The sequence below is a fragment of the Sinohyriopsis cumingii genome, chromosome 14 (assembly GCF_028554795.1).
Source record: "Sinohyriopsis cumingii isolate HCF-2022 chromosome 14, ASM2855479v2, whole genome shotgun sequence".
Classification (NCBI taxonomy): Eukaryota; Metazoa; Mollusca; class Bivalvia; order Unionida; family Unionidae; genus Sinohyriopsis; species Sinohyriopsis cumingii.
In genome coordinates, this window is record NC_142974.1 from 96,946,234 (window position 1) to 97,018,322 (window position 72,089).

At 35.0% G+C, this 72,089-nt stretch overlaps 3 protein-coding genes across 5 annotated transcripts; 2 read left to right on the forward strand and 1 right to left on the reverse strand.

Moving 5' to 3' along the window:
- Positions 1 to 11,330: 11,330 nt before the first annotated feature.
- LOC149784444 (protein CFDP2-like) lies at positions 11,331 to 11,822 on the reverse strand. The gene has a single exon (XM_089932988.1). It carries the CDS (start codon positions 11,820 to 11,822, stop codon positions 11,331 to 11,333), a length of 492 nt encoding a protein of 163 aa, XP_089789114.1.
- A 2,472-nt stretch (positions 11,823 to 14,294) lies between these two features.
- LOC149784445 (WSCD family member CG9164-like) lies at positions 14,295 to 32,937 on the forward strand. The gene is made up of 5 exons (XM_089932989.1): positions 14,295 to 14,349; positions 15,064 to 15,079; positions 22,708 to 22,808; positions 29,657 to 29,899; positions 32,555 to 32,937. Exons 1-5 carry the CDS (start codon positions 14,295 to 14,297, stop codon positions 32,911 to 32,913), a joined length of 774 nt encoding a protein of 257 aa, XP_089789115.1. The 3' UTR covers positions 32,914 to 32,937.
- Positions 32,938 to 35,038: 2,101 nt separating this feature from the next.
- LOC149784446 (carbohydrate sulfotransferase 15-like) lies at positions 35,039 to 57,789 on the forward strand. 3 transcript variants are annotated; one of them, XM_089932519.1, is made up of 8 exons: positions 35,039 to 35,193; positions 36,794 to 37,124; positions 39,597 to 39,795; positions 40,301 to 40,411; positions 45,166 to 45,322; positions 54,916 to 55,078; positions 55,525 to 55,675; positions 57,039 to 57,789. In XM_089932519.1, exons 1-8 carry the CDS (start codon positions 35,165 to 35,167, stop codon positions 57,224 to 57,226), a joined length of 1,329 nt encoding a protein of 442 aa, XP_089788645.1. In that variant the 5' UTR covers positions 35,039 to 35,164; the 3' UTR covers positions 57,227 to 57,789. The 3 variants fall into 3 exon arrangements, with proteins under 3 accessions (XP_089788645.1, XP_089788644.1, XP_089788646.1); XM_089932518.1 differs by having other exon boundaries at positions 35,177 to 35,275; XM_089932520.1 differs by lacking the exon at positions 55,525 to 55,675 and having other exon boundaries at positions 35,177 to 35,275; positions 57,039 to 57,286.
- The last annotated feature ends 14,300 nt before the right edge of the window (positions 57,790 to 72,089 follow it).

The following is a 72,089-nucleotide window of genomic DNA, read 5'->3' on the forward strand; positions in this document are numbered from 1 at the left end:
CCCTTTGAGATTAATAACGTAGTAATAAGCGAGGTAATTACTGAATTATTCTGCCTGACAGAATTTTAGCTGACATAGTTATCTCCCTTACAGAGTAATGAAACATTATCTTTTGTTTATATTTTTTTAGAGAAAGCAGATATGGTAATATTATTTGTGACGCTCTGAACCGAAGGCATGCAAATATCAAAATATTTGCCACCTGCATTCATTGCCTGAAATATTATTTATTCACCATTTTCTACATTTGTAGATGCAACTACCCTGGCGATCTTACTACTACGGCCTGTATTTCCAAATTTACAATTTTGAATCTGTGTAATGGCTCGTAAATTATCTAAAGAGTTATCTAGTTGATAATTATTAACATGATCGATCACAAGACCATCTTCGATTACCCCACAAAAATGTTCGTAAATAAATTTATGAAAGTAATATTTTTTACTACCATCAATATCTAACTTTAGATAACCAGTATTAGTGACAAAACCGACTGCTTTTTTTAGCCGACATATCCTGATTACACGAGATACATTATAATTCTTGATGATAGGATGTTTCACAAATTCCTTTTGCTTCATTTCAATAGTAATATTATTTGTTTAAATGATTATTTGTATAAATGGTCATTTTGAAACTCTGGCTAAATAATCGATTGCGCCTTTTATGACTGTCATTATTATCAGTGTTGTTTTTGATCATAATGTCTTTTAAGTTCTCTATATATTTTACCACCACATTGCACATACCTTTTCGTTAATCCTCTAACCGCATCACCACATTTCAAGCATGGTTTAGTTCCTAAACTCCCTCTCCGTACACTTATAAGTGATGTCCTCATAATTCGTTTACGCAAGCTTTGTTACAAGGAGTTGTAGAGCCTTTAATAAGCCATTTGGATTTATTTTTTGTTCAAATCATTATATAAATATAATATAATATAATATAATATAATATAATATAATATAATATAATATAATATAATATAATATAATATAATATAATATAATACAATATAATATCCCTATTTCAATATATATTTGTCTTAATTATTATATGGAAGAGTTATTAACATCGATTAAGTTTAAACCTTCTGAATATAGATTCGATCTTGATAGAAGAACCTCTGACCCACGAAGACGAGCCCAGGTTGATCCGACGGAATGATTAAAAGTATTCGAATGCTAAAAAAGAATTTTGCAACGATATGTATCTCATATGTGGTCAACATTTAAAATCATACTCAACACCGATGTTATTGATGCTACAATGAACGACCAACGAGCGGCGACGAGTTTTAATTATCTCGACAATCAATGATAGTTTTTCATAGCAAAGTTTACTACGGAATTAGACAATACTTGGATTATCAGTGACAAACGTGACCTTGTCCTTCATAACGAAAAAAATCGCCGTATTAAGTAAAAATGCCAAACCAGGAATGTTCACTGGTATTTACAAACCGTATCATGAAAGAGCGTATCCTGTGACCGCAGTTATTTATGCCATTTATCCGCTGAATGATAAATCCAGCGTTCATTATCTAAAATCGATGAAATTTTAGAAAATGAAATGTGTAGCCGAACGAGTAAGGGAACATTTTACAAATGCGATACGTGGAATAAAACTAACGGATCAGCGACGTGAGAAAAAAGAATGGTCTGAATCAGTCAAAGATAAAGGAGCTACAATAAATGATGTTGCTGAATTAGGAAAGAAATTAAAATTCCCAATAATATTATGAATGATAACCAGAGAGTTTTATACGAACCAAAGTATAAATTGAAGAAAGCTTCGATTGAAGATATTGATCATAATGCGGATGCGTAGACTAATGCAGTAACAATAGTTCACGAAATCGAATTATTACATTTTACCAAAGAGAAATATTTGATTTTATTAACGAAATAAGAAAGAATGATTCTGTATCTGTGTGGCTGTTTCAAAGTTCAGATACTGGAAACTATCATCAGTTTGTACGGCCCAATGGATATATTTATCTCACAGAATCTCTCCATGAAGAAATGAAGAATCTTGCGTTGCAATATACACATGAAGATGCTGAACAATTACTGAGTAATTATTTGATCGTTCCATTAGTTGCTGTTCATTTTACTAGAGAGAAGAATTCGTAGAAACCAAGACGATTGGATTTTCTTGAAGAAATACAACGCAGTTTTGTCGAATACGTACACAGTGGATTATGGAATACCAGATACGATTATAAGGATTTTGTTTTGGTTGATATTGTTGCATGTTATCTCGGAAGTTGTCTTGGTATGGGAGAGTGTTCTAAGTATCTTGAGCAATTTGGACATCCAACACACGAGATGACCAGAGTATCGATAAATGGACCATTGCCAGATCTTAACCTGACTGGATTTGCTTGTTTCGAGTCATTTAAGTTTGCCGAAGATCTTCATCCGATTTGTTATGTCTGCTTTGGCAAATACTTTTCAGAAAATTGTTGGCGTCAACGGTATTATTACGATATATGCTCGATGTATACTGATATCGTTGATTGCAAATGAAGCAATGATATCATATAGTTCGCAGAAACATCAAAAAGAAATATTCTGATGAAGAAAATCCTGATATGATTATATTGATGGTGAGACACCTAATTTTACTCATTTAAGATCTTCAGTGCTTGCGTACATTTCGATAAATCTATTATCGATGATAGAGTTTCGGTGTTTGCTGTCAGAGTCGCTACCGATTCATTTTATGTCAATAAAAAATACAGGATTGCTAGAGAAACTACATATTGGCACTTATGCATAATCGGGCGAATGGAACATAAAACTAGAAAATATACTTAATTATTCTCCATCCGCCGCCGTTGAAATTAAGGATATTTATTACCAAAAATAATCTAATATCAAAATTGTCATCAGCACCATCTGTATATGATCCTGTGACAAGAAATATGACTGTTTATCTCGATTGACCTGGTGGTTGTAATAAAACAACTCGTGTGATTGAATTATTTCGGAGTCTTGATGTAGCTGTATTAACAACTAAACACAGACTCGCAAGAGAAATGAAAGAAAGAAATATTAAATCATGCACTTATCAGAAATTCTTTTGATGGAAGGGGGATAAATGGACTCGTGAACGAATGGGCGAGAAATATCTTCCAAAGATTATTGTTTGGGATGAAATATGCACTGTGTCATTAGAAACGTTAAAAATATTTCTTGATTGGTTAATGACAAAATATGCTGCTGTGATGTGTGGCGATTATGGTCAACCTCCACCTTTTGTTGGATTGTCTCCACATAAATGGCTGAGGAATTTTGTAGATTATTATGAAGAAATAACTGATGATCATAGAGCGCTTGATCCAGAATTAAGAGTTTAATAAATTAATCAGACTACAACCGAATAAAATTCAATGTCAAATAATGCGTGAAATAATTTCATGAGTTCCTATTAACAATTTTTGGAATTTATGGAGACCAGCTGATTTGATAGTTGCAAGTAGAAAGATAATTCGTGATTCACTTCAACAAAAATTATTTATGTTACATACAGTTAAAATTCAAATCTACCCGTACCATTGTGTTATCGACCAGCAGATACGCGACAACAGAATATCGACGTTCATATACCAGGATTGTCAGAAAAACAAAATCTTGTATTAAATGATATTGTTTTAGTTCCTGTCATTGTTGCTGACAATGGACAAAACTTCATTCATCACAAGGGTTAACCATCTCTAATACAAATGTTTGGATCGTCGATGATCGTATCTAATGGTCAAATTTAGTTTAGCTCGCAGTGTCTCGAGTCAAAAGGATATCTCAGTTGCGGAGTGTTATCATAGACTTCACAGAAAATAATAATAAATTTCAGGAAACTAACGAAGATATAGTAAGAAAATATTTAGTTAGTTATAAATAGTGTGACAAAACAATAAGCTCGACTTTGATCTCGATGCTGAATTTATCATGACGCTGAAACAACAGCAAAATAATCATTGTGCGAGCTTTAACGCAGTAATGTTATGGCAGTATTCAATAAATAATAGAAGACAATTTACCGTAGATAGAATTAATAGTAGTCTTAATCATCCATGCAAAAATGTAATCGACGTCGCGGTGCTAGTTTACAAAAGTGAATGCGGTGGTATTTGTGTGTCTTCAGAAATTACTTGTAATTGCTCGCGTACAAATCCACGTTGAGGAGCAGTTGAATATAATCTGTAGATTGCTGGTCTACCAGTAGATCTTCCCACGCTGGATATTTTATGGGTCGTAATACTCCAAATAGGATCAGTCGCTCTTTTGTATCGCCTTCAAGTTCACCGGGTTCACACAAATATCTTATAGTAACTTTACCTAATACTGGTTGTTTTGAAAAGTCATGTCGTTGAATTTGTATGTGTATTTTGTAATCACATTAACGGTTGTCATAGAAGTTGCACGAGTAATTTCATTATTTAATGCAACTATCACACTTCGTAATCTTGCAACCCATTCGCGAGATCTCATATCTTTCTGAATTATTTCCTTTGCATATTGATAACCAAATAACCGCTCAGCATGTGTTCGATTAAATCGATCAACTATTGCCTGATCACGATGAATTGCGGTATGTCTTCGTCTAATTTTGACGTTATGTTTTTTCATCAGAAATGATATTGCACCGAGAAACTTCTTGCCAGGATCAACCTGTAGTAACTGTGGCCATCGTAAGGATCCTTTGTTTATAAATTCGTTCAAAAGTAGATACAACTTCAGCCGCTGTTTTAGTTGAAAACAGCTCTGCTTCCTATATCTACTTGCAACATCAACGACAGTTAACGCATATTTGTATGTACGTGATTGACGTCTACCAATTTTAATAGTATCGTGTGGTAAAAATAAAATATCTACTTGATAAACTTCTTTAGGAGTGCTGACATCAAAATGTGCATGCGGAATTTTCTTACGTGGTGGTAGTTAAATTTGCCATATTGCCTGTGTAGTGCTAACCAATTTTCAGCAACAGAACGCGTAACATTTGCTGCATCAGCGAGTTTACTAATCGCTGCTCTACCCCTACCCCTAGCGCTATAATAAATCGATTCCATTATTTTATAATAATCGGTTGATTAATTACCGGCTCCTAATACTAGTTTACCTCACATCGCAGATCTTACCAACCAGATAGGTAATGATTCTCTGAAAGATTTATTTTTAATGGAATTTAACAAATGAATCAACTTCACATCTGCAATATATCGTTGTTGCAGATCTGGATTTTTATAAGCTACATCATGAACGTGACATGCTTGATTAACAGTATTTACTGGATACTCTCCAGGTCTTGGTTGTTGTTGTTGTAGGGTTTAACGCCATTTTGCAGCACACGATAGGCTATACATTGCGGCCAGTATTAATGGCGGAGGAAGAACCCGGGAAAACCCAGGAAAGAACCACCGACCCTCGAGAAGCTACTGGCAAGCTTTCTCACATACCCACATTGGCCGAATCCGAGTCTCGAACCTACGCAGACAGAGGTGAGATGGCAGTGATCCGTAACGGAGAGGGCTTTAGACCACTCGGGGCCCCCGCTCGTCAAGTCATATATCAAGTCGAGTTCCAGGACCACAATAATTATATCCTGGACGGATGTTTTTCTCCTGGGTATTTATCCCATGGAGTTCCTGGTAATTTTCCTGATGAAATAGCGATATCAACACCTGTTTTCATACGAAACGCAATAAATTTATATGTATTTGTACCACATTTCACACATTTGCCTGTAAGTGCACGCTTCTTTTTTTAATTATTGTTGTTAATCCACTTATGGGGGTGGATGCCCTACATCGAACAAAGTATAAATCCATATTATTTATTATAATTGTATAACATGGATGTCACTGATTTCTCAGCGACACGAAAGTAAGAGCCAGTCAAGCATCATCCAGCTCTACCAAATTCTATCAGAGCAATTATCATAGGTCCATCTGGGTCTGGTAAAACGCAATTATTACTTAATCTGATAATGAGATGGCTCAGATGGGATAAGTTGTATTTAGTAGCTCCGTCAGTTGATGATCAGAGATATTACGACGTACTTAAAGATTATAATGAAAATGCTACATTGTTGGACGAAGATGGTAATGATATTGTTGATTTTATCACCGATATTGATGAAACCCCATCTGTAGATGACTTCGATGGATTTAATAATAATTTAGTCGTGTATGACGACGTAATGCTGGACAGATAATCAAATCCAGCTAGAATATTTTCTAGAGGCTGACATAAAAATACCGATGTGATTTATGTTACTCAGCGATATACACAAATACAGAGATAACTGCAATATTTTAGTTGTAATTAATGGAGTCGATACACATACTCTGCGAAATATTCATCAGACTTGGTGTTCAGGGGACATGAACATGATTAAGTTCAAAAACTTCTTTTCAAAAGCACAATCTGCTCCACATGGATTTATAACAATATATTTACATGATACTCGATCACGATATCGTATATGTCTTGATAAAATATTTGGTTGAGAGATTGATATGATAATGATTTAATTATAGCAGCAGAGATGGTGGGACCACAAATGAGTATCCCGCCAGGTAAACAAAATTTAGAAAAACACGAACGACAATGATAAATAACGAAAAAACTAACCCAATTAGAGAAACTCTCGGTTTTAGTTAGAGGTTTTGGTTTGACGTTATTGACCTTTTATTTTCATTTTTCGTTGAAAGCTTTATTTTTTTTTTAAAAATGGACTTTCCAACAAGTGGTCTGTTCACCTTCTCTGCTGCTAGATTCCTTACGGACATTTCATGCCTTTTGCAGTTTGTTTATCATCGTCAACTAGTGGAGTCGTGCTGGTGTAGAAAAAATAATCAAGCCACGATGATGCATGCAATGGCCAATTTATACTAATTCATCAAAATCAACACTGAATGGATTCATCAACATCAAAACTGGATTATAAAAAATCAGTCATAAGACAATTACTTTAATTTTGTTTCAAATGCGCCACATAACACAAACCCACTTAACACGGTGTCGTTAAAATGATCGTTATGTGTCTAATTTTGCAATCCAGTTTGTTTAGTTCATTTTGTTTGATCTCAAGCTTTGAAAGATAATGTTCCTACCTGACGAGCACCTATAATAGCGATACGAAAGCACTACAAAGAGTAATCTATTGATACACGTATGTTTCTAATCTTATACATAAAAACGAAGATATATATATATATATATATATATATATATATATATATATATATATATATATATATATATATATATATATATATATAATAATATATATATATATATATATATATATATATATATATATATATATATATATATATATATATATATATATATATATATATATATATATATATATATATATATATATATATATATATATATATATATATATATATATTCTCAATGAGGGGGTATATTATTTCTGGCAGAATTAATATTTTAATACAAATAATACTATCATACAGGTTAGAGTATTTTTACGAATCCAGGGATATCACTTTCCGTTCTGTCTGGTGTGTATTTATATTTATCTATAATTAATTTTACATACCTTGATTAGGTTACTTGGTATAAGTCAAGTTTCAAGGTTTTGATGAAGCCCTTATTATTTTGTTCTCTCACTCCAGATTTCTGCTACTTCCCCTAGTTTATGAGAGAGGAGGGGGAACGAAAACAAGATGAAATTGTGTACCATGTCAAATTCATTTAGAAAACGGGTATTATTAATATTTTTTGACGTTATTTTGATACAGCACGAATGATTAATTAGTAGAAGTTTATCATTGATCTATCGGCCTAGAATCGACAGCACAATTGCAAGTAATGTTTATAAATGAGTATTATTGCACAGTTTAATAGTGCTGGTATATCAAATTGCTTTATACCAACACCTTAAAAGCCATGCTATTTTTAATTATATATATATATATATATATATATATATATATATATATATATATATATATATATATATATATATATATATATATATATATATATATATATATATATATATTCTTGTATGTGTGGTAATATAGGCCACAATGGGGACTAATGAGAATTAACATCACGCCATAGATTTACATTTGGGGCTGGTATTAGAATTAAACACATTATATCTCCTTGTTGAAAAATGTATAGGAACCAGGGGAAAAGTAATAATAAAATTTTAGATACTATCCAATACCTAATTCTAATTACTATCCAACATCCAATGTTATTATTACTACCCAACAAACACTTGTTGTTAATATCCCACATCCAGGTTTTTAATAATATCTAACACTCGACTTCTTATTACTTTCCTGCACAGGATTTAATGAGTATTATCCGAAGCCTGCTTTTTTATTGCTATCCAAATACTTTGTGTAAATGCCGTGTTCGAGTGACTAAACTACAAAGCTGATTATCCAGCGAATAGGGTAGCATGTAAAAGACGGAGGGTGACATCACACAAGCGTACTTTGACACCACGCCAAAACTTAAGACCTGTAGGTAGGCGTGAATAGAAAAACATTAGATATGGAAAGATTGACAGAGAGAATGTGAAAGAGTGTGTGAAACGATCAAGTTATCCTAAAAGGCAAGTTAACATCATCTTTTTTAAATCTACCTTTTTATATAATCAGCACCGTTCTTCGAAACACAAGAACTAATTAGTGCTAATCCTTTCCTCTTCATTCGCAGGAACTAAACATTAAACAGGATTGTATTTACAAGGTTGACAACATTGTTAACCTAATCGCCTAAAGGGCGCGCCTTTACCGATCACTGCCATATCACCCTTGTCCTCTTGGTTTCGAGCCTTGTGCTCGCCCAATGTGGTACGTTTGCCAGTATCTTCCCGTGGGTCGGTAGTTTTTATTGGTATTTTCCCTTTACCAGTTCCAAGTGTTTCAGAAAAGTACTGTTGATATAAACGAAGAAGAGTGGTAATTGGCCTTGGCCAAGAGGTTATTGTTTTTGTTATTTTTGTCGGTATATTTCAACGACAGATTTAAAAGATAGCCATAAAGTTCAATTTTGCGATTCACCCTTGCCGGGGTATAGGCCGACCACAAAAGATCGCCAGATGCTTCTGCCCTGTGCCATGCCATCGAGCTGACTCTATGTGTGACCCATCTACGTGCCAGGTGTTTCTTGGTCGGCCCTATTTCTGCTTGACTTGAGGGTTCCGCTTCAATGCTTGTCTGGTAACGTTGGTTGGCGGCTTACGTACGGTATGCCCTATCCATCCCCACCTTCTTTTCTTGATCTCGTCCTCTACAGGAAGCTGGGAGGTTCTCTGCCAAAGGTTGGTGTTGCTGATCGTGTCTGGAAAACGGATCTAGAGATTCTTTTTAGGCAGCTGTTGATGAATGTTGAACTCTCTTTACGGTCGACTTGATGGTTCTCCGGGTCTCTGCTCCGTGCAGTAGGATTGACTTCACGTTAGAGTTGAACAGTCTGATCTTGGTAGTCAAGGAAATGGCTTTGGAGCTCCAGATGTTCTCTCGCCTTTCCGATCCTTTGCTTGACATCTGCGTATGTGCCACTCTGCTGGTTGATAATGCTGCCCAGGTACGTGAAGGAATCCACCTCTTCCAGGGAACGTTCCTGCAGTGTGACTGGGTTGTTACTGACGCAATTGATCTTGAAGATCTTGGTCTTGTCTTAATGGATGTTGAGGCGAACATGTGTTTATGTGGCTGCCAGTACGTCGATCTTTTCCTGCATTTGATGCTCACTATGGGACAAGAGCGCTAGGTCATCGGCAAAGTCCAGGTCCTCAAGTAGACTCCACAATGTCCATTGGATAATATTTTTCACCTATTGGTGGACGGCTTCATAATCCAATCGATTGCGAGAAGGAAGAGAAACGGCGACAGCAAGCAGCATTGCCTCACGCCTGTCCGCACTAGGAAGCTGTATGTGTGCTGTCCTGCATGAATGACTCTGCAGGACATTCCGTTATAAGTGTTCTTGATCAGGTTCACCAGCTTGGTTGGGATGCCGTAGTGGTGAAGAAGTTTCCAGAGTGTCTCTCGGTCCGTGCTGTCGAATGCCTTTCATAATCGACTAAGTTCATGTAGAGAGAAGAATTCGACTCCAACAATTACTTGACTGTGATGCGAAGAGTAGCTATTTGGTCCGTACACCATCTGTTCGGCCGGAAGCCCGCTTGCTCATCTCGTAACTGTGGGTCGAGGCCTCCTTCATCCTCTCCAAGAGGACCTGGTTGAAGACTTTCCCTGGTGCTGACAAGAGTATGCTTTCTCTGTAGTTTGAGCAGTTGCTGAGGTTGCCTTTCTTTTGGATCTTGATGAGGTGTCCCTCCTTCCAGTCAGTCGGTATTTCTTCTTCCTCCCAGATCTTCTCAGTGAGGGGTACAGCATTTCCACTGAAGCCTCCAGGTTTGATCTTCTGCTCTGAGGACTTCTACTGGGATGCCATCAGTTCCAGTTGCATTGCCTTTCTTCAACTGGGTAATGGCTTTCCTGATCTCGTCTCTGGTGGGACTGTCACAGCTTATGGAGAGATCTGCGTTGGCTGGGTGGATTTCTGGGGGACTTAGTGATGCTGGCCTGTTGAACAGTTCTTCACAATGTTCTGCCCATCTATTCATTTGGTGTTCTGTACTTGTTATGGTCTTTTCCTGCTTGTCCTTTACGGGCCTCTCTGTTTTGCTGTACTTTCCTGGCAGCTTCTTGGTGATGTCGTACAGCTTCTTCATGTTTCCACTTTTGACCGCTTCTTTTGCCTCTGCTGCCAGTCCTTCAACGTAGTTTCTCTTGTCCGTCTTGATGCTTTACCTTTTATAGTTCTTGTTCTACTGTTATTTACTGCTGCTTTCTTTCGTTTCCGCTCCTAGATTTTGCGCAATGTTTCGGTTGAACTCCATTCTTTTTTCTGGTGATTCATGGGCCTAGTACTTCTTGTCATGTTGACTTTACTGCCTCCTTAACTTTCTGCCATCTGTTTTTCGCATTGTCTTCCTTATCTTCGAGAAACTCTTGTGGCACTTGGTACTTGTTGTTAAGCGTCAGTCTGTATTCTTCTTTAGTTTTTGCATCTTTCAACAGGCTGAGGTTATACTTTGTTTTCTTCTCTTTTGTGCCCATCCAGTTCTTCTTTAGCTTAAGTTTTAGCCTTGCAATAACTAAGTGGTCGTCAGATGCCACATCTGCTCCCCTCTTTACCCTTACATCTTACAGGGATTTTCTGAACTTCTTGGCTATGCAGATGTGGTCAATCTGATTTTCTGTCACATGGTCTGGCGATATCCATGTGTTCTTGTGGACTCTCTGGTGGGGGAAAATATTACCCCCGATGACCAGGTTGTTCAGTACACAAAGGTCTGCGAATCTCTCCATTTTCGTTCAACTCGCCCAAGCCGTGGATTCCCATGGCTTGTTCATATCCTGTGTTGTCTGATCCAACTTTGGCATTGAAGTCACCTATGAGGATGTTGATGTCTTTGTCTGGGAAGCTCTCTACTATGTTCTGTAGTCTATTGTAAAACTGGTATTTATCTTTTTCTTCGCCGTCATTTGTTGGAGTGTAGCACTGTATGACGTTCATCTTTATTTTCTCCTTCTTGGTCCTAAACGTTACCATGAGGATTCTGGGCCTGTGTGGTTCCCATCCTAACAGTGCATTATAAGCTTGCTTCGACAGCATGAGCCCCACCCCCTGTGTGTGAGGCGCGCTATCTTCCTCATCTCCTGAATACAGTATCGTCTCTCCTGTCACCAGGCTTCTTTGTCCAGACTGAATCCATCTGTCCAGTAGGGATGGGTTGTAGTTCCTCATCTATGCTGCTACCTGTGCTGTTTTTCCTGTCTCATGCATTGTCCTCACTTTCCATGTTGCGATCTAATTCTCCTGTTTGATAGAAGGGTGGTCTGTTTTATGGCTGCCGTTGGCTCGTGGCTTTCACCACATAGTGTCATAAGTCTTCCAGAATAATACCCTTCCACCCTCAGGCTTTCAATTTCTGGTTTTTCTTCTGTTGGCGTTTTAGTAGCAAGTTGGATTTTACAGGGTCAGGTTGCTAGCTCCACGCCTAACCCTCCTCCTTTTACATCAGGGCCTGGGACCGGTAGTGGCAGAGTTATAGCCAATACAACTGCCGAGTAAAATAATCCACATTTGTTGATCTCCTTGTTGCAAACCCAAATTTCTAATAGCGCAATTTAACACAAAAATTTTAGCAGAAAAGACGATTTTATTTTTTAGTAGCAAGTTGGATTTTATTTTTTGGAGTCACAATTTCGACATCACGTCCACGGTGGTTATCTCTAAGAAATTTCTACAATGTCAAGGAAAACAAGTAAAAAGGATCATGACAGAAACGTCCAAAGAGATGAAGGAAGCTATGAATTATCCATAAGCGGGGCCGAGGTAAACAACTCGTATCTGACATGAGCTGTGTACAAAGTGGTTAAATATTATGAACATGTTGAGTATCTGGTTTGAGCTATGTACAAAATGGGTAAATATTATGAACAGGTTGCATATCTGGTTTGAGCTACATACAAAATGGGTAAATATTATGAACATGTTGCGTATCTGATGTGAGCTACGTGCAAAAAGGGTAAATATTATTAATATATTGCGTATCTGGTTTGAGCTATGTACAAAATGGGTAAATATTATGAACAGGTTGCATATCTGGTTTGAGCTACTTACAAAATGGGTAAATATTATGAACATGTTGCGTATCTGGTTTGAGCTACTTACAAAATGGGTAAATATTATGAACATGTTGCGTATCTGGTTTGAGCTACTTACAAAATGGGTAAATATTATGAACATGTTGCATACCTGATGTGAGCTAAACGGGTAACTATGAGCATGTTGCGTTGCAGTTTCTCTATCAGCCATCGTGGTTTTGAGTGCTGCATTTACAGTGACACCTTTCAGTTGTTTAGGCGTCATTTTGATGTGGAGAACGAGTCCCTTTCAATGAGCCACGACACATCTTTAAGAACAAGACCTCTTAGAAGTTAAACGACAAAGAATGTCAAATTTTGAGTGATTTTTCATCAGGTCAGGCAGATTTACAGTTGCTACAGTCACCGGTATTTTCAATACTGAAGCTATCTGAATTCATTGTCAGGATAACGGGAGGATGCCATCAGATTTTCTATAAGCATGTAATTACATGTACTTTTCACAACAACAAAAAATGTTGCCAACTTACATACGAAATTGGTATTTTAAGTGTCTCAGCGGATTCCCAACAATTTCACACAATGCATGATGTCGTGACCTATTTAGAAAGCAGCTAATGTGACAACAGCAGATTGATCAAATTCTTATTGAGGTAATGACCTTGAAATATTTATTCATCAGTCTTCCTTTTCTAGGGTGCCCATGTGTAACACTCTTGAATACAGGTGTGACCAAAATAGAGCATTTAGTATGAAACCTTGTGGAAACTGAAACTGTTGGAATCCTTCTTTCAAAATGCAAGTTAATGACATTTGTCTTGTGGAAATTAATTGGATGCTTATATAAATATATGATGGCGTCTTTACTTTGGCGTCACAGCGTATTAATAAGGTCAGTCTTTAAAATACAAGTGATCTGCAACAAGCGTAACACTGTCTAACCAGACAAATCATAACATTTTGATATTCTCCGTCTCTTATCTTCTCCCATATCTAACTAAACAAAATGTGCGATAGCTCATCCAGATAGGATAATTATGACACCGAAAACACTGAAAGGTTTCGATGTACACGCTAATACCACTAACAAATCAACGGCAATATACGCAACTGTACTTCTTCGTGTTACAAATCTTGTATTTAATTATGTTTATCTAAGGATTCGTCTATTAGAACGCACTATTTTCATGACTTTGACCCATTTTAGTATCAAGTTTACATCAAGTACATGTGGCTCTTTAGTACAAGCGTGATCAGTGACGTGGAGAAGTGTAGTTGAGTATAACGAGGACAGGGACGAGTAACTCTTGCAACTCTTTACTCTCAATCTGCTGGCATAACACAACAAACCTTATATCAAAACGGAATTATTTTGTTAGTAAAAAAAAATACCTGTGAAAAAATTCTTAAACGTTTCGCTAAATTTTTGCAATATATTTTTGGGAATTGCAATTAAAATGGATGAATAACTTTTTGTGTTTCTATTGAACAGGTTAGTAAACAGTCTAGTTATTATTTTACTAATTCAAGTTTCATTAGAGACTCGTGTATCTTTTAGATCCTGCCATATATGTATTTACGTACCCCTTTGAAATTGCAACCTGCGGGCATGGGAATCTATGAGGACCGAATATTACTGATTCTCAATCACCCCGAGGCAACAGGTAATAATATATTTCCGGTCGCTCTTCTTGTTCTGGATTTTTCTACTATATTGTTCAGTTAAGCGTGCACACACACACACACACACACACACACACACACAGTCACTCACACACTTATGGGATGATTCGATCCGTGCATTACAGTGTGTGTGTGTGTGTGTGTGTGTACTGTCAAAATATGGTGATGCTGTTGATAGACAGATGAAAAATGGATGAATATTACACAAGTCTGATTCCAACAATACTCGTTAGATCCACGTAATTATCTACAAACATTTAATGAACAATCCAAAACAAATACTTCAGAACCTACTAAAATCCTTTGGCCTTAATTATTAATAACCTTGATTCTGCATAATGGTCAGCCAGTAATGTCAGCACCAATAAAGTTTAGCTCTTTGAAGAAACATGCCCTATATATCATCTCCTGTCAAATCTACCACTTTAGAATCAAATGGGGCAAACAACAGTTATCTGTATTATTTTTTAATATTTCTTGGGTACAAGTAAAACGGCAATCCTTTTCGAAAATTTTCTTGCATTTTGAAACTCTGTTTTACAGATTTAAAATTTACACGCACAACCTTTATATGTTGTCATATAACAACCATCGATCAATTTTTAGAAAGCGTCAACCCCCATTGTCTAGTTTCGTCTTAACTGAAATATTCCACTTTCTATTCTTTAAGATTATATTAAACCTTTCTACTACAGATGCCATTTTGTCTAAGTAAGTCGATTCGTATTAAATGGGTACATATCCCAGTAACTCCTTCACATTCCTGTGTTCTGTCATCAAAATGTCTCTTTCCAGGTTTTCTCTCTTAAATATTTCTCTCTAGTCCCTAATTTCTTGAAGAATTCTCGGTGAAAAAGTTTGAAAGAAGAAATATGTATATCTCTTTCAAAATGTGTTTATATCCATACTTGAATTCTTTACATGCCTACATATCATCATTGCTCATCCAGGTAACTAACGTACTCTCGTCTGTATGGTAGTCTTTGGCGCGTTTGGTTGTGTTGTGTGTAGGTACAATGCCCAATTAACCATTCTTTCAATCCAATGAATTGTATTTTCTTTTTATCCAGCTTAATTTTTTTCCACAGTTCATTTTTTTTAATGGACTTTCTGGATCGTAGTGTGGTGAAGATGTCTTGCACACTGTTCTTTATCAGTCATTTAACACGAAACAAACATTTTACCCAAACAGTACTTTCAAAGAAGCATTTGTGATTAATGGCGTCTGATTTTGTGCGGACAATACGTACATGATAAATCCCCACAGCCGGTTGTGTTGAGTAATTCGAGGAATAGCGGGTCACTATTGTCTAGAGTAGTGCAAGAATCCGAAGGTAAGGTAGAAATAACAAAGCAATTTAATGAATCATCTTACATAATAAAATGGAGCTTTTTCGGTTCAAAACGTGATTCGAAAAGCATCTCTCTTTGAGCCGAAAACTGTGTCGAGCATTCTTAAATAGATGCGGTGGTCGGCTTTTATTAGAAAAGAAATATAAATAGTCTTCAATGTGAACACTTGACTCTTATACTGACATTTAAGTAAATGTGAACAAAAATATTTCTCCAAAGCCGTGAAAGGTCAAAATCTTGTATTTAATCTTTCGCACCAATTGACACGACACTGTCTTGAAACTTTCCTATCGTCGTAGTGGGGTGCGTTCCAAGTGGTTTTAAGCGCTCACCTTTATAGATCCCCATTACCCGCGTGGGTTCGAATCCCATGCAGTGTAGCGTGGGTACATGAGAAGGTTTGCCAGTATGCCCTGGTTCCTTTTCCATCAAACATACTGGCCACCATGTATACCTATCGTGTGCTGAAAATGGCGTTAAACGCAATATCACAACAAAAGCCAAAAGCAAACTTCAGGTCATTGAATCCTACTGAAATATACGTGTAGTCTCCAAATCTTCGTCCCTCCTTCAGTGAATCACGTTACGAACATCGAAATTCAGCCACATTATATGTTCGAGTGTTCATATAAACACGTCGTTATTAATACACATCCACATAACGTGTCCTTTTGCTGCTCTAAAACGGAACCATTATAAAATTCATAGCTTTAAGCACAAAACACTTCCGCAATGCTAGTATAAATTATTAAATTTTAGCGTGTATATAAATTATATGTATGACAGAAACACAAATTTTTGTATACCAAGTGTACAGCCTGTTGTGTGTCATTAGCCACAACCGGAGTGGCGTATGTGAATACAAAACTAAAGGGTAAGTAATGAAGTCCACATCTAGCAACATGTGATACATACATACATACATACATACATACATACATACATACATACATACATACATACACAAAAATATTCAATTAAAATAGTAGAATTACCGTCCTTGACATTTTTATGATACCTTTGTTTGTAACGGGAACATCATATTTGTCCTTCCTTTCGTATGTCTTCGCGTTTCTGCATATTTTTGTTGCCGTTTTAAGTGCACTTGTAACACATTCTCTACATCATGCCGAGGAAATGAGAGTGTATTGCCCTTCCCAATAAGACAACCAGACAGCTCACAAGTTCTTGCTTGGGTGGGTATCGAACTTGCCACGCTTGGGTTACCAGTCAAACGCTACAATAATTGATCTATCGCGGCTCACTTTCCTGCGAAGTTCCGTTGGAAGGGGCGGAGTATTGGCAATATTATTACCGCTACTTATCATACACGAATTATACTCATTGGTTATATTACTATACATACGTGGTGGTGATCTGTTCAAATTGTATGTCATTGGAGTAATTTTGGGATCTTTCCAAATATTGTTGACAGAGTTTATATATATATATATATATATATATATATATATATATATATATATATATATATATATATATATATATATATATATATATATATATAAACGCCGTTGAAAATTAAATATGTTAGTCTTCTTGCTATCAATATGTAGATAACATGATTAATACTTTGGGGACATACTTTTTTTCTGTCTTTTGAACTTACACGTGTTCGGACCTTACTATAGTCTGAATATACCTCCCCGTTTGTTTGTACCCCCTTACTGATGTAAAAGACGTAAAGCACCAATGAAATAAGAGATTCACAGAACTTAGTTCATTTATTGATTTATAATGTCAAACCTGAGTGTGCTCAGGAGAGACCCTATCACAGCTGTCGTCTGCGCGTTTCATTACAAACGGCGGAAGTTTTCAGTGTAAAAGACAACCTGTTTGCCAGTCATTTCTTGTTCCTGGACAAATCAATGTTCAGCGAAGAGGTGTATGCCGGCTACACATGTATGTACGAAGAAGGAAAATACCATGTCGTCTGCTTCCGATATTGACAATGTCGAATCAAGCAAAGTCAAGGAATGGCAATTAAAAAGTTGCCTTTCACGTGGATTTAACAAGTGGTGTAATTTCTATGTACATGTGTGCAAAGGAAATAACTCTAAACTCTACATTATAATAATTTACGGAATTATCCGGCAGTTACCGAATACGATGAACTACGTCAAAATGTCTGAGGAAATCAACTTGCCCATTCATAGTGTACGCAACATGGCGCCGTGTTAGTATGGAAAAGTCCGTTAATCATGAAAGGCATAGAGAATCTGGTCACATTCAGGCTATGAATTATAAATCAATGAATGAATTGACTAAGTTCTGTGCACTTTTTATCACATTAAAGTTTATGTTATTGAAATCGTTAGGGGTGTACAAACAAACGGGGAGGTATTATCAGACTATAGTACATTGACGTACCGCTTGACGTAGGGATGTGAGGGATGAAATGAATACTGATAATCATATGTTCATGACCTGATTAGATTTGTGTTTCGATTAAACAATTGCCTGCTAGCTTTATGACGTTTTCAGACTTTCTAGACTTTCGAAAAGCAGCTGGATCATTTGTCTTTTAGATATGCAGAACTATTTCAACCACGACATTTACTAATATTGTGAAAATGAATATTAATTTTTATACCAAAGTTATTAATCATGAAGAGTATGACCTTACAAATAAAGAAACTGTTCTTGCAGCCTTTTATACGATTTGCTATTGTAATGAGGATGAAAAAACATGAACAGTAATTTTTGGTTTGTATAAGCTAATTTTGGTTTCGTTAAAGTTTATTTTTTATTTTTAAATGTTAGCGGGCTTTGTAGCACCGTCTAGCGTCTTAGTTCTGGGTTACGTGATTCTGCCTGGGTATATATTGGTACCAATTGTGGCTGCAGTGGTGTGTTATGAAGCAGTATTGTGTAAAAACACCCCCTTGCAAGCGAAGCAGTATAACCTGTCGGAGCAAGCACATTTATCCGCAGTTCGTCGAACAGGAAAGAGCCAGGCCGAGGAATCTAAATGGTGTAGGGACATTTTCTTTCGTCGATCAGGATACATGCGTTATAGAGCTTGTCCAAAAATCCTGCGACAATACACATTTTAGCTGAAGATATCTCTTCTCACATCATTTTGCAATGTTCCTCTCTCTCTCTCGATCGATCGATCGATCTTGATCGAGTAACGACGAGCGGCGATTCTGTGACCAAATCAGCGACACAGTCGGCGATTCAGCAACCCAGTCAGCGACACTATCGTCGACCACAGAACACCCAGTTGGCGACTCAGCGACCAAACGATTCAGTCTGCGACAAAGTCAGCGACCCAGTCGACGACTCTGCGACCTACTCGGTGACCCTGCCACACAGGTCGAAAACTCTGCGACCCAGTCGGCGAGTCAGCGATCCAGTCGACCAGTGGACGAAACAGGCGGCGATTCAGCGACCCATTTGGCGACTCTGCGACACCGTCAGCGACACAGTCGGCAACTATGTGACCCAGTCGGCGACTCAGCCACCTTTATGTACTGCACTTTACTATTTCATATAAAACTAAATTGGTGTTGGATTTGATTGAAAAAGTGACCAAGCTCCGTGAAAGGATCAATATTGCCCAGCCTTATATCTTACAAGCATACATATGTATCCCCTTTTCAAAGAAAAACTATATTTCAAAAAAACAAACATCATCCATACAAACAGATCACGAAGAAATAAAAGGGAGAAAAAACATACTGGCACACGTACATTAAATGATGTGGTTTATTTGTATGTGAATTTTAATAAAGAAAAGAGCTATTGATCAAACTGGAAAACTGAATTTTTAGAATGAGAGAGTTGATATTGTGATTTCACTGAGACACCGTACAGACATTAAAATCTGACAGCATAATCAACACATGTGACCAAATTAGTAATCAGTGACACACCCGTGATTTTTGAATGACTGCTGATAGAAGATGAAAGAACGAATTTAAATAAAGATATGCTGACACATATGGAAGGCGCCATCTATACCGGCTAAATATGTATTTATTTATTTATTTATAACTTTCATGCATAAATGTTATAACTTTACAATTGCTGATATTCCCAGCTTTAACCATCTTGATTTACTAGCAGGCTTGAGTGTTCATAGGAACCGATTCCAGTAAGTCTCCGTTTCTGCTCTAGATGTAAGAATTCAATTTTGACTGTTCTTTCGGATATGTGCACATTCTGATTAGAATTTGTCTCTTCCTGAGATAAATGACATTTTCTATCTCTTCCACATACTGAATTAAGTAGACTTTGTATACAATAACATATATGATAGTTTTGTCTCATCCATGTACTTTGATGGATGATCTCAAATGGATAATGATTTAATACTGAATTCATGAAACTAGTTAGCTCGCAAAAGCTGGACATTATTCAACGAATTTCATAAATTTAATTCCAATATTAATATTTAATATTAATCATTACTAATTTGAGATTCTTTTCATCACAGATTTTATTTCAGTGGAAATTATTTAGAGAGAAAGAAGAAGGAATAATTTCGTTCATTCTGACGGGGAATCTTTACCTTTCATTTGTTGCGCATGAAAGATAATCCCAAACGCAGCTGAAGAACTATTAAGACTTGAAAGTAGATTATACATATATATATATATATATATATATATATATATATATATATATATATATATATATATATATATATATATATATATAAGAACAAGTGTTCTTCCGAATTAACAGAATATTTTAAACAGAAGAAAAAAAATCATTTTTCAACACAGAATGTCCAATACGTGTAATGTCACATTCGTTGATACAGAACCGGTAGGTACAGTAGACGGTCCATGTTTACCCTAAATTGTCAGTTTCATTTCTAAACGTTCCATTGTTATGATGTTCACATGAAAGGACGATTACTGGATGGAGAAAGTCCCATATTTACTGTAATATATTTGTGATCAGATATTTTGTATTATTGATTTTTAACAGTAGACTCCAGAAGAAATAAACAATTTTTTTTAGTCGAAATTGCATCACATACGTCTCTCATTGTATTAACGTAGGTTGTCTCGTTTTTTTCTTTTTCCGCCACCTCTTTCTGCATGTTTTGTTTTGTTATTTAGTCCTAAGTTCAGCAGGGGGTAGGTTTCAAGAGTTTATATTTAACCCTATTGTCTAATCTCTCGTCCTCGGAGCGTATCCAATGGAATCTAAATGTTGGCTGAAGGGGATGTTTTCAATGAAATACTTTGGGTGACAGCCCAATGAGAAAGATATTGTTGCTTACCGGAATGTCTATCAGAAACGTTTCTATGGTGTTTCTTTTCTATTATTTTTGTTTTAGTTTCCAAAACATGATATTGGTATATATGTTAAATGACAATTTCCCGATGATCCGATTTTAAATTAAAATAATGATGTTATTTGGGGTTTTTTTAATAGAAATTCTTCCACGTGGCTACATGTTTCGACTAGGAAATAGAACTTTTTGCTCGACCATCCATCTGTGATAAACCAGGAAATTTGGATAGATTGAATCAGCCAGTTGATGGAACGATATTCCCCAGTCATGATAAATGATTCAAATTGGTTACACCGATTTCTTTTTTACAGTACCAAGATTAATTTCACCACCTTATGGGCAGTCCTATTTTAATCATATCAGACTTTTCTGTATTAGCATCAAATCTCAGCGGGTTGAAACAATTGTTCGAAGCCTTGAAAACAGTCAGAACCGCTCAGGTAAGAAAGCCAGCTGATATAAATAACTAGTGTCCTTGGTGCGCTATATCATTTGCACAAAACACTGCTTGGAAGAAAGGCACAACAATAGATCGTGTTGTTGTTGTTGGGTTTAACGCCATTTTTCAGCACACGATAGGCTATACATGGCGGCCAGTATTAATGGTGGAGGAAGAACCCGGGAAAAACCCATGAAAGAACCACCGACCCACGAGAAGCTACTGGCAAGCTTTCTCACATACCCACATTGGCTGAATCCGAGACTCGAACCCATGCAGACAGAGGTGAGATGGCAGTGATCCGTAACGGAGAGCGCTTTATACCACTCGGCCAATCGGGGCCCCCCAACAATAGATCTAACTTACAACATGCTTTCAAGATGGCGGCGTCAGATTCGTACCAAGTTCAGCATTATTTCGCAAAATATGATAAAGCGCACCAAAAAAAGATCGGATAATTTCATCTCGGCATGTTTCTTGTCTGTGCAGTTCTGATTGCATCAAACGCTTTAATTAATTGTTGCAAAATGGCTTCTGACATATACAGCCACCGCAAGAAAGCCAGAATCGTTCATCACGCTCATGATTGAGGATTACGAGATTATGCAAGGGTATTCATTATGTATTACTTTGATCATATATATATATATATATATATATATATATATATATATATATATATATATATATAGCTTTGTGTCTGAAATATTATCATTTTGTACCGTATATTTTAAATTTTTGAGAAGGATTTCACTTCCAAAATTTATCTGCAATTCATTTCTTTTCTTCATTTTTAGAACTTAACATTCAGCTGGCACCACATAACCACTTTTGTGATGACGTGCCACAAAACACTACTAAAAACATACATATTTCAATGTCCAAAATACACTGACTGCTATACAACGGTGGTCTTGTTCCTTTCTAAACTTGTTGATATCAGGTATTTAATAATTGTCTTTCATTCTTCAAAATGTATGTGCATACGTCCATTTGATTGTTTCATTTATATAATCACACCTTTCAACTGTATTTTTGTTTTCATTTCAGAAAGAAAAAAGCATTGCTCATCGACTCCATCTTTAACACTAAACAAACAATGAAGTGCGTGTGCTCGCTACCTTTGTTCGTTTTCATAACGTGTGTTTTCATAATTGCAACTAATCTCATTAACATCAGAATAACACTAACACATAAAACAAGGAAGGATCAATCGACAGTTATAGATAATAAGTCTGATGGACATTCAGTTCTTCCAGTATATTGTCCCGTCAGGAAAATAAGTCTCGCTGACACACCATTTCCAAAGACAGCGTTGGCAAGTTACCCCGGATCTGGAAACACGTGGACGAGGCATCTTATTCAACAGGCAACAGGTTGATATCAATTTGTAAATTCAGCAGGATCTCAGCTGTGTTCATCCTCGATTTGAGGATGAACATAACTGGCATCCCTTTGTATTTCCAAATTTGTTCGATGTACGGACCAGCACATGGACGTGTGTGTGTGAGTATATAACCAGACAGTTTTAATGTGGGGGAGGCGAGGTGGGGCGGTTCGGGAGGGGCTTTTTGTTTTATTTATTTGTCTGTGCGGTTCCAGTTACTTTAACTATTTAAATATGTTCCTGCGACTGGCTGATGCATAAGGCAATACTAATTTGTTGATTAATCCAGAAATTTTTCATTTAACCTCAAGACAATTGCTTTGATAATGAAGAGAAGTAGGTAACATGAAATGACTGAGTCATGAGTAGTATAAAGAGTCACTATGACCCACGATGGAGAAATACATTCAGCCAAATTTGGGTCGTGATTGCTAGGGCCCTAACAGTAATTTCCGCATTAGTGGTTTATAGTTTCCTTAACGTCTGCCATTTATAGCCCATATACAAAGAAACACTGCGTCACATTTGAAGCCGTATGACCCCCTGTGAGAACTTGACACTAGCGACTTAAAAATCCATAAAGGAATTAGCATTATGACAAATTTGGTACGATACGGATGCTGTGGGAATTAACATTATGACAAATTTGGAACGGTATGGATGCTATGAGAATTATAATTATGACCAATTTGGAACGGGATGTACTGTTATGGGATTTGGCATTAGCGGTAGACGAGTCATGATAATATTCAACATTGGCGGTGTAGCTACTGCCTATGGAAATTAACATTATACGAAGTTAAAATTTGCGAATTAGAGCATGCTGTGGAAATTTGGCTCTATCAGTATCAGGGATCCCATGCGAATGTAACATTGGCGTTCTAGTGCCCGCACCCCTAGTGAGAACTTAACACTGCGTATGATATTATGGGGCTTATGTAATATGACGGACACTATAGGGTTTATGAAACTTGAACCGAGTGGGTCAGGCACACTAAATAACAGACAACACTCACTCCTGATTGATCAACACACTTCGTAACTAATGAACACCAACTGTAACTGACATTTATCTATTTTAACTAACAATCACTTATTGTGAACTAACCAACACATACTGTTAGTAATCAATACATATTCCAAAGTAGTCTGCATTAACCAACTCCAATTTTGATTGACCAACAACTATTCTGATGCATATGGGTCAATACAAGTCTAGTAAGAGACAGTGACTAACATCTAATCAATACTTGTTATGACTGAGCAATACTTCTTCTGACTCACGCGTATTCAGGGTAACTAGCAAAATAATCTGGCTGACCAATAAATATTATAACACTTATTTTGACTCGGCAATACCTGTTCTGACTGACCAATACCTATTTTGACAGTCAAATAACTTTAGTGACGTATCAACATCTATTCATATTGACCAAACACCTTTTCTGACTAACAGCAGTTTTGGGAATGTCCATGCAAACAATGATGCATTTGGTCAAATGTCTCCGTCATACATACACTACCGATGAAAATTCCAATTCTATTTTTATCAAACAATAGAAAAGGTAGACATCATTCCATGGTCTTATACCATGTACGCAATTGCAACGTTGAATAAACTTTATAAAAGCAATCTTTTAAGTTATAATTTTGTCGAATTGCCTCTTTTACTTTTATAAACGCAAACATTAAATACGTAGTTGTTTTCAATGGCTAGTATCTGTAACATTAGAGACTGAGCATTTAATTTTCCGGAGGGGGTCTGGGATTCATTTGATAAACAGATGTCAGGCTTTCATCAAATTTAAAATAAAACTCTTGCTCTAATTTAAAACACAACAAATTATTTTATGCTTGTGTGTGGATTAGTGGATTTGCCGACAGATATAATTTGATAATCCTCTGGGTTAGAAGATAAAAAGCACGTTTTCACTGCGCTCAATAGACACTGATAGTATGATGATGAAAAACATCCATGCTGCCATTATGTCACTTGTTTGGTCTAGTGGTCACAAATGCCAACTCTCACGCAATAGTACTAAAATCAAATATAGTATCACGTTCATGTTGTTTTTCTTCAGTTGTTTTGTTTATCTGGTGTTTGCTGTGAATTAGAAGAAAATAATTATGTTGCTACTGGTAAGTTCCATGCGAATATACAGAAAACATAGCGGAACATAACCATTGGACATGTTGCTACTGGTCAGTTCCATGCGAATATACAGAAAACATAGCAGAACGTAACCATTGGACATGTTGCTACTGGTATGTTCCATGCGAATATACAGAAAAAATAGCAGAACATAACCACTGGACATGTTGCTACTGGTAAGTTCCATGCGAATATACAGAAAACATAGCAGAACATAACCATTGTACAGATGACATAATGCGAGATACCGAAAAAGACAATTACTACTTCAATCTGTTAATTAATTTGCTGGTCAATACGTTTGAGCATATAATGAAAAGAAAATGTGCTTGCTCTGGGTGAATAACGGATATATTTAATCTCATTTTATATTTAAATCATGAGCTATTCAACTATGAAATCAGATATATTCGTTATTCACTCCTTACAAGCAAACAATGACTATATATTCATTACATTAGTAGAAGAAAAAACAATTAGTGAGGTAAAATGCATACAATATCCCGGCACGAAAGAAAATCCCCCACCTTCTAAATATTAAATCGTCGGTTAATCTGAGCGATGATAGGTCACTTTGGATATTTTTAAAGAGGTGAATAAAAAAATTTGAAAGAAACACAAAGACATCTAATTACAGACATTGACTTATTTGGTAATACAATATCCATCCTAAACATCCAGCACACACCCTTACCATCCAAAACTCAGCCCTACAAACAAAACAGATGAAGGAAAAGGGAGTTATGTGATGGTAAGTAATCTTTAACGCAAATTGTCCCGTCCATTGTTAATTCATGTATATTTTGTAATGAGTGTAATAAAACCTCTCATATATGCAATAACCGCCGGTATTGTTTATCACTGTTGGTCAAATAATGGCTGGAAAAAATGCATCGTGCAGTAAGCCGATTTTCAATCATTATCTGGGAGTTTACTTTTTTGTCGCAAACTGTAGCGTGAATCTAGCCAGAAGAAAAGAAGGTTAAATTATATGTACGATAGAAACCATTTTTTGACAGCTTTAAAGATTTTTCACTCATAAAATGTTTTATCTACTTTAAACATACATTAAAGAATTAAAACAACCAATAAAATGTAAGAAAACTGTACACATAAAGGAAATACATTATGACCAAAAATCAATATCATATTTACACCGGGGTGGGTGATATATGGTAGACATATAAAAAGGATTATTTCATCAGCCAGCTTTCTGAAAGTTAGGTGTATCCATGTGTCCATAAATAAAGGTCAGGTTACAAAACTATATGCGAGACTCCATGTTTAAACAGTTTGGCACAATCGCATCTTCAGAGGAAGATTTTAGATGCAACGGTGAAAATAAAGGTAAAGCTCGAACTTCAGACATTTCGCCCCTGCTCAAAGTCTTTTTGTCTTCAATGCTTCATAGTCCGCTTGGTTCCTGAACTGAGACTCATGTACACATAAATAGCATCGTAAATTTTGTTTTTGCCATCTCTGCAAAATAGTTCTTAAAAAATGTTGCAAGAACAACTGTTGAATTCTAGGAAGTTACGGTGCTAACGGTTATTTGGAAAGGATGAAAAAAAATTAGAATTAATGTTGACTATCAATGTAAACTCCTTTACCTCAGATTTGCAAAACTCCTTGTAAACTACTCGCTCATAGACAGTCGGGAAATGGGAAATGGAAACCTATATCAATATTGCTCTTGTGTTTACGTACAATATTGGTTTTCTAATTATATATATATATATATATATATATATATATATATATATATATATATATATATATATATATATATATATATATATATATATATATATACACATCTCTCTCTGTGTGTGTGTGTGTGTGTGTGTGTGTGTGTGTTAAGAACGAAATGATGTCAAAGAATTCAGAGAAGTATATTATATTTGATTGTAATAAGCAAGATATGGACTCGTATATGTAATAATTATCATAGGGATTCGTATATATAATTATTGACAGATAGATTCGTATATATAATAATTAACATACGGATTCGTATACATAATAATTGCCAGACAGATTCGTATATATAATAATTAACATACTGATTTGTATATATAATAATTAACATACGGATTCGTTTATGTAATAATTGACATACGGATTCGTGTATGTAATAATTAAAATACGGATTCGTGTATATATATATATATATATATATATATATATATATATATATATATATATATATATATATATATATATATATATATATATATAATTGATATACGGATTCGTATATGTAATAATTAACATAGGGATTTATATACATAATTATTGACAGACGGATTCGTATATATAATAATTAACATACGGATTTGTATATATAATAATTAACATACGGATTCGTATACACAATAACTGACAGACGGGATTCGTATATATAATAATCAACATACGGATTCGTTTGTGTAATAATTGACATACTGATTCGTGTATGTAATAATTAAAATACGGATTTGTATATGTAATAATTATCATACGGATTCGTATACATAATAATTGCCAGAAAGATTCGTATATATAATAATTAACATACTGATTTGTATATATAATAATTAACATACGGATTCGTATACACAATAACTTACAGACGGGATTCGTATATATAATAATCAACATACGGATTCGTTTGTGTAATAATTGACATACTGATTCGTGTATGTAATAATTAAAATACGGATTCGTATATGTAATAATTATCATACGGATTCGTATACATAATAATTGGCAGACGGATTCGTATATATAATAATTAACATACGGATTCGTATACATAATAATTGACAGACGGATTCGTATACACAATAACTGACAGACGGATTCGTTTATATAATAATCAACATACGGATTCGTATACATAATAATTAACATACGGATTCGTATATATAATATTTGACATACGGAATCATTATCATACGGATTCGTATGTGTAATAATTGACATACGGATTCGTATATATAATAATTAACATAATGATTCGTATACATAATAACTGACAGACGGATTCGTATATATAATAATTAACATATGGATTTGTATACATGATAATTAACATACGGATTCGTATATGTAATAATTAACATACGGATTCGTATATATAATAATTAACATACGGATTCGTATATATAATAATTGATATGCGGAATAATTAACTTACGGATTCGTATATAATAATTAAAATACGGATTCGTATGTATAATAATTAACAGACGGATTCGTATACATAATAATTGACAGACGGATTCATATATATAATAATTATCAGACGGATTCGTATATGTAAGAATTAACATACGGATTCTTATATATACTAATTAACATACGGATTCGTATACATAATAACTGACAGACGGATTCGTATATATAATAATTAACATACGGATTTGTATGCATAATAATTAACATACGGATTCGTATATGTAATAATTAACATACTGATTCGTATATAAAATAATTAACATACGGATTCGTAAATATAATAATTGATATACGGAATAATTAACTTACGGATTCGTATATAATAATGAAAATACGGATTCGTATATAATAATTAAGATACGGATTCGTATACATAATAATTGACAGACGGATTCGTATACATAATAATTGACAGACGGATTCATATATATAATAATTAACATACGGATTCGTATATATAATATTTGACATACGGAATCATTATCATAAGGATTCGTATATGTAATAATTAACATACGGATTCGTATATATACTAATTAACATACGGATTCGTATGCATAATAACTGACAGACGGATTCGTATATATAATAATAAACATATGGATTTGTATACATAATAATTAGCATACGTGTTCGTATATGTAATAATTAACATACGGATTCGTATATATAATAATTGATATACGGAATTAACGTACGGATTCGTATATAATAATTAACATACGGAATAATTGACATGGATTCGTATATGTAATAATTGACACAGGGATTCGTATATGTAATAATTAACATACGGATTCGTATATATTATAATTAATATACTGGTTCGTATATAATTAATATACGGTTTCGTATATATATATATATACTGGTTCGTATATAATTAATATACGGTTTCGTATATATATATATATATATATATATATATATATATATATATATATATATATATATATATATAATAATTAACATAGGGAATAATTAACATACGGTTTCGTATATGTAATAATTAACATACGGATTCTTATATACAATAATTGATATACGGATTCGTATATGTAATAATTAACATGCGGATTCGTATATGTAACAATTGACATACGTAATCGTATAAGAACATTGAACGAAACAGTTCATAAAAAATTAAAGTAATGTATCAGCCGTGAATTCTCGATAATGAGAAACTTTAACTTAAACCTTCAAACCTATTATAAATAGCCATGCCGAGAAAATGGATCACTAATCAAATCTGACTGTTTAACAGGGGTTTATCTGAATATATGTGAGTGTTTAATAGACGTTAATTTGTACAGTAAGTTGATTCACAAAACCTTGAGGGTTTAAGACAATTTCTTGCGTAATACCAGTAACCTTACAGGCTGGTTTGACTCGGCATACAAAAGTACCAATATTTGAGAAAGAATTTAATATCCACGAAACATTTAAACAAAAAAGGACATTTTCAGGATTTGCCACTGGGAGTGTGTATTGTGATAAGAGATTGTTTCCCAGCTTTAAAATTGGGGAATGTGTCTTTGACGGAAGGGCCATCGTAGTGAAAACGCACAGATGGGGAGAGAAGACGAGAGCGAGGTACCAAAAGGCAGTTCTCATAGTGAGACATCCAGCACATGCTGTGCTGTCTCTCTTCAATTTGATGAGAGCTGGATTCAACAAGCACACCAACTATACGGCGCTTAATGAATCAGGTACAGTACCCCTATCAACCCAATAAGAATAAGTACGTGAAAAATCCATGAAAATTCTACGTCTTTTTTCACCATGCATCCGTTGGGTAGATGAGTGAACAGCGCAAATCACACATAACAAGAAAAACTGGTCCCATATAAGCTTTTAATATTTCGAACGGATAAGAAAATGCATGTATGTGTACACTATTAGACCAATATACCTTGTACATTTTGTGTTAATAACCAGCTCTCTCTCTCTCTCTCTCTCTCTCTCTCTCTCTCTCTCTATATATATATATATATATATATATATATATATATGTTACAAACTGGTAATAAAGCAGCAACTGCGTATCCAATATTTTTGAGTTTCAAATGTTGATGCCAATTTAACAAACAAATACATCTTTTATTTAACATCACTGCAATGTTAAAATTACGCAGTCCATCTTTATATGCTCTAATTTCTCAACGGACCGAAACTTCCAATCCAAATTCAAATGAAGGGAATGTTTAACATTTAATGGAGAGTTAGGCAGCAGGTGGCTATGATTTCCAGAAAATTACGTAAAGAATCAAAGTGATGGAATATTTATATGTGCCATGACATGATGCGGTATTATGTGTAAGGGAGGTGACAAATTTCTATGAAATTTCTGCAGTCAGTGACAATATGCCCCGACGTCCAGATATAATGATAGCTTTCTAGCAATTCTCAAATACATAAACGTCATCTATTCTGTTTGTCTATTTATATTTTTCAGTTAAAAAATTATAAAGGGTATTTGGCCAAACAATATTTTAAAACTATATTTAATCAATCTTTTTCCTAAACGTGTAACAGTTTATCATGGAGTGAAAAGAGTGAATGATACTAAATGGGCGACAAAATGTCAATAGCAAAAGTTCATGTAAGTTCAATCACGAATACTTTGCAATATTGAAGTGCAAAACTAATTAAACAAGGAAATACATTATGCCTAGGGGCCCCTAGTGGCCGAGTGGTCTAAGCGCTCTCCGTTACGGATCACTGCCATCTCCCCTCTGTCTGCGTGGGTTCGGGTCTCTGATTCGGCCAATGTGGGTATGTGAGAAAGCTTACCAGTAGCTTCTCGATTTTTCCGGGTTCTGCCTCCACCATTAATAGTGGCCGCCATGTATATCCTATCTTGTGCTGAAAAATGGCGTTAACCCCTACAACAACAACAACAACATGCCTACGTTTTGTTGCTTGGAGTTCTTTTTTATGCATTTTTCTGGCGCCTTCTTACTGATTAAATAAATTTATACTAGAGGTGTACAGTTTCACACATTATAAGATTTATTTCGAAGAAGAAAAATGATTTAGGCCTAAATATGGAAATAAAGATTTGCATATCATACATAAGATAATATATATTGGGTTTTAACCGCATTCCAGAACTCCACTCAACCCAGGCCCTGCACAGATTGTCATTTAAAGTGATAATTTTGTGTCTGATTTTGTTGTCCAATTTGTTTAATTTATTTTGTGTGAACTCGGACGGATAATGTGCCTTAATGACATTGGTGCAAAAGCGCTAGAAGGAATAACATATATATATATATATATATATATATATATATATATATATATATATATATATATATATATATATATATATATATATATATATATATATATATGTTTCATATCATTATATATTCTAACATACAATACGGGATCCAAAATGTGCGCTTTCCTCTGTTTGATTTACAGGTGTCAAAATATAATTATAATTAAACAGATATACTTTGCATTTCTCAAAATAAATCCAAAGCTGAGTGTCAAATTCCGTTTAGCAGGCGAGTTTTCATTACCTCGTGTCCGTACCTTGGACCTTATTCCATCCGTTTTAGGAGCTGGGCGAGATTATGGCCGGGTGCTGCTGAATAAATGCTTGGTGAGATTCCGTTATTAGCGGCATGGATTCAATTCCTGCATTGAAGGATTTAATACTGTTTAGTCTGTTATACGACAAGTACAAGTGGTATGTCAAAAAAGAGTCCTTTCAACTTCATTGGATCCAGCATAGGATACCGTGTGTCAAGAAGTGACTCAGATAATATAATTGAATACAAAAACTACAATGACATTGCAGAACTACTTTTTAAGTAACTGCGGACTCTCTGTGGAGTCTTTGTCAAGGCAATTACAAATCAGGGACAAAAGCAAACAATAAACACAAAAGTAAACGTTGATGTACAAAACTTCACATTACTTATTGTCTAATTAAAGTGTTGTTCGAAACTTTTAGATGCCGTTTCTTATTGGTTTGAAATTGTGCGATAAAATGGCGAATTAGTTGTAGTTGTTGTTGTCGTTGTTGTGGGGTTTAACGCCATTTTTCAGCACACGATAGGCTATGCATGGCGGCCAGTATAAATATTGGAGGAAGAACCCGAGAAAACACCGAAGGCGAATTAGTCGGCATTTACCTACTAAAGGAAGAGCAATAGCGATATCTATTTTCTTACTATAAAATGGTGTAACCATAAGGCTATATCCCCGATATACCATGATTCTTTAATACAGACAATAATAATACTAATATCATCTATCTACCATTTGTCATGTGCATTCATGTAATGTTATGCTATTAACAGTGACATGCATTTTATCACAACAAAATCAGTGGCTCATCTTTCTTGAAGGCTGGCCTGCGTTCGCTGACAGAGAGATGAAAAAATGGAAGAATTTCGCGGTAGACTGGTTGTCCAACTACACTCGTAAGATGCATGTAATTATCTACGAACATTTGAAAGAAAGTCCAAGGCAAACACTTGAGAACTTATTGATATTCCTTGCACTTAATTATTCTCAACATGATATAGACTGCGCAATTTTGAACCAAAATGGCGAATATCATCGACACTTTGCATTGGAGCTAGAACTGAGCAAGCTTTACTCCCTGCGACAACAATTGGAAATAAACGCATACGTGGCAAATATATCACAAATATTGAGGGAGAGGTACGCTATTGAATGGAAGTTTAACAATCCCTGGAAATAATTCAGTTGTTATGAGAATACATGGAATCAGAGTCGTCAATTATTTAATTTGATTATTGACAGCATAGGTCACATGCAGTTACTTATAGTATGAGCTATGGAACCAGCCTATGTGTTGTGGTATATTAAATACTGTTTCTAAAAGAATGAAGGTCTCGGACTGGTTGAAAATAATTACCGGAAAATGTTATCTCATTGTTTCAGGAAAAAAAAGTATATGTATGGGTTTTTTGTTCGTAATAGGCTTGACCCTAAAACATTTCAATTTTATAGGTTATCACAGCATCGGTACTACTGAATGTAAATGGGTAGATTTCATTTAATCCGATTTTTATTGTAGGCAATGTTATACATATTTAATTTGTATTGTTTGTTGGTTTTTCTTAATGATTATACATTAAGTACATCTGTATTCTGTACTTAACTTTGTCCAAAATCATGGTCATAATGAACATGATCAGTGACATTTATTTTCTAAACATCATAATACATAGCAATGATTATCGATTAAATATTCAGATCCTTATCAATGGAGGTAAACATGTTTATTTGAATCTGAGGCTTAGACGTCAGTTTCTACTTGGAAATTCCTAAACTTTCCGATAAATTTGAATATTTTATACAGCAGACAGACCTATATCCTGGTTCTATTCTTATGTCTTACCTTTTGTTTAAATGTTGTTTATTTGAACAATTACTCACTCCTGCCTTAACTTCTGACGCGGAATCAGTCTTCTTGTAGTGTTCAATTTGTTTATTTGGGTGGAATAATTTATTCAAAATTATTCACTAGAATAACAAAGTGCTCAATAATTCTTTGGACTAAAATATTAATTTGGAATTATAGGGAATTCAAAAAAGAACATTTTGGATTATGTGATTGTGATACATAAAAAGACTGTTAAAAAGTAGCCACAGTCTGTCTATCTATCTATCTATCTATCTATCTATCTATCTATCTATCTATCTATCTATCTGGGGCCCCGAGTGACCGAGTGGTCTAACGCGCTCTCCGTTACGGATCACTGTCATCTCACCTCTGTCTGCGTGGGTTCGAGTCTCGCATTCAGCCAATATGGGTATGTGACAAAGCTTGTCAGTAGCTTCTCGTGGGTCGGTGGTTCTTTCTGGGGTTTTCCCGGGTTCTTCCTCCACCATTAATACTGGCCGCCATGTATAGATTATCGTGTGCTGAAAAATGGCGTTAAACCCTACAACAACAACAATAACAACAATATCTATCTATCTATCTATTTATCTATCTATCTATCTATCTATCTATCTATCTATCTGTGAAACCAGAACTATTTCGTTTATTTATTATTATTTTGTGTTGCTGTTATCGTTTTGCGATGTTATTTGTTTGTTCGCTTGTTTTTGTTTGAGATTAACTGAATATCCAGGAAACTAAAAAACGCATTACAAGAAGCATTACTAAATGGGTCTTAAGGTAAACAATGTGAACCAACGAACTTGTATCCCTACGCAATCGTCCGTTTACTCACAAACCACAAACATTAATGCATACATACATACATACATACATACATACAATTATGCATACATACATACATACATACATACATACATACATACACATACATACATACATATATACATACATACATACATACATACATACATACATACATACATACATACATACATACGCCTCAACGCAGTGAAGCATATTGGAGATGTGACGGTTAATCGCTGGCTTCTTAAGAGTGTATCCAGCTGGAAGAAAATCTCACAAATAAATATGTCATTATATATATTTTTATTTTTCTATTCCGCTAAATAAGCAAAATTCTCTCCCTTATTTATATATGTTTTTTTTCAGGAGAATTTTATTTTTTAATAAAAAAAAACAAGACAGACAGACGGAGAGACAAATACATGCACGCATATAGACGGACCGACCTACAGACAGACGGAAGGACGGCAAGAATGCGGACAATCAGATAGATAGATAGATACGAAGTTAGGTAATTTGTCAAGTGGCTAGGTAGTTTAGTCTCCATTCACTAGCAGGGTTCGCTATATTTCATTTTTGCATGTCAGAGCATTTTCCCTCACCGTTCAAACAACGGTAGTGGTTCATCAACGATTAACGGCTTTCCGTGAGAAATACTTCCGCGTTCTACATGAGGTTTAAAATCTACCGTCAGATGCACATTCATCACTTTGACATTTGAGATGTATAATGATGAATAGCAAGTGTTCATTGCTTTCTATCCACATGGTCAGTAATGACGCTCGCAGTTGGATCCTTCAGGAGGTTCGTATTTTAATAATATTAGTAGCTCAATTAATATGTCTTGCTTGCGTCAGAAAATTACTTCAAGATGGGCTTTGTGCAGGTAAGTTTGAACTTATTAAATCTAATATCGATTAAAGAGGATTAAATTCTAAGAAAGTTGTGTGTGTGTGTGTGTGTGTGTGTGTGTGTGTGTGTGTGTGCGTGTGTGTTGCAACGAAAAATGATCTGACTTGTGCATGATAAAGTCTAAGACTTTTACTTTTTTAACTGATGTTGCCGTGTGATGCTCATAGCGGAATGTGAAGTTTTATGTATTATTTTTGTATATTATACTTCTCGTAGTGTAAACGGACGGCGGAATGTGAAGTTTTATCTTTTATTTTTGCATATTATACTTCTCGTAGTGTAAACGGACGGCGGAATGTGAAGTTTTATCTTTTATTTTTGCATATTATACTTCTCGTAGTGTAAACGGACAGCGGAATGTGAAGTTTTATGTTTTATTTTTGCATATTATACTTCTCGTAGTGTAAACGGACAGCGGAATGTGAAGTTTTATCTTTTATTTTTGCATATTATACTTCTCGTAGTGTAAACGGACAGCGGAATGTGAAGTTTTATGTTTTACTTTTGCATATTATACTTCTAGTAGTGTAAACGGACAGCGGAATGTGAAGTTTTATGTTTTACTTTTGCATATTATACTTCTCGTAGTGTAAACGGACAGCGGAATGTGAAGTTTTATGTTTTATTTTTGCATATTATACTTCTCGTAGTGTAAACGGACGGCGGAATGTGAAGTTTTATGTTTTACTTTTGTATATTATACTACTATCTATCGACAGTTAAACTCATCCTTGGATATTGATTTCGTCCACATAATCTGTTGTCGGATGGTCGAATAGGTTTCTTTAATAAAAAGTGAATTGAAATATCTGGAACAAGTTGGTCCGATAATCTTGAGTCTTTCATCATGCTTGCTTATCATGGAATTGCTGCAGCATAAATTACATATTGCGGTTCTCAATTTGCAAGAATGTAATCTATAATAAGCCCTTTTTTCTTCACATCTCGTTCTCTTGTTATTTTCGATTTTGTCTGTTGCTGGTTTTTATTACTCTGTTCTATGCTGGCGTCGTCAAAGGCATACTAGTATTATTTATTAAGTGTAATTGTCATTGGTATAACCAACAGTTTCGGGAGATACAGTAAGAATCCATACGAAAAGAATAGTGCAGATAACCGACGTTTTACGGTATCAATGTACCCAACCTGGTTATATGCCTATCCATCCTCGTCCTCCAGTCTGAAAATAGACAAGACGTGAAGATTTATAATTACAATCTTTGCATCACTGCGTTCATCTGCATTATTAAAATCATCATCTTTGATGTAGTCCATTTAATCGTAATAATAGTAGCGGTAATTGTAGTCATAAAAGTTTAGTTTATGTTGCTGTGTGTTTTTGTTATTATGGATGCTTTTGTTATTGTCACAAGATGATGACATTGTTACAAATGTGTTCCAATAATCATCATCATTCACTTTGTCATGGTCATATTTTGTAGCATCATCATCTTCAACATTATTATTATTATTATTATTATTATTATTGCAGACGTCTGGCTCCTTGGTGTGGGCTGCTGATAATTTGTCTTGGGCTCTGGATTTTTTCTTTTTTTCATCTACTGGACTTTACTTTTCCCGAATCTGATAGTGGTTCGGGTTCTGATGTGCCGAAGAAAGTTAATTCTGAAAAGTCCATAATTCTGCACCCTTCGAAAGCTTTGAAGGCGGACAATAAAAGACCAAAGAAAGAAACGTTTTCTTTTAAAAATTTGAAAAAAGCTAGTTCAATACCAAAATCAATTAATTTTCAAGAGATATTTGACTATAAGCTGTATCCAAAATTGGGGGCATATTCTCCACACTGGGATCTTTTGCATCTAGTAAGTTTAAAACAAAGTATTTCATTCTTCTTCATCATCTTCTTCTTCTTCTTCTTCTTATTATTATTATTATTATTATTATTATTATTAGTATTTCTACAGAACTGAACATGGTACAGACGTCTAAGGTATTAGACATTAGAGAAATGTTAAGTCTGCTTTACGCATTGTGATTCGTGTTGTTATATTTAGCTCTACGCCACTATTCAGCAGACAATAGGCTATACAAGTCGATCAGTATAACTTGAGGCAGCGCCTGGAACAATCCAGGGTAGCGCCACCGACCCAAAGAAAGATACTGAGATACTGGCAACCTTTCTCGCATGCCCACATTGGCTGAGACCGAGAACACACACACACACACACACACAGATTCAACAGTGTTAATCAAAACTTAAACAGCATGTTAAAATTCGTGCCAGACATATACAGGAGATTGTATACAAACATGCAAATCATTTTATACGATGGACTGGTTTTAATTTATCTAACAATTCAAGATTTGACCCCAAAAATGAATATTGTTATCTGTTGATTTGGCTCCAGAAAGACTCGGTTTCATTAATCCAGTCAGGGGCGTCCTCAGGTTTTTGGGGGCGGGGGCAGACATGTAAATGTCACCTACTAAGTTTTATGGACATATCCCAAAACATGCTTAGAGGTGTAGGTAGTGGAGGAGGGCAAGTGCCCCTTCCCTCTTGTCACTGTGTACTGACTAATGGGAATCGAATCGAATGTTGTAGATGGAAAGAGGCTTTGTTGCATCTTTCACTCCTCCTGATCTAACGAAATTGGGGGGAAATTGTCCTTTTCGAATATGTTTGGGAAGGAAAGGTTAAAAATAATATAAACGCCTCTCTTCTAATGATCACTATTCACGAACGAAGACGAACACATTTTATGGATGGAAAAGGGATGTGACAAACTTCAAAAGATTTTATATGGTCTATTTAACCACATGAGACTGACGTTTTATTAATAAAGTACCTTGCATTATCTGACAACACGTAATCATCTTATCTGTACTATAAATTAGCACAAGGAGTGCAAGCGTGACCCCAGCCTCCGCTCGATTCGACTTCTGTCACGCGTCTTTTATCGCTTCAAAATCGCCAAAGACTGAAATGCTAAACGTATCCAATCAAAATACAGTAACGTACCAAAGCATATCACTCGGACTGCCATCGGATGCATCTAATCCGGCGAATAAACCTTTATTTTCACCATTACGGTCACAAAGTCTTACTATAGTAAATCATCGGGCGGAAGAAGCCAATTTCACTAGTTCCACCATGCATTACATTAGCGTTAGGATCTAATACTCGTACCGATCTCGGAGCAGAGTCTATGTTATCATTCAGGGGCAGGGGCCAGGTTTATGTACACATTTAATTCCGCATTTAGCGACCTAGTATAAAAAATCATACAAAATCAAATACACAAGTGAGGTCAAAAAGGTTCATATTTTTGGATACCTATATTAAAACAAAACATAAGAATATTCTCGACTTGACCAGAGAAGTCAATGGCAGTTCATAGCAGAAGAAGTTTGTGCACCCCAACCCCAATTTTCATGTCCGAAGGTCATTTTTGAAACCTTGTGATGCTCACAGTGCAAACACAAGCCCTTTTCCTAGATGACAGTTCTGCAAAACTAGGTGTACTAAACAGGCAGATGCAATTGAAAATAGTTTTCATCCAAGCCGTTTTATAGATATTCTACCAGTCCAAAATCCATGTGTTTACTGCTATGGGAGGCTAGCTCTTCTTCCTTTCTTCGTTAAGAAATTTGCCAGGGGCCAATTTACGAAACTGGACCCTCCCACCTTTAATACTACGGAATCCAGCATCCGTCTAGACTTTAATATTTGTTATTGTGATGATGTCATCAACCGTCATTTATACTATCCTAACTTTAATTAGATATTTCTGTTCAGGAAATTTATATAAAATTATCATGTGATACAATCTTAAATAAAAGCAAGTTAAACATTTTATTTTGTGAAATTAACTGCAAAGTGTTATTCGTCCCGTAGCAGAATAGGCTACTTCCGCATGATGGAGTACTGTATAAAGACTTTGTGACCGTATATGCTGAATTTAAATTACGGTTAACAAAATTTGAAAACGTTTCTGTCATTTCGCGGAGGGGGGGGGGTCTATATTTGCTGGTATACTTGTAAGCGAATACATTTTTAAGGTCACTCAGTTTTCATTATCAGTCGATATACATTACCATTGCTGCAATAAATCAGCGTCTATCAGATATAATTGCAATTTCCGTTCCAAGAAATATAAAACATTCGACGAAATAATGACAAACACAATGTATTTATATCATCAATTAGATTTTTTCTCGATTAAATACTTACAAAGAGACTTGAAGGCAGACTATAGGAATCTTATTTAAAATTTCTGTAGGTAAATTAAGATATCAAACATTCACAGATCTTTTATTGATTTTATTTCCAGGGACCATTTGAACTCATCAAAGGCAGCAAAAATCCATGCTGGTTTAATAACGAACATTTTGTTGTATGTTTGCCTTACTTTTACGTGATTGGTGCGCCAAAATGCGGTACAACTGATCTGTTTGCAAAAATTTCGGTGCATCCTGAATTTATATCACCTATCGTCAAAGAACCTGAATGGATTTCCTACGACAGATTTGGTAAGTGCATGTACACACAATACGCATCGCAGCTACTCTTCAATACCGTCTTTTGACACTGAAAGGTACAGAACTTACTCGCCAAACTGAAAATTACAATTCAGATCGACTGAAGAGATTTCAGAAAATTATAAATTTCAAAAATATTACTGAACAATACTCAAAGCGGTCGAACAATATTATCTTTTACGATGCTTATAAACAGAAACTTCTACAAATATTAACAGATATACACAGATTCTTTATCCAGGTAATGCAGGCAGCCGGCCCATCATGCAATAGCATACACAAGTCTTTTTAGTATCATAAGCCAATTACACCATACAAAATACAGAATTAATCTAGAAATGTTTTCTTTTTCAAATGTGGTGAACTAATTTCAAAACACATTGAATAACATATGGACTTTTGCTAGTATCGATTTCACACACACACACACACACACACACACACACACACTGTCCTATAAATAAGTTCATGCATTCGTATATCTCTATATTTCCAGAATACCTGACATCAGACTTATCCATTTATGTAAGCAACTTTGCTCCGATAGCATATAATATACAGCGAGGATACAAAGATGGGCAATACAAAGGGGTACAGTTCGTCACAGGTAATTTTTCATTCGTGACAACTCTGTTGATGTAGCATTATCAGAAAACTTTAGTAACCACACCTAGGAACAGGGCCTTGAAATGACAAATTTCACTTCCAAACTAGTCCACTTAATAACATATACAGAACTCATTTGATTGATAAGGATGCTGCATTTGTTTGTGTTTAATTACGCAGTGTGTATTTATAAAGAAGTTCCCACTGTCAATAAACCCCATTGACTTCTGTAGTATTAGGCCTTTTTAAATTGTTACAACTCTATGGTCTTAAATAAAGTGACAGAAAAGAGTGAAAACCAACAATTTTTGTACAGTTCAGCAAATAATTGATTTCCTAGAATACAAAGTGAACATTGAAAAAGAACGAAAACTATTGTGAATTAAATCCCTAATGGTCCTAAAATTTCAATCACAAGTACACAAGTATAGAGTATTCCGAATGCATTCCAGTGGTGTACCGAATGAACTCCAATCTTGAATGTGCTGATATGCCAGTAGACTGAAGCAGTGTTGATGTGCCAACAGTCTTCATATATCACAGTGATATAATCAAAAATGTCTCTAAATGAATCACAATAATTCCAACATATTGATTTAGTCCTAAAATAAAAGAACACTTTATAATTTCAAAGGATAATTTACAAAAATAAATCCTCTCAAATATTAAATGAAACACGACTTAAAGGCTGATTCAAATAGACAGATGTTAAAATAGGAATGAGTAATTCTAATACAAACAACCCTAATATAAAAGCCTTAGACACAATAAGAGGACCATGATGCGGATCAAAAGTTCATTTCTGGAACCAGTTCTAAGTTGTCAACAAGATCAGGTCTATTACTTTTAAAAAAATGGCAAACATCAGGTACACAAGGATTTCCTGAGAGGAAAAACAGTGTCCTGAACTCAAATCTAAGTAAACATGTTTACCTACAAGTAATAATAATCTTAAAATATAATCTACAAATATAGACAAAAATTAACTATCTAATACGTTCTTGACAAAAAAAAAGACGTTAGTCAGGTAGGCCCGAACTCCTACCCTAAGTTATAAACAAAAGTCAATCACACAATACACATTAAACATACATAATAAAATGCTCTTCGACTTGCATAGGTACATGATAGTTCAGAGTTGGTGAGGTGTGAGAGCTTATTTGTAAGGGAAATTATACTAATTTAAACATATATATAATTCTTACCATATGTATTTTAAATTCTGAATATTACTCACATTTGATAATTTCAATTTATTTAACCGTTTTGATCCGCTTTATTAGGGCTGTTTACTAGGATAAATTTTTGGTATTCCTGTTATCTGTCTCATTAAATTAAAACAAGTTATATAAAAATATAGCTATGCAAATAAAAGCAATGTCATCAACAAAAATGCCATGCAATGTTTGGAAGTGGGAACTTCTTTGTCATCAAAATGTTGTTCGTTCAGCAAAAGTAGGCATGAGTTTACACTTCTTCCAAGTAGAAAATTATGTTTAAGATCGACTTCTTCAGACCAGTTACCGAACGAAGATGTTTTAAATTAAATCATACAAAACTTTGAACCTTGTGTTCTTAAGTCAAAAGACAGAGTAGAAGTATGCAAATAGCAGTAAGTCAAACGAGATCATGGAAGTATGCATCTAGCAGTAAGCCAAAAGACAGCATGGAAGTATGCAACTAGCAGTAAGCCGAACGACAGCATGGAAGTATGCAACTAGCAGTAAGCCAAACGACAGCATGGAAGTATGCAACTAGCAGTAAGCCGAACGACAGCATGGAAGTATGCAACTAGCAGTAAGCCGAACGACAGCATGGAAGTATGCAACTAACAGTAAGCCAAACGACAGAATGGAATTATACAAGTAGCTGAGAGAACGGAAACATATACTAAAACAGCTGAATCGATTAACACTGTCAATACCATAGTTTATAAGTACCTGTGTTCCATTTAACTTTTGTTGTTGAAATATGTTAAAATGAACTTCGTTCCTTCAAAAATCTTCGTCGCTGTATCTGACATCATCCTTGCAAAATAGGATGCCACATGACATAATGAAACTAATTCCAGTCTACATGGAACACCGGAAGAGTATGCCCCTCACGTGTATGTTCGTGACATGATACACTGACCCCCTGTCGTATTCCTATTGACCGGGTCATGGTACCAAAGCTAATCTTGGGTAGGAAGCCAGAGTGCGGATGGGAGTGTGCTTTAATGCATTAAGAGAACTTAAGCCATGTACAAGAATACATTCTCCCCCTTTTCTCGTTAATATTTTCCCACCTAAATTTCACTGATTTTGGTATAACTTTTTTTTTTTAAAAATACCTTCAAACGAAATAGACTGTTCTGTAAGTCATGTAAATATAATCGCAATAATGCCGAAAAGGGAAAATTTAAAATAAAAATAGAAAGCAGCATTAAAACTTGACAAGAAAATGCCTTGCCTTGAGTCTGTTATATTTTACGTGATGATAAAGCTCTCGTGTTTTTGGAAAGGTAGCTATCAAGTTTGAAGAAATAAAAAGCTCAAACTCCAGAACATGGCATATGACACTATGATTTGTTGTGTCCCATTATCCCTTAACAAAAATACCAGAGCCTTCTGTAAAGATAAATTGTAACTTACGAACATATCCCTATTAAAACTGCAGAAGACCGATAGAAATACATAAGGAAACTATATAGTACCTATCACAAATGTGTATGTGAGGATAACTGTACAAACAGCTTAGCGTTTTGTGGCCGCTTGCCTGAGGGAAATATGCATATTGCGGAAGATGTCATACAGGTGAAATTAATTATAAGATCTGGCCGTTTACATGCTCCTCAAATCCATTTGTAATTCGTGTTGGTGGCAGATTGAATATAATCTTGTGCAATATGGAAATCGTCCAAAGTTATATGTTTTCCTCTTAGATAACACTTTATATTTATTACGTGTCCACCATGTTTAACAGAAGAGACTCAATAATAAATAAGTAAATATCTGTCTGAAATTTCAAACGAACGCATAAGAACGTGACGTAAACAAGATATTAGAATAGATAACAGTAAAATGAACCTCAAGAATAATGTAGCAATTTTCATCTTTGTTACTTCTAGTTATCATCACGTCGTTTTGCGACTCTATGGTTTTAAACTATGCAACAGAGAGAAATAAAAATCAGCAGGTTTAGGAAATTTTAACAAACAGTTTATTTCCTTAGAAAGATACTTGCGGTATTGTATTAAATCCCAAATAATCCTAAATGTTCTGTCACAAGTCCAGAAGGATGAATTTCAATATTATTGAATGTCTTGACGTACAAAGAATCTTGAACATGCTGATGTACCAATAGTCTTTAAATATCACAGTGCTATTATCCAGGATGTTTTTGAATGAATCCTCAATAATCCCAAAGTAAAATGTTAGTCCAAAACGTTAATGAACACTTTGTAATTCCAATGGATAATTTTAATAAATATTTCCTCTCAAATTACATCTGAACACAACAGTAAATAATTCCACAGACTGAACTTAAAACAGGAATGAATAATTGTTTACTTAGTTCTTCATATACATACTGGCCTATGGCATAACAAAATGCCCAGTAAAATTCATTAAAATATTTCAACAACTTTTCTCTCAGAACATTCTAAGATCGTATTCAAAGCTATGTCTTGAACTCAAATTCAAGTATAAAAGAAATTTGAAAACGAAAAAGGAGGACACTAGTCAGGTAGGCCACAATTATACCCTCAATCACGGACAAAGGTCAAGCGCACACAGTTAACAAAATATGCATAACAGGGGATACACGCGCGTTTTTTCTGTCTTTCGACTGTGCCCATATTTGATATGAATATTTCATTAATATTGTGTGATAGAGAATCGAGGTTTTGTCTACCTGAGGACTTCAGAATGTTTTGGAAGCGAACTTGACAATATTTTGGAATTTTCAAGTAGCTTTTCAGAAAATGCTATTGCAGCATATGTCAAGTGGGGATGTATATAAAGAAGTTTATGGGTTTTTTTTATAAATAAAGTGTTCATTCCTATTTAATATCAGTCTTTGGGGCCCATTGATCAGACCTTATAGTTCAGTTAAAATTTGAGAGAAATCTTTTATTTAAATTATTAATTGCAATTGCAAAGTGTTCATTGACACTTTGGACTATTTGCGCTATTTTGGGATCATTGTGAAATAATTCAAAGACATTCTGATTACAAATCTTACATTGTTGTGGCACATCAGGACATTCAGGACTGCTGAAATTCATTCGGAACATTTTGTGCCTTTGGACTTGTGATAGGACATTTAAGATTACTTTGGATTTAATTCACAATAGTGTAAGTGATTTTCGAATCGTCACTTTTTATTCTTGAGAAATAAGTTAGTCGTTGATTCTTTCTGTTACATAGTTCATAACCCTACAATCTTAACATAATATGAATTGCTCATACGTGACTTGAAGTTGACTCAACCCTGGAGTTCTATACTGAAAGGTTGTCTGAGCGTCATCTCTAACGAAAAACGTGCGCAGAGCAGATAAAATGTGATATAATAACAAATGTCTCTGGCTTTAACAATAACTTTTTTCGAACCTAACTTTCACTTTATTCATTTGATGATGATGACGACGACAATGACGACGATGTTGATCAGATAGTGATAGTTATCTTTAGCTTAAAGTACATATTATTTGATTATCATATATATTTGCTTGTATAAGTAGGATATAGTATTCATTAGGTATTTATAATTTAGGTGACTTCAGTCCTACAACAATGTGGCAGAATGATAACTGGCCGTGGTTGCCGGGCAACGCAAATGTACGAGAACCCAACGTTACGAATGCTGATTACGTGAAGCATCTAAACCCAAACGTAAAAATCATCGCTATTTTAAGAAATCCAACGGACAGGTAGGAAATTTCATAGGAGGTTCATAGTCATCAATTTATTTTCTTCCAAGATTTGTGCATTAATGATGAGATAACGCATGTGATTAACAAAGAAAATCTTGTTGATGTTGGATGTGGTTCTCTATTTTATAACTAATAATGCGATCTAGGTTGCTATATCACGTCGCGTTGTCAGTATTCAGACCACCAGAAGGCGTCATCAAGATCAAGATCGAATTACCATAAAAATTATATTTTTGTCATTTGCATATCAATTTTCATATAATTTAATAAATTCACTGAAAAATAAACTACTTAACATTCCAACTTTTCTAATACGAACTTTATCCTAAATATTGATTAGGTGATATGCGCATGAATATCGCAGTTTATGACTGAAACAACAGTTACTCATTTCCAAAAGAGCCAGTGTAAGTCACACAAATTGTAAGACATATGGGGGCAGCACACCCTTGTATGTGATTTACACTTATTGTGCAGATCTCAGATTTTGTATCTTGGAAGATCTCAACAGCTAAATGACTGAAATGTTGGGGTTTTTTAAGGGGAGATGCGGTGGCTCAGTGGTTATCGCGCTGGGCTCATTACCGAAAGAATGCGTGCTCGAATCCCACAAAAAGACCAGTCTGGGTCAGCTACCTTGGTGTGTCCTTGGACAAGGTGCTTAACTCAAGTTGCCTTGTCAGCTTACGGCATACGTTGTAACTATGACACATACAATTGACCGCAAAGTTTTAAATGTGGTTCAACAAGCCTTCTGCAGGGACTGCACAAAGTTTTTTAATTGTTCATGTTATCTTAAAAACCATTGCGGCAACTGGCTTATATCAAGGGTTATGTGTCATATGGCCAAGTAGTTATGAGTGTTAACACCTCTTAGCCCCATCCCAACATATATAGTTGGTTAGGACTTAGAAGTGGCACCCTGGTATTTTTTTTTCTCCAAATAGTGTTGTGCTTTGGGTCTCCCTGTCCATCCACCATTGTGTTATAAATGTTTGTGTCTTCAAAACTAATAAAGATAATAATTATAATTTGGCAGGGTTGCTCTTTGTTTTGTTCGTCATATATTTCAAGTTTGTTTATCCCATTAAAGTCTGGAAATATGTACTGTCTTCCCTTTGCCTGGGTTGGCAGTGGGCCTGATTTCCATTTTCCGCACTTGAATTTTAGGAAAGTACTAGCCCCCACGAGGGTTATGTAACCCCTGAGGTAGCTTTCTTCCCTTTATGTTACTCATATAGTTGTACATTGGTGACTCTGCCAGAGTCAAATTGTCCAATGTGTGTTGCTAGTGGTGTATATGTTGCAAATTGTCCCCGTTTGTTTGTATGGACGGCATTATCTAGATCCAATTCTATATGGCTTTGTTCCTTATCTACGTCTTATCATTTTTTGAAAAGGCTCTGCCGTTTTATCCAAATTTATAAATGAATAAGATGTCTAAAATGCGTTGTTTTTCTGTTTGTGAGTGCGTGTTGCTTGTTTCTATCTGATGCCGTAGCATAATGTTATTTTGTTGATTAGGTGTCCTGTAAGTTCAGGATATTTTGTGTCTTAGCACTTACTTGTTTGATAGGATTTAAATCTTCCATCACATATTTTGGCTGGAAACATCCTTGTGAGGGCTTTTATTCATTTTTAAATTGAGTGTCTGTTTTAATTATTACGTATTTTACATATAGTTGTATGAATCGGTACCTTGGCACATCTAGTACAAAAAAGGAATGGAAATTTTCCATCACGCGGACGTGATGGAAAACATCCTTTTTGAGTATAATTTTCTCAGTGTAGTATTTGGCAATAGCTGAGTTATTGTTGTTTAAACAATTAGAGCGAGTGTGTTTCTTATTTTTCTTATGCCTTAGCATAAAGTTATATTTGGGTTATGTAAGTATCTTGATTACTTCAAATCATTAAATGGTTAGAAATATCTTGTTCAATTTTGTTGTAATTCTATCTTATTTGTTACATTTTCCATTTAGTTTCAATATGTGGTACATTAGCACCTCATGTACAAAAACGAATTGAAATTTGTCATCACGCGGACGTGATGGAAAACATCCTTAGAGATTTTTTTGTCCTTTTGTTGAAATCTTAGTTCTTCAAAAGATCTTTGGCAATTAATAATGATTGAAGTCATGTTGCTTTCTTAGTTCTTCATAAGACCTTTGGTAATAAGTAATAGTTGAAGACCATTTGGCCATAGTTGTGTAATATGAAGGTTGTTCTTCAGCAGAAGTTTTAATAGGTACTATGTCAAATTTGTATTGCTAAGTCTAGTACTTCATGCTTGGAAGTTTCGTTTTGTATGGTACCTTAGTACTCATACTTTTTAAAGAAATGTTTTGTTGTAGTTGTGTGTCTTTGATCAATTATTTTTATTTTGGTACAGGGTGGGCCCTGGATCATCTCCTTAGAGAGCCAGTAAGGCTTAGATCCCGGCCCACCCTGTAATTCTCTGTATATATATAAAATCATGTCAGAATCATGGTCTTCGTATGTCTGAAGTCTGTACCGGTAATAGTCCCCATTTCATTGGAAAGTTGTGAAAGTTTTAAGAAGATTTACCGCTCTTTAATGTTGCAGAATTTTTCTTGTTTTCGTATCAAAGGCATTATGTGACATGAGATAATTTCCATTATCAACAGCATTATGTGACCTGAGATAATTTCTAGTATCAATAGCTATATGTGTCATGAAATAATTTCTAGTATCAACAGCGATATGGGACATGAAATAATTTCTAGTATCAACAGCGATATGGGACATGATATAATTTCTAGTATCAACAGCGTTATGAGACCTGAGATAAGTTCTAGTACCCTACCTCTCTTTAGTGATCTTCATATATACTGTTAGGAAATAATTACCAGGATATGTTTGAAATAAATCTCTTACAAGAAACAAATTTTGTGTGCATAAAAAGTTTTCATCAGACACATTCATTCAAATCATATTGTATTAGCTCTTTCATCAATAATAAATAAATAAATAGATAAATAAATAAATAAATAAATAAAATGTTTCTGTATGATTTTGTAAAAATATGCAATAAAAAAATGTAGTATTGTCAATCGATATACTTGGATCCTCTTCCAAAATTGCTGTCACTCATTACGTTATCTTTATATGAATTGAATTCCATGTATTCTATGGTTTGATAGAGCTTCTCTTGGTTGAAATGAATCTTGTATTCTGTATTGGGTACACTAATTTAGAAATTTAAGCCCAAAATTTGTGTATTTTTTCTAACTCTGTAGAGTATGCGCATCTGCGGGGGGGGGGGGGGGGGGGGCTTTTTTAAACCCCAGTGCTAGACCACTATAAACTGATACACTTCAGACATCGTAGCGATATGACTCAAAAATTGTTAAAGCAACATTAAAAATCAAAATCACACACACACACAAACACACACACACACCTTATTGTAGGTTTATATCTAGTGTGTGTAGTAGAACGAATACATATTAAAGATGAGCCTTTCGTCTCAAACAGCAAACTGAGTATGTCTGAACATAATATGAATTCAGTTGTCGGGTCAGTTTTGTGCTTTAAAATTCAACAGGTATACTAACAATGAAAGGAAATTAGAAATATAATGTAACTTGAAGATCCTAATCGTGTTTAATGTGTTTATAATATAAAAGTGTTGATTCAGCTTGTTTGCTTATTTCTATCAGGAAACAAAACCCAAGTTACAAGAAATTAGAGCAAATTGCGTCATTGAAATGTCATTAGGTCGTAAACAACTTATCATTTAGGTATATTAGTGACATGTCATTAGGTCTTAGCCAACTTATTATTTAGGTCTATTAGAGACATGTCATTAGGTCTTAGTCAACTTATTATTTAGGTATATTAGTTATATGTCATTAGGTCTTAGTCAACTTACTATTTAGGTCTATTAGAGACATGTCATTAGGTCTTAGTCAACTTATTATTTAGGTATATTAGTTATATGTCATTAGGTCTTAGTCAACTTACTATTTAGGTCTATTAGTGACATGTCATTAGGTCTTTGCCAACTTATCAATTAGGTATATTAGTGACATGTCATTAGGTCTTAGTCAACTTATTATTCAGGTATATTTGTGACTAACCCCGAGTTCCACTCTATATACGTGCAATATGTCGTCGCATGTTACGCTTTGTGACTATGTTTAATGACCGATCAGTGGATATTCAAGCAGGAAACAAATACATCACTGCTGACAGTGTAAGCATTTTCAAATTAATGATTGGGACAGAACATCAATCACATTATTTCTTTGCCGAAACAATCTTATATCTGTCAACTCACTCTTTAGTTTAACATTCATAAAAAAATATAGAACGTTTATGAAAAGATGGTTATTCGTGTCCTATTAAAAGTCAGAAACGTCTGAGGCTGGCGATCTGGTTAGGTACTGTATGGATAGTCGTTGTGTGGTATGGATAGGCGTTGTGTGGGAAGCTGTTATTATAGTATTTTGTTTTTAGCTAGCAAACATTGGAATGAAACATACTAGCATCCCACTTTCCCACTCCAGTAATTAATCTAGGATTCAAAACACGACTTAATGCAGTAATGGGGATGTTTTCAAACGCTTGTTTCATATAATTTTCTGAATATTTTGTGTCACTATGGCATTTTTGTGTTGTATTTAAAGGAAAGAAATTACGCCATACAAAGAAAAGTCTTATCTTTACAAAATGGCATTAATTTTTTTTAAATTTCTTTTCTTTTGTTATAATAAAATTGGTTTTATTGTTGTCGTTTTACTATATATTTTAATGTGGTTGTTTGTATTCTTTTCATCTTTCTTTCGTTTGTCTTTTCAGGATTGTTTGGTAGTTCATTTGTAGCAATAAAAAAAATATCAAAGAATAATTGTGATTTATTATGGGACGCATGCGTGTAAAGTTTGGATTGGGATGTATACCATTGCATTTTCAATTTCGTAGTGTGATAAGATGATACCGATTTATATTACATATTGTTTAATATGGCTGCCATTACTTCACAGAGCTATTAATTAATTTTATATACGTATATAAGGCCGATAAGTAAATATGCTGTATCTATTAATGTCATCCAAATGAGCATCACTGAGTTTAAATATGCAGGAAATTCCCATGTATTACATAAGTCTTTGGCAATCATGCATGATGGATGGACTCCGAGAAGGCATTTTACCTGATGAAAATCTTATGCTAATAACACGTCAGCTGTATTAAATCAAAGTTTATTCATATTCATAATTGTTGTGAAATAAATGATTATAATTAGACGGTAGTCCTATGATATACAACTTAAAGTTCACAGATGACTCATGGTCTTTGTCAGGTAGGCAGACTCAATTTTTATCTTCCTTTTCCTCCTTTATCCATCAGTCTGACAATGTTAATATTTCGTTAACTAAATACGTGTATGCAGTTAGTTCAAAATGTACTGGCATGTGTTACATACAAAACTGATTATATAAATCAGAAAAAGCACTTAATTAGATAAAACAGTGATTTCTTTTTAAAATAACAAAGCCAAACCAAATCGAGTTTAGTGACAAACATAACCTAAACATTAGTTTTACTGAGTCGTTATACTTCACTGTCATCAATACACTGATTACGATATCAGCAATACACTGATTACGATATCAGCAATACACTGATTACGATATCAGCAATACACTGATTACGATATCAGCAATACACTGATTACGATATCAGCAATACACTGATTACGATATCAGCAATACACTGATTACGATATCAGCAATTAACAAAGGTGAGGGATGAGAGTGCTGTTCTAATACAACCGCATTAATTATGAATGAAGTAATCATTTTATTAAACTAACTGACTAATACATTGACAAAACAGGTAATTATTTATTAATGGAATATATGTATGTATGTATGTATGTATGTATGTATGTATGTATGTATTTCATGTTAGCTTCTTGCTGTAATGAATTTGTACAGCAACACGCATTGTGCGTCTCCTTTCCATGACAGGATAAAGTCACAACCCTACAATGGTCCATTACACGCATTATGTGTCTCCTTTCAATGAAAGGATAAAATCACAACCCTACTATGGTCCATTACACGCATTATGTGTCTCCTTCTGTTTCCGGAAAAAGTTTGCTCATAAATATCACAAATGCAGCTATAGTTGTATTAATACATGTCAATTATAAGCACTCACGCCCTCCACCCCCACCCCTACATTAATCACTTAACAAGAGACCTAAGGGAAGGGAGTCAACCTGAGGAGGGGAGGTGCTTTCTTTTCCGATTAAGTACTTTAGATGAGTTCAGTGGTAGAATAAACAGACCTGTTATATGCTCATGTTTTTTTTCTCCATTAACTTTACATCGTGCAGTACATGTATTTGTTTCCATACTGCAAGGATTCATATTGCATGATACGTGTATCTAAAAAAAATTGTACCGTGTGTTAGGAACTACTTTGATTGTAAATAAACAGTGTAGGCTCGTATTTTGGTACAATATTTGGATTTACGATAGCAATAGACGCCATTCACATCGTGTTCTTAGATGTGGCCTTTCAAACAAAGAGCATGCAAGTGACATGGTATAATATATTTCTTCTTTAGCTGGTAATAAGAATGGCAATAAATAAGCTTACATTTTGGCATCTTGAATTTCCTCAAAAATGTACAGTCTTAGTCAGTTCTGCAGATCGGAATTACATGGCAAATGTCATGGATTCCAAACCTTGATACCCACCGCAAAATGTCGTGAGAGCGACGAAGATCAAAGGTCACTAGGGGGTGCTATGTGCGCATTAATATTGTTACTGTGCATTGATGAATCTACGGTTGTGTATTTATTTTGGAGTACAGCATAAATTCATTTACTTTGTTTCTTGTAATGTTTTCTTTTTATTATTAAGCCTTAGGTAGAAAAACAAAATTACTGCATTTCTTTGGAATAATATGTACTCGGGTTTTTTTGGTATAATACTGCACTGAGAAGGGCGTGCAGTATTACTCAGAAAAAAAAAGAAAAAAGACTCATTCAGCGGCTTAACACGACTTTAGTTTGGTCTCATTATAACTACGTCACCGATGCGTACCACTGGAGTTGACAAAAGTTTTCGCAATGGCTGTTAAAGAGTTCTTATACTAAAGCTTATCATTGTTTTTACCTTTTCGATTTTTTCAGTGTTTATGAATGGGGGCTTTTTCCTGTTCAGCTACATAAACAGCAATTTCAAACTAATATTTTTTACGTATTTGTAAAATTACTAATGTTCACTATGTTGGAAAAATCATGACTCTTGGTATGGGCTTGAAATTCAATGTGTAGTGAAATGTAACTCTTTGTATGGGCTTCAAATTCACTGTGTAGGGAAAATCATGACTCTTAGTTTGGGCTATAAAATCACAGCGTAGGAAATGTCATGACTCTTGGTACTGGGTTTCAAATTCACTGCGTAGGGGAAAAAACTTAGCTCACAGTGTGGACTTCAGATTCACATCTCTTTGTAGGGAAAATTCATTAATGTTGTTATGGGCTTCAGATTCACTGATTCACAGCTTTATTTCATTTTGTTAAGAGTTTATCAGGAACATTGTGATATTTTAAGTTGGAATTATCCACACAATACAAGGTATGAAAAACGCCAAATCGGACGTTAGTCTCTTCAAGTCAACGGTAACAGTTGGGAAAATATGTTTGTATCATCAGTTATTGACTCGGCCGAATTGCTGTGGTACAGGTACCTTCCTCCCAAATCTGAATTTGGAAATTTCGGACTTATTACTTCAAATTTGCGGTCTCACTATAATTAAACTCTAGGGGCTATGTGTTTTAAATTGTGCACGTATCTTTGGACACTGTATATTAGTGTAACTATTTTCAAAGTTCAACGTCGGACAACGCGCAAGAGAACTAACTGTATAATCAAGCAATATATTACATTCATGCTGTGCGGTACTTTTGTAGTTTTTTTCTTTTCTCAATCATTATTTAAAAATATCCGAGACAAAAAATAAACCGTTTAAACATTTTCTTACAGCATGCTGATGGAAAAAACACCTTTTAATTATTTAATATGTCTATCGAAAAATATATAAATATATCGTGTTTAACGTTATGTCCGATATCACGATAAACTATTTTATTTTGCAAGGGTTTCTTCCCGTTAAAATAGTTCCATAAACAGATGTGCTCATGGCTTGTTAAATGCCTTTTCTGTTGTTTTTTTTATATACCTTTCCACAATAAAGGCAATGTTATATGTCTTGCAAAAGTAAGTACTATATTTCAGTTGTTTTTACACATTACCGACCTACACAATACTTTTTTTCTTTCGTAGTTATGATTATGTTGGATGTTGTAATTTTCTCCAAATTTGTGTTTTACGTATATTGCCTTGCGCAACCCATCCATTTAAGTGTATTTAAATTAGCACTTAATAAATATAACTTGTCGAATATATTTCATATTATACCCAGGAATTGCCTATTACAACGACTGTCACTTCCGGCCGATCAGAAAACGCGGAGTTCTGCTTGCTCTCTATATTGGTCTGCTTGCACACATTCCTGTCTACACTCAAGAATTTAGTATGAGACCCAGTATTTTTTATTTTAAGTTACAATCAGGAAATTAGTATGTGGTCCAGGAACTCGATGGTAATTCTGTGTTTGGAAAAAAAAATGCCCTCGGTTAATTTTCGTAATGCTTCAATTTGACCCAGTGTCAAATATTTGCCAGTGTTATTTCCAGGATTAAGAAATTCAACGTACTTAACAACAGGAAAAAACAATAAAAGGATGTGGAACCGTGACAAAAAAAAAGATTTTATCAAACACACTTTTGAATTTTCGGACAAATTCAAAGGTCTATTTCTCTTGCACTTTTAGTTAACCACTATATGTGCTCTAAAGGGAAAAGAAAAACGACGAGTTAAAGAAACCAATGCTTTATTGAGTAGCCTGTATTTGGATGAGGCAACATGCTACAGACAGGAAATTATTATATAATTCTTTAAATTTTGCAAGTCAACATTGGAAATTTTCCATAATTGTAGTGTAATATGTGTTTGACCCCGTGTTTAAATATTGTGCATATTCGTAAAGCGTTCGTTTCGGCGGTATAATAAGGGAGGGACTCTTAACAAAATGAAATAATAACTCATTGAGATTAGGGATTTCTCGAGTTGCATGCCTTTCAAAATCAGGCTCGTTAGTGCATATTAGTATAGTATGCACCATTACAAACAACCAGTCGGTTGAGCAAATTTTACACTTTAATCTGAAAACTGCGTTTATTACAACAAGTAGTAAAGGACTCGTCCTTCACATTTGATAACAGAACTGGTTATATATATATATATATATATATATATATATATATATATATATATATATATATATACATATATATGAGAGAGAGATAATGTAATGGTATAATATTTTAATTGTACGGATTGCTACTTAAAGTGGGTTTGCGTGCAGACTAAAGGACTCAACTTTCCAAAGGAGAAAACTGTTCATGTTAATGTAAATTACATTAGTTTGGAATATGAAAATAAAGTGCCAGAGCCATTCAAGAATGATATGACATTTTCAGACTTTTTTCGGATTACCTCCACTTCCGAAATCAGTATGCAACGGCATCCGTAGAAGATTTCCATCAATGGGCAAGCCTTGCTGTTGAGGTCTTCAAGGGTTGTTTAGAGAGTAAGAAATCAGCACGGGAATGTGCTTATAACGAGGAGGTGGCGTCACGAACGGTAAGGAAGATAAAAGGGAAAAGAAAGAAAGAAAGAAAGAAAGAAAGAAATATAGAAGAAAGATTAGGATTTTTTTAAAAAAAAGTTATTTCTACATTTTTTTAGAAATAATAGTCAGGATCGGATGACAAGCAATGCCAACGGTATCCTTCAAACGTTTCTTTTGGAGGATAATATTGATACTGATAAAATGCAATGCCAACAGGAACCCGTGGAAAATTATGATATAATAATGACAAGCAATGTATATGTGTGCCCTTCAAAATATGGTATATAAAGATTACAACCAATGCCTACAAGCAAACTTAAAATTTTATTATATAACATTTCTATTGGAATTGGGACATTTTTAAAACCATGTAGCATTATAAAAACAGTAACGCATTGCCATATATGTGATGTTAGTACTAGATTCGAATTATTGTTATTATTATTATTATTGACAGGGGATGCATCTGCGAATTGGCCTATACGCTATTTACCTGCGGGATTGGCTAAAAGTTATTCCCACCAAAAATATGCTTATACTCCGACTTGAAGACCACGAAAAGCAACCACAGAAAACGATGAAGGCTATTTTTAATTTTCTTGGTTTAAGTATGATATTCCAATGGCTCTTGGGTGTCTTTATATCTGCTTTTGTTTGTACCTTTTTTAACCTGCCTATTTGTCTGGATGGCCGCCTGGTTGAGCATATGACAATGACATGCATACTTACATACCTGAATACATACATACATACAAATTTCCAAAGACTTCTATATAACTTCAGTTGTAAATTAGAAAGCTTGACGTGTCCATCCTATACATAAATTTTACTCTAATCAATGCAAGACCGCAGATCTCACAACTTTGCAATTTCAGTCGACTCCGCTTATATGCATAGCCTCCGGACCGGACCCAAGCTATGCATATAAACGGAGGATGCATTTAAGCGGAATTCATGCATATTTACAATGAAAAACGAGACCATATTTTCGCTATGCACTTAAGCAATCTGTGCAATTAAGCGATATGCATTTAAATGGAGCCTGCTGTATATATCAGCCGCACATGTGCGTGGATTCTCTTCATCAGGTTTCCGTACCGTCAGCAGTTCACGCCATTGAAACTATACAAATATCCCCTAACACGGAACTATTTTTACTATGCCACCTTATGCCAGTCAGTTCATGGTTTCAAGGCACATTACGCAAGTCAAACTGCTTCACATTTGCCACCATGGCGACATAAACGGTATCTGCCGAGTCCCTTCTTGTTAATTCCTTTGTGTAATTTGCCGGTTTCCTATCATAAATACTGTCACTGCAGTCACACCACCAATGTACTTTAGATTTTAATAAGGACTATGGAACGACAGGGACATTCATGCGGCTCTGACCTGATTTAACTAAAACGTGAACCATGGCATCATGGAAACTCACTAACACTTCACTTATTGACGTTTGCTCCTAGTAATTGGCTAATTATTTCGGGCAATATTTCCATTGCACCGAATTCCAATAATCAGACAAGTAATAAAAAAAGCTAAGAATTCCTTAAAACGGGGCACTATAACAAAATGCGCATGCTCCAAATTTAGTAAAATAAATACATACATACATACATACATACATACATACATACATACATGTACGTGTATGTATGCATTGCATGTTACTTGAAGGGTCAGACGATGTGACTGTAAAAAAAAAACTCTCTCTCTCTCTCTCTCTCTCTGATACATATAATATATATTTATCCAGATTTTAGTATATGGAGTACGGAGGCAGCTTAAGAAACACAAATGCTCTATGTAAGCCATCAGGATAATAATCATACACTGAATAGTCATCTTAGTGGGCTCTCTATATTAGTTCTGTATGTCTGTCAGTTTGTATATCTATCTCAAATATATATACACCGTCAAATGCATGCTCACACACAAACAGTTGTAAACTTTTTGCCCCTTTAATTTCAGAAACCGACAAAAAACTTGTATCACGAATTTCGAAGCAGATGAAAGCAAATGGTAAAGAAGAAATGCGTTCATACAGATCTTCCTTAGGACCGATGCTTCCGAAAACTAGAAAAATCCTGGATGACTTTTACAAACCGTTCAACATTGATTTGGCGCAGTTATTGAATGACGATAAATTTAACTACTAGAGCAATGCAATATGGGAGTGATAACATTTGTCTTTGCTAATATAAATGATTTTGCTTTTATTTCACATTATTTGCGTTTTTTAAATGCACGAATGAATATCATGTGGAGAATACGCTAAAATAAATGCGTCTTCTCATGCGACAATGTCAAGGAAAGGGAAGGAGATTTTACATTAGCACCGGTTGTAACTTCAACGAGTCTTCAAGAGCACATGCTGCAGTTTGCTTAAAAGTATACACCCATCAAATTTTGCCTCGGGATAAGTGGAACGTGCAGATAATTTGACCTCTATAACCCAAAAGACTAATAAATTCACATAACAATGATATCCCAAATATGTTTATTCTTTACTAACGTTCACTGAAGATTCTGATAAAGATCATTTATTTGTTTATAATTTACATATTGCCTAAATGACAGATGCTGATAATCGGCTACAAGCAATGAATATGACAATCGTTTACAATTCTCTCGGAAGCTTCAGCTGGAATATAATCAGATGACCATACCATGAATGTGAGAAGAAAAAAAACACAATCGAAATAAAATGTTTTCACAAATATGTAACTATATGTGATTTGTTTTTCCCATAAATAATCGTGTATTAGTAGGTTAAAGCTCCCCAAATAAATTATTCTCTCTCTCTCTCTCTCTCTCTCTCTCTCTCTCTCTCGTACCCAGCTTCAAGTATCCCTCTTCATAAGCATGCATGCATTGTATTATAAATTCCTTTCTGACAGAACAAATAGTTCATGAAACTTGCAACCATTGCTCGGTCTTTCAATCGTTCATTCTTTCTGTCATTTTATTTATCTAGTTAAAGTTTATTTCAATAGATTTTCAAAACTATTCCCCTGTTGATGAAATTTGAAATTTGCAATGGCATTAATCTTAAACCCATATTATGTCATGTGTCAATTACCACAAAAATATGGGAATCTAGGAATTTGTAATCAATTCAGAAGAAATTTGGAGATTTTCTCTGTTTGTATTGTGAGGTTGGGAAGCGGGGTTGTCCTCACACAAAAGTCTCTGTTGGGCTTTAATTTTATGCCAAATATGTACATCACAAAAATGTTCTAAAAGTTGTAAAGATAAAAAGCAAATACTTACAATATGAATCATTAATTATTTTATGATGCTGCTCCTTCCTTTCCTAAACGTGCAGACGTGAAACTTTTCATTCCGTGGAAAAATGCTTAGCTTAGTTTATGTTCAAAATCAAATGTTGGATAAGTCCCAACAGTCTATAACACTATATTTCTCTGTTCTAACAATCGAATATACTAATTCTCTCTGTTCTAACAATCGAATGTACTAATTCTCTCTGTTCTAACAATCGAATGTATTAATTCTCTCTGTTCTAACACTCGAATGTACTAATTCTCTCTGTTCTAACAATCGAATGTACTAATTCTCTCTGTTCTAACAATCGAATGTATTAATTCTCTCTGTTCTAACACTCGAATGTACTAATTCTCTCTGTTCTAACAATCGAATGTATTAATTCTCTCTGTTCTAACAATCGAATGTATTAATTCTCTCTGTTCTAACAATCGAATGTACTAATTCTCTCTGTTCTAACATTCGAATGTACTAATTATCTCTGTTCTAACAATCGAATGTATTAATTCTCTCTGTTCTAACAATCGAATGTACTAATTCTCTCTGTTCTAACAATCGAATGTATTAATTCTCTCTGTTCTAACAATCGAATGTACTAATTCTCTCTGTTCTAACATTCGAATGTACTAATTATCTCTGTTCTAACAATCGAATGTACTAATTATCTCTGTTCTAACAATCGAATGTACTAATTCTCTCTGTTCTAACAATCGAATGTATTAATTCTCTCTGTTCTAACAATCGAATGTACTAATTCTCTCTGTTCTAACATTCGAATGTACTAATTCTCTCTGTTCTAACAATCGAATGTACTAATTATCTCTGTTCTAACAATCGAATGTACTAATTATCTCTGTTCTAACACTCGAATGTACTAATTCTCTCTGTTCTAACAATCGAATGTATTAATTCTCTCTGTTCAAACAATCGAATGTACTAATTCTCTCTGTTCTAACAATCGAATATACTAATTCTCTCTGTTCTAACAATCGAATGTACTAATTCTCTCTGTTCTAACAATCGAATGTACTAATTATCTCTGTTCTAACAATCGAATGTACTAATTCTCTCTGTTCTAGCAATCGAATGTATTAATTATCTCTGTTCTAACAATCGAATGTACTAATTCTCTCTGTTCTAACAATCGAATTTACTAATTCTCTCTGTTTAACAATCGAATGTACTAATTCTCTCTGTTCTAACAATCGAATGTACTCTCTCTGTTCTAACAATCGAATGTACTAATTATCTCTGTTCTAACAATCGAATGTATTAATTCTCTCTGTTCTAACACTTGAATGTACTAATTCTCTTTGTTCTAACAATGTAGGATACTAAATCTTGTGGTCATTTTTTTTCTTCTGCCACTGCTCAGTTTAACAAAGGCAGGTAACATCGGTTGTTTTTACGTAGCACAAACCAGTTTGTTTTATCAAAGCTAAACCCAAATATTATTAAGTGAAAATAAATAAAGAGAATGTGGCAGTATTAGAATAAGGTAGATTAAATTACACATCATAGTCTATCAGCATTAGGGCCAGTAATTTTTACCCTTTAACATATTTCCATCTCACAAAACTATTCTCTCAAAATGCACACATTAGATGACAGAAACAAAATGTTGGTGCTTGGTGGACACTTTCCTGTAGGGACTCGTGATATGAATCAAGAGAACGCAGATATGAATGGGAACAGATTATATGATCTATTCGATTTTACAAAATCTTACACAGTACAAAAGTACCATTTCAACCTGGGTTTGCATTTCAACATCTACAGCAGGTTGCAGTATCGTCGGAAACACTCGATAGTTTATATGGCTTTCTTCAGCAACACAGTGACCAGCCATGAGCCACATAGATACATCTCTGTCTTGATTAGAACTGTATGCATCCAAATACTGAGGTAGCTTTTAAGCTTAAAATTTGACCGGGGCTAATTAACTTTGGCGGGCTACCATAATGCTAATATTCACCCAGGCAGTAAAGTTAATAACCTTAAAGCCTTCTTATATAAAGTTCAGTAAACATTTTTTTGTTGTTGAAATTATATGCAGACATGTTGTTAAAATGTTTCGACGGTAACGGGGTCACTGCTTTCCTAGCATCATTGAGATTCTCGCGGGTTCCCGATTGAAAACTGTTCATAGAAACTGACTGGAAAAGGTCTATGTGGGGTAGAGTGCTGATATACGAGTTTAAGAAAACCTGTCAACCATTATTTTTCTACTATCGACTTTTATTGTCGTGAAGCTATCATTTGTTGAAAAGCCTTGTATCGACTATCCAGCCGAGGGTACATGGAAGAGAAAACCATTATCATGTAAGGGATTAAACCCAGGACTGTTGAGATACACGAAACAAGTGAATTTGCATTGTACCATCCATTTCCAGTACGGAATACATTTTTGTAAAATTATATCAAGGCTCGATTCTTTACTGGGGTGGGGAAGGAGGAAACACTGAACATAGGTAAGTATGGTTCTTGGACATGAAGATATGTGATTAATTATGGTCATATAAAGATACAACTATTTGTGTTGATAGCAGGTGTTTTTATTCAACTTGTCACTACAAACACAACACAATTATAGACCCCGCTAGTGACTTCATACGCAAATATTCTTGTTCTTACTTACAGTCTCTCCACACCACACTCCACTCAGAAAACAAGGCGCTATTATTTCTATTATGTTTGTTGAAATGATTTTGCAGTAATAGAATTAAAACAATAAATATGACCCATAATGACAACAGCTGCACTGGGTCCAGTATATTGCAGATTCTAAGCATGGAAGACTGCCACGGAACCCGTAATCCACCCACATGCCTTGGTTAACTTCCCACATCGATCAGTAGACCGTGAAAAAGAGAAACAAAGAAAAATAGAAAAACAAACAAAAACAACTCTTATTTATTACTCTATCTATCCCAGTACAACTATACTGGGACCAGGGTGGCCGAGTGGTCTATACCGCTCGAATTTACGGATCACAGACATCTCACCTGTCCCTGTGGGTACGAGTCTCTGACTCGGCCACCGTGCGTAAGAAAGTTTGCAAGTAGCTTCCCGTGGGTCGATGATACTTCCCGAGATTTTTCCTGGTTCTTCCTCCATCAGTTACACTGGTCGCTATGTATAGCCTATTTTGTGCTGAAAAATAGTGCTACAAAGCAACAACAACTATATTTTCAAAGTGGCATGCATCTTCTTTCAAACTTGTTCATTATTTATTCATCTAAACAGGTTGATCAGGAATTAGTGTTTGTTCATATTAATCTTTCCAAAATCGGATTATCATTACGTGCATATACCCATGTAAATATATATGTGTAGCATCATCTAAAAAATAGTCTCAATGTCAGGGGATTTTATTGTTCCCTACTTCTGTTCGTCCGTGTGTTCGGTCTGTAAATATATCATTCTAAATTATTAGACAGAACTTCCCCAAACTTATTTCATAAAGTCGGTTTCTCGATTTCCGTCCATGGAAATCCGGAATGAAGCTGAATATCATTTACAGTCATGTTATAAAAATTTCTACATTTGCAAATAATAGTAAAACTATCGTTAACAAAATTTACTATAAATTTGTTTAAATTTATTTTGATCCTTTCAAGTTAGGAAATAATTCATAAATATCGGCATGCATAGTTCAAATGAACCTAAATAAACCCCTTCAGATAACCGATAGTTTGTTTTCAATTTCGGCCGATATTTTTCAGCTGAGATGTCAAGGTAACAAAACCTCCCTAATTCTGTATCGCAGATTGATAGAAAATTTGAGAAAATAAATTAAATAATTGATTTCGTATCATCATTTCGTTATGGGAAAGCCAACAACTGAAATACAATGACAGCAACGGCAGATTAAAAAGGAAAAAGTAAGGGAAAGTGTTGCAAAAGAAAAATGTAAGGGAAAGAGTTGCAAAAGGAAAAAGTAAGGGAAAGAGTTGCAAAAGGAAAAAGTATATAGAGGTATCATGTACCAATTTCTGCGTGATCACAATCAGATACTAAAACGTGAGAGAAAAATTTCGGAAATGGACGGAGGAGCAAAGAAAAGTATAAAAACAAGCAGCCCCGGCTTGGGTAAGATGTCTGTAAATGTTAAATTACAGACCACTTACACAGAACTGTCATCTTCCGCAGTCTCTCCACATGATTGTCAAATTTGTCATTTAAAATCCAAGGAAGAGATATAGAATTAAAAGCATGCAATGGCAAAGGTAAATAATAAACAGAGTTGCAAGTACTATATAATAAAATTTAAACAGAAATTGCAAGACAAACATCAGCAGACTCAGCTCCGATGTTAAATACTACGAAGAAATAGGCGAAATCTTATGAGATGTTGACAATGAAACGTATGGCAGAAGAACTGCGTCGGGAGGGCACAAGTCTAAGAAAAGTACCATGAACGGCTAATTTCCTTGTTGACAAAAAAATAACCAGAAAATCGAATGGCCAGGAAAAGAAGCCAAATTGTATCTTGTATTATATGAAGGAAAATTATCCGAAAAATATAATAACAAAAGAACACGTGTAACATGTTTTACAGAGATGTCTGACAGAAAATTAATGGTCAGTGCAACAAAAGAAAATTTGCCAGATGACAGAGAGCATGAAAAGTTCAGCAGGAGCAAGTCACGTCATTCCACAAAAGCCGAATGTTACAAGGAAGAATGAAATAGAATGAATTGGCACAAAAATGTAAACAAAATATTTCAAATTATAATTTATAGTTTGACTTGAAATTTCCTGCAAAGAACCCGATAGTGAAAATGTCACTCGCACAACTTGTTTATTTAACATGAAAGTGTTATTTTTTTTACTTTATTCATTATTCTATAGCAAACAATAGTAAATAGTGTATTTGCTTAGGTAATCTACGTTACCATACTCTGCAAGCAACACTACATGGTATGTTTGTTTCTGTAATCTGCATTACAATACTTTGTAAACAACAGTAATGATTAATTTGTTTAGGTAAAATCTTTCTTACCACACTTTGCAAACAATACTGGCTTTCACTTTGTTGAAGTTGTCTTTATTAAAAAAGGAACAGCTATATCTATCTGATCCTTAAAATCAGTTAGAAAACATTGTTTTCACCACTTTTGGTAAAATTAACAACTCGTTCCTTCTTGTGTGGTGAAAACACAAAATGTCATGTGCCTTTGTATTCATTGTATTTACATCAAATATCCCAGTTAGATGTCAAAAATCATGTGGTACTTAAAGAAGCTTGCAAATATGGAGCTGATGCAGCAAATATAACTGTATCATCAGCCAATATAATTATCATCAGCATACAGCATGAAATACAGTTTGATATAAACTTCAACATCTTAATTATCTAATTAAATATGACCTACACTACTAATATAATCATTAGCGTGTGAGATAAATTCAAAAAGAAAACTGAGAATAAGATCCATGATACCTGTGCATCCAACATTTAAAGAAAAATGAATGAGCAAGCTGAAACTTGCCTTAAACAGAACTGGACATTTCTACATTAAAGTATTCACAATTTTACCATCAACACAATATTATTGCACTAAAAATAGTAATAGCAAACAAGAGCTCCATCAAGGGAGCTAAACCAAGCACAGCCACGTTTTTGAAACTGGAAGTATGAACATTTTTGTTTTATCTTCCATGAAAAAAAGCATTGAATATATTTTTATGAGATACAAAACAAGTAATTATATACACATTTTGTGTTAAGGGTGTACATTGTTTATAATGATGAGTTCTAGTTTACAAGTAGTGATATGCATTTCCGCAGATTTGGGTATAGGTTCACACTATTATTTGACCGCTCCGGTGGCCTAGTGGTTAGAGCGTCCGTCTCGAAAGCGGGAGGTCGTGGGTTCGATCCCCAAAAGAGTCATATCAAAGACTTCTAAAAATGGTATTAACAGCTGCCTCGCTTGGCGCTCAGCATTAAGAGGTTAGTGTTAGGACTGGTCGGCCTGGTGTCAGGATAATGTGACTGGGTGGGACATCATGCTACATGTCTGCGGCATGATGCCTCAGTGCTAGACATCACTTTAAACTGCCACACTGGCAGACATCGTAGCGATATGACTGTAAAATTGTTAAAGCTACGTTAAATTGTATTATATGTTTGACATTTGTCCATAGTTGAGGGTAGAGGTCTATCTGACAGTGACACTGATCTCGATAGGATTTTAAAACTAGGAGTCCAGGACTCCCATTTTGGTAAAAATAGGAGTCCCACCATCAAAAGTTGCAGTCCCTTCTTTCCTACAGAATCAACACAGACGTCAGTGCATCTATTTTTAGATGGTGAGGTTTTCGTAATGTAATCACTCACTATAATATAGCTTCATTACAACAGTCCATTGATTGCAAACTTATGGTTATTTTTTTTTTGTATACGTACTTGTAGTAATATTAGGCAAATAAATAGTATATGATTTGCGGTCTTTTCCCGTATTTTCGCAAATACGTGTAAAGTCACAAAACAGCTTAGATTTTAAAACGTATCTCGCGAATTCCACAAGCAGCAGAGAGGGCGAACAGACCAATGGTCGAAAAACGTCCAAATGTCGAAAATAAACCTTCCTACAAATGATCAAAAAAAAGAGAAAAGTGTCGACAAAATTTTAAAAAGCGTCGACACTTTACTGAGAAAATTCCTCGGGAATTTTTCTAATTAATATTACTTTATTGTCGTTGGTGATTTTTTCTAATTTATTATGCACGCGCTTTACGGAATTACGTCAACGCGAGGTCGCGCCCTCTCTGCTGCTATTAATTAAAAAAATTATTGTTATAATAAAATGGTACATCCGGAATCTCATACTGCAAGAATAGCACGAGAACGATTAGAACCAATTAAGAAATTTCTTCCTGTTAGAGACTCATTTAGAGAAAACTTACGAGCGCAGCAACAATCACAAGTTGAGTACGAAGAAGACATTAAAAAACTATTTAAACCCGTCACTACAGCTACTGAAAAAGCTTCAGCGGCTGCTGAAAAAACTATATGGGGAGATATTAAGGAGGACGAGGAGGAAATGAAAAAGGGAATTTTTCCAGTATTAAAACAATCCGCAGAACAAACTGAAAAAATAGCAAGAAGAACTAAACAGACAAAGAAGATTTTACAAGATCTTCCAACTGATATAGCTGCGGCTCAGCCTCCATCCGTCGATGAAGAAATACTTGAAGGTATTGGAAAACTTCGTACTGAAGTCGCCGACGTGGAAAAAAAAAACTTACACCTAAACCCCCAAACCAGTAAAAGAAAACGTAGAATTGATTAAAAAATTTAGAGAGGAGTTTATCGAAGATATTATAAATACTGAAGAAGATGATTTACCCAAAACAATATTATTTGGTATAGATAATAAATCTGATATTTTAAAACCCGGTTATGAAAAAACAAACAATGAAGATTTTATTAGATGGGTATATCGTATATATTACAACAAAAAACAAGCAGGAGGTTTAGAGTACAAAAATCTTGATAAAGAAGTAAAAAGACTTTATAGAGAGAAAATAAAACAATCAGAACAACAACTCTCCCAGCAAGAGCCTTCCTATCAACTTCCTCCACCTCTGCAACAAACAGAACAACAACAATCTTCTTCACCGCAGCAAAAGTTGATGTCGGAACTTAAAGGGTCTGAAGAGATACTTAAAAAAACAAAAGAAGAAAAATCACTCTTAAGACTATTTAAGAAAACAACAGAAGAAGGAGCAACCGGAAGTGGTTTCGGAGGTAATATTATTTGTCCTGATAATATTCTCAATGACATGTCGCGGTTAGAAGTTCTCATAGGAGGAAAACGTGCCGGAAATAATTCACCGGAAATAATTAATGAAGCAGCTGATATTTGCCAGCGATTATTTCGCGGCGGCATCATGGATGTCGATGTTTACCGGGAACTTATCGATGAGCTCTTTGATGACTAAAGTCACTGCGATTAGATAAATGATAAGTAAGATAAGATGATCATACACAATAATTATCGCAGACCTGTACCGGTCAGAGTAGTGAACTCACGACTACCAGTCTACGGAGCAATTTACGGAGATGGACTTCGTGATGTTATTCAGGGATTATTTAGAAGATTAGCCCCAAAAGTAGCACCTGTTGCAAAACAATTATCGATGAAAGCTATCGATGTTGTTCGTGAAAAAGCTCCTGGTGCAATTATCAATGTTGCTGGTAACGCGTTCTCGGCGATCAAAAATAGACTAGCACGATTAATACGACGAAAACGACAACCAGTAAAATTACCAAGTACTGAAATTATGCCTGCGGAGGTCAGTAAAATAATAAATCAAGCCGCAAATAAAAAACTAGCAGCGTTGATGGATCAAGAATCTGATGAAATACAAAGAAATATTACTGCAAATTTAATAGCAGGAAGTGGTCTTCGTCGACGATGATTTAGATCGTAGTAATTACAATAAAATGTTTAAACGCGTATCCGATCCAGCATTTGACATGGACGTACCGATTTTTAAAGATGAATCAGTACTGATTATCAATTTTATTCCTATGACGCAAGACAACCAAATCAGCGGGGAAGAATAGAATTACAGGTTCAGGATACAAGTAGATATTTCTTGCCAGCTGAGGCGTTTTTTGAAGTAGAAGGTAAACTTGTAACGAATGTTGCAGATGATACGCCATATGGTGCTAATTTGCGTGTTGGTTTTGTCAACAGTGGGATTATGGCACTGTTTGATAGCGCCACATACATGATTAATGGAAAAAATATCGAATCGATTCAGAATAATGTCGATGTTGCTACAACAATAATTGGTCTAGCGAGACATTCTGATGATTACACAAGATCAGCAGGTCCAACAATGATGTTTGCTAAAGATATTACTAAACACGCTGATCATGTTCAATATACTAAAATACGGACACCACGAAATACTGCATCTGATCCACAACCAGTTGCTGATGGTCCTGAATATGCAGCTAGACCAGCTGATGTTTTTAATATTATAGGAGGTATTAATGCAACTTACAACTTGGGATTTGCAACACGCCGAGCGATGTTGAAAGGTGATAATAGAGAGTTTTCATGTGCAATTCCATTATCTCACATCTTCGGATTTGCAGAAATGTTAGAAAGGTCATCTTTGGAGCTAAACACACAGTTGTGCTCGCAAGAAAAAGTGATGATAACGATGCGATCTGGCGAGGGGATGGTGTTGCTAATGGAAAAGTAATTATAACAAAACTTTCACTGTGGATGCCTGTAATGATTCCATCTATTGCTGAAGAACAAAAATTATTGTCTTTTATGAATCAAGGCGGTAAATCATTGCTATCATGGTTAACAGTAACCACAGATGCTGCTCAAAGTTCTATTCGGGGTTTATTTACATGGCATATAGCATCACAACAGGGTGTTTCTGCGCCGCGACATATTTTTATTGCGCTGAAAAATATTAATCGGATAGGTAGTCAGGAACGTTCACATATGATATTTGAAAATTTCGGTGTTAGCGAGGTTTCGATGAGGATAAATATACATCAAGAACCAGCTGAAGATATATTGTTAAATTACACCACAAATCACGTAGCGCGTGCATATCATCGTTTGATGTCATTCATGGGACGTGATCAAAATGTGGATACTGTTTTGCAAATATCACAGTTAGATTTTACAAATCTATATCCGATTTATTTTTCGCTGGAACATCTTGATTTATCTAGACAATCTGTCGTTGATATACACTTTCGAGCTCGTGTTAATAACCCGCCAGGTGGTGGTGTTGATTATAGAGCAATCGCGGTCATACTTAGTGACAAAGCAATGTTACTTGAAGGTGGTAGTGGTCGAATGAGAGTCGTTGATGCAACAGTGGAAAATCTTTAATTGTATTTTTTAGAAAAAGATATTTATATAAAAATGTCATACAATCACGTTAATGTCGCTCTGACTCCCGGTCAGGTGAAGAAATTACAATCAAATTCAACAAAAAACTGCGGAACAAAAATATCACTAAAGCGAGATCAGATTTTTAGTGGCGGTCCAAACAAATTATCGTTGACAAATAATCAGATTAAACATCTCAATAAAGCGCTGGAATAAAAAACCGGAGTTCAATTTCATCTTTCTCCGAGCACCATCAAGGACATGGTTAAAACAGGTGGTATTTTGCCACTTCTCGCGGCCATTCCGGCATTAATAGCTGCTGCTGATCCAGCTGTAGCAAAAGCAGCCGCGTTAGGTTCTGTTGGAACCGCTGCTGAAATGGCTGTAAAGAAATCAACAGGAAAAGGATACAAAAAAGGGACGCGGCCTAAGATTGCCAGGATCTCGTTGGGGAAGAGGTCTGAGGCTTCCAGGAACACGTTAGACGTTCCAGCATCAAATTTTGGTTTACTTAATGCTGCTAAACAACTAGAAATATCTGACTTTAGATGTGTTTTTATGCGAGATCAATTACCGAGACAACCGAATGAACTCGAAACGGGTATTATTAATCTTGACTCGAATTCAGGACCCGGAACTCATTGGGTATCATACGCAATTGATCCACGTGGAATTGTTTATTTCAATTCGTACGGGTTAGCTCCACCCGTTGAATTTATCAAGTATGTCGAGCCACTTCATAAAAAAGTTTGGTATTCAACGCTACCAACACAAACAATGACAGATCCGCCAATATGCGACCGTGAAGCAATTAATGTACTTAACACTTATTTATTCTGGAAGCAGCTGATAAGAAATTAACCGCAACATCTTACTGGTGGTGTATAGAATTTGTAGCTGAAACACCTCAATTGGTTACTGCATAAAATATAATGAGTACCTCAATCGACGATGCATCTCAATACAGGTATAATCAAGCGCGTGAATGGCGAGCAGCGTTGAAAGATATCATCGAACAATACACGGTAAAAGTAAAAAAATATCGTCGACGACTGGTTATCGTCGACGTGATTGTTTATTCAGTATCCGCTGCTGTTGCTGGAACAGGTGTTATATTGTCAACAATGACGATGATGGCACCAGTAGCCGTAACAATCTGTATTTCAGTAGCAACAACAATTGCAGGTGTTTTTAATATCGTAGCAAAAAAAAATATGCACCTGCATGAATGAAAAATTATCCGATTACATAATGAAATTACACACAGCGACGGTCGCATACTCGAAGTTATCTTCGTTGTTATCAGCAAGCCTCAGCGATGGAATAATTTCTGAATTTTAGTTTTCAGAAATGATTAAAATATATAACAGTGCTGTTAAAGGTACGAGTATTAATAATGACATCAGTAGAGCTACTCTAGCAGATCGTGACAAACACAACTCCACCAAAAACAACGATGATCTGGGTAAGCTCGACTAATCCTGAATTTAGTGTTAATTTTCCAACTGCGATTCGTGCAAATGAAATTGCACTAGCACAATTACGAGTATATTACAGCTGGCCAAACATCAGATCAAAATCATTTAATGAAACACCAGCAAATAATTCGCTTGTATTTGCTAACAAGAACAAGCCCGATGGAACACCTGACTGGAACGTTGTTGGGATACCCACTGGTAGTTATGAGGTCGAGGAAATCAATGAAGAATTTCAACGTAGAATAAAATCAATAACGGGAAAAGAAGCAAAAATATCAATTAACGTTCATGAGCCAACTTTATTAGCAACGATTGAAATACATTCACCTGATTACGCCGTTGATATTTATCAGTCCACGATAAGATCCGTACTAGGTTGGCCTGAAATCCCACCACCGATACCACCAGAACCGAAAAAGTCTGATTATGTCACGGATAGGTAATCATATCATGAAATTAATCCATCATACAAACAACATCTTCTTAGTATAAAAGACGCAATGTTTGATGACTTAATTTTATTCAACGGTGAAGTGATGTATCCTGGTATTTTAGATTTGAAAAAAATGTAAGGGGGCGAGGGCGGGTAGTGTTCTTCCCCTAACTAATATCATTAAATATTTTGAGGAAATTAACCGAGAATACAAAACACAACTAGAGCGACTACGGCAATATTTCCAAAAATGTATCTTTAATGCAACGAGTTCATGTAGAGAAATAATTGGTCGCGTGGAGGTATTAAATCAGCTTGCATCTGACATGGAATATATCAACCGGCGAGTAATCCAGGCAACAATTAATAACACAAGCAAGAACAAACAAGATTTTTTAATGCGTATTCGATAAAAGAAGCTGATCTACCGAATTATAAATTCCCCGGATATAACGTGGATGAACTAAAAAAAAAATCTCTCAATGATCTAATCAACGAAAACTTTCATGAAATTGTTGAGGCATGGAGAAGGATGATACTACCAGCAACTGTTCTTAGATACAACAATGACCCACAGGGAGGCGGTAGACATGTTTCACCAGGAATCGTTAATATAACATGAACGATCGCAGTCAATCTTGTTTGTGACGTAATCGATGGCAGCTATCAAATCGATCTTGGAAAGTCAAATCAGGCTCAGCAAGGATATATTTTATACACGTTCACACCACAAGTATCTCCTGGGAGTTTGATCATGCAAGAGCCAACCAATCCTGTGTATCTACGTACACATAATCAGTATTTGTCACGTATCAATTTCAAACTCACCGACCACATAGGACGATTAATTGACCTGCGTGGGGAGAAATTGATTGTGAACCTACATGTAAAGTCTTAAAGACTTTTATCGTAGATCTTCATCTTGAGGACTTTTATCGTGATGATTTTTGATCATAGATCTTTGATCTTAATATTTTTATTTTTTCTGAAATATTTTATTTTTTCTGAAATATTTAATTTTATTTTTTCTGAAATATTCCAACATTTTTAGTCAAATTTGTTATTTTCTTCAGTTGTTTGAGTCGATTTTGTCAAGGAAAATTCATCAAATTCCAGTTTGTTCGTCAGGTCAAACCTCAAGCGGTTCTCTAATTGATTTATCGATAAATCACCAAAAATCAGGGGGCCCCGAGTGGCCGAGTGGTCTAAAGCGCTCTCCGTTCCGGATCATTGCCATCTCACCTGTCTGCGTGGGTTCGAGTCCAAGGCTCGGCTAGCGTGGGTACGTGGGAAAGCCTGCCAGTAGCTTCTCGTGGGTCGGTGGTTCTTCCCTGGGTTTTCCAGGGTTCTTCCTCCACCAGTAATACTGGCCGCCATGTATAGCCTATCTTGTGCTGAAAAATGGCGTTAAACCCTAGAACAACAAAACAACAACCAAAAATCAGTAAAATTAGCTCAAAAAATTAGATTTTTCATGCGATTTTTGTTAATTTTTTGACCCGAATGATATTGGAAAATTCATCAATTTTCTTTGACAAAATCGACTAAAATAGCTGAAAAAAATAACAAATTTGACTAATGTTGGAATATTTTTGAAAAAATAAAAACAAAAATATTTCTGATAAGATAATAAAAATATTTCAGAAAAAATAAAATATTTCTGATAAAATAAAAAGAAATATTTCTGAAAAAATAAAATATTTCTGATAAAATAAATGCTTCTGATTAAAGAAAATATTTTTGATAAAATAAATATTTCTGATAAAAGAAAATATTTCTGATAAAATAAATATTTCTGATAAAATAAAATATTAAACGTGCTCGGTCGTTTCATCAGTAACGAAGTTACTCGCTGACATAATTTTTCTTAATTGTCTTATACGAGTACTGGTTATTTTTTTTTTTGCTTCGTATTCGTGGGATAACTCCGATCTAATTTTTT

Coding starts and splice junctions, on each gene's coding strand:
- LOC149784444 (XM_089932988.1), bottom strand. CDS start 11,822: ATGAGGAACTACAACCCATCCCTACTGGACAGATGGATTCAGTCTGGA.
- LOC149784445 (XM_089932989.1), top strand. CDS start 14,295: ATGGGAATCTATGAGGACCGAATATTACTGATTCTCAATCACCCCGAG. Junction 22,809..29,656: donor TCTTATTCAACAGGCAACAG/GTTGATATCAAT, acceptor GGACATTTTCAG/GATTTGCCACTGGGAGTGTG. Junction 29,900..32,554: donor TACGGCGCTTAATGAATCAG/GTACAGTACCCC, acceptor TCTTTCTTGAAG/GCTGGCCTGCGTTCGCTGAC.
- LOC149784446 (XM_089932518.1), top strand. CDS start 35,229: ATGTCTTGCTTGCGTCAGAAAATTACTTCAAGATGGGCTTTGTGCAG. Junction 39,796..40,300: donor GATTTCCTACGACAGATTTG/GTAAGTGCATGT, acceptor CTATATTTCCAG/AATACCTGACATCAGACTTA. Junction 55,079..55,524: donor AGGAGGTGGCGTCACGAACG/GTAAGGAAGATA, acceptor TATTATTGACAG/GGGATGCATCTGCGAATTGG.